General features: G+C 42.7%; 1 protein-coding gene and 2 long non-coding RNA genes across 4 annotated transcripts; 1 reads left to right on the top strand and 2 right to left on the bottom strand.

Moving 5' to 3' along the window:
- Window positions 1–12880: 12880 nt before the first annotated feature.
- On the bottom strand, window positions 12881–24821 carry LOC134458349 (uncharacterized). Of its 2 annotated transcripts, XR_010036562.1 has the most exons (5): window positions 23308–24821; window positions 22593–22655; window positions 22009–22080; window positions 16462–16533; window positions 12881–13310 (listed from the first exon to the last, which is right to left on the bottom strand). It is a non-coding gene; the product is annotated as an uncharacterized LOC134458349 (long non-coding RNA). The 2 variants fall into 2 exon arrangements; XR_010036563.1 differs by lacking the exon at window positions 16462–16533.
- Window positions 24822–39729: 14908 nt separating this feature from the next.
- LOC134458338 (uncharacterized) lies at window positions 39730–62065 on the top strand. Its single transcript, XR_010036561.1, has 3 exons — window positions 39730–39768; window positions 60223–60272; window positions 61967–62065. It is a non-coding gene; the product is annotated as an uncharacterized LOC134458338 (long non-coding RNA).
- LOC134458337 (neuropeptide FF receptor 2-like) lies at window positions 59886–69280 on the bottom strand. The gene is made up of 7 exons (XM_063210592.1): window positions 69025–69280; window positions 65773–65872; window positions 64389–64509; window positions 63765–64051; window positions 62467–62794; window positions 61958–62137; window positions 59886–59973 (listed from the first exon to the last, which is right to left on the bottom strand). The coding sequence occupies exons 1-7, from the start codon at window positions 69257–69259 to the stop codon at window positions 59956–59958; spliced, it is 1269 nt and encodes a 422-aa protein (XP_063066662.1). The 5' UTR covers window positions 69260–69280; the 3' UTR covers window positions 59886–59955.
- Between the last annotated feature and the right edge of the window lie 2809 nt (window positions 69281–72089).

Raw genomic sequence — 72089 nt, 5'->3', positions numbered from 1 at the left:
GACTTTGACAAAATACAGGCATTCCCTGGAAAATGAAAAAAAGTCTGATTAGAAAAGGAATGTGCCATGAATGTAAAGTATGTCTGTGTTGTGTTGCAGTGTAGTTTGTGTTATAAATCACAGCTGCAGGCAAGGCTTCCATTCCTTGGTGGTACAGGTCTTTTTATTCAAGGACTAAACTTTATTTTGTGATTCAACTGCAGTCATGTTCAACATCATGTTTTCCTTGTAGATATAGTCTTGAAATGGCATAACGGCGATATGCTATTTAAGAATGCTTTAAGTGCATTAAATGCCTATTAATTAGTTAGAATATTATTAGAATAGACACCACCAATGGGTGTCATCAGTTACTGTAACACCGAATGTAATCTTTCATGTTATTGATGTTAAATGGCCATATCGATTTTGATTCATCGTTTTTCGATGAAATGAAGAAAAAAACATGCATGGCCTTTACTGTAACAGCTCAGCTTTGACACTTCAAAATATTAAATCACAATGCAGTAGTTTATTTATTCCACCCAGATTTTTTAAAACCAGAAAACAGCAAGACAAGAGGCTCGCCTGAGACAAATTTTCTGGGATAGGGACTGGGCAAGTGCTCAGCTCTCTTTCATATCTTGTCCTGATAGTGTGTGTCCGTGTGCATGCATGCATGCGTGTATGCGTGCGTGCGTAGGCTAATACGTTTTACGTACGTTTATGGGATAAGAGGACCATTAAATGTCCCTGAAGGCACGTTCATGCAAAGGGGATATTTTTCTCTGAACAGATAAAGGGATCTCACTTGCAGAATAAAAACCCCATTTTCAGAGATAACTTTTTTGTTTGTTTCGTCCGTAACACCCCCACATTCTACCAAACCTTTCGCATTTACAGTATACAAAACAAAAAAACAAAACATAACAAATCATTATTGATATTTAGTTTAACTACACACCACTAAGTCCTAGTTGTTAAAACCGTTCCTATTTAACAGTGTATGCAGCTGTTGTGAACTCATCCAAACAATGGCATGTAGCCAGAGTTTAATAAAGGCTTTTATAACATTAGTATGGACTGCCTCAAAAGTTGTTTTTATCTTTTCATCCAAACAATGCTGTATGTTTACAACCTGAGCTTGCCTGCACTGCTGTGTTTTGTTCACAGTATCTAAAATGGAAGGATGAGAGGAGGCTGGAGGCTGATATGTTAATGGTACAGTAAGCCGTGTGAAGGAGGGAAAAAAAATACATCTCTTGCTTTACTTGAACTGTCAGCGACCCCTTTGCTTCAGATATACAGTACCAGATGCACTAATGTTCTTTGCTTTGTATAGCACGGATGTATACAGTGTAGCGATAAGATAAGAGGTGGGTGAAGAATGAATTCCATGAATATAGTGAGGATGATGCACTGAAAAAAATATACCGGTATACGGTATTGACAATACAAGTGGTGCTGCAAATGGTCCCTGTTGCACAGGCTGCACATAGTGTATACTATATGTGAGTAGTACTTGAGGCATGCATTGTATTAGGAAGGAAAGACACTCACTCAGGTGGATAATCTCTCCTGCGGGGCAATGAAAAGGTGGCTAACTCTTTACACTGCTTGTGTTTTCCCTCCACTTGCATCATGCGCAAGACATGATAGTGTGCATCTGCAGCTGTCAAAGTGTAATAATGTTAGGAAGGATGAAAGAAAGTAGCCTATATAATCTATTTTCTAAGAAAAGTTTTAAAAATGTAACAATTATACACAAGATAAAAAAAAACATTTTTTTGTATTATTATTATTCTTATTATTAGCAAAGCTGTATAAAAATGGATATTATCACATTTTCCTGTGAGAATCATCAACACAATGCATTATGGTGGCAATTTCATGTAGCATCATCAGCATTCAGCATTATGGAAGCAATCTCTGTTCTCCATATCGTGATTGTTTCTCCATCTCAGTGTCTCTTTCGCTCTCTCTCTCTTGCCTCCCTACAGAGAGCCCTCTCACACACGTAACTCTGTTAAATTTGTATGAAACAAAATTTGAAAAATTAATGGATGTGAATCGCAAGCTTTGTGAAATGAGACGCACAAGCTGTGCATTTCCTCTAGGCTATGTAACTTGATTTCTAGACATACAGTACTGTAGGCCTATTAACGAGGTGTGAGTCACAAGAATGTATAGGTCAGTTATGACACTCTTATGACATCTCCTTCATAATCAATGTTTTCTTTGTCAAATCAACATGTGCATTCATAGATGTACACATCTTGTGATATACTGTAACATTTCACATCAGTAAAAAAAATGGTATTACTTTATAGACCGACGTAAGCGCTGTACTTCAAGGTTATTATGTAGCTACAGTTTGTGTATCTGTAGCTGTGTACTCTGAAAGGAACTAGAATGATACAGACTTTTATAAACATCTATTTTATCCTGATGTTTGTAGTCCCGGTAGCCCAGCTACACTGTGTGTGTATGGAGAGAGAGAGAGAGAGAGAGAGAGAGAGAGAGAGAGAGAGAGAGAGAGAGAGAGAGAGAGATGTGACGTGGGAAGGAGGAACAAGTGCTGGCAGAGGTCAGCCTTATGATAACAAAGTCTCTCTTTCTCCCTCTATCTCTCACCTATTTTTCTATCTCACCTCTCAGGGACGAGCTGAGGTCTCTATTTTTTCCTGTCCTTTCTGTCTCAGACTGTCACACACTACCTGTCGTTCCCCCACATCCCACATCCTCTCTCTCTCTCCTCCTCCATATTCGTCATGCTCCATGGGGCAGCAGTGATGGTGGTGTTTCATAGCAACACATAGGTCATGACCTGATGTGCGAGTTAAGACCATAGAGGTACTGTAGAAAATAACACTAGAGAGGACCCCGCCCCCCTTTTTATGGCAATCTGTAGCGGCCATTATCTGTAGGTAGATCAGAGAACTGGAAATTAACGAAGAACCAAGGCTCACCTCTGTCAAAAATGGCTTAATCATGTGAAAATATCCACCAACACACTATACAAGGACAATAGTTGAAGTGTGTTGCTAACTATGTTCATAAAAGACATTATTTGATTTTTAAATATATTTTATCGACTCTTATTATATGGTTGTGACGTCATCTGTCGAATGCTCCATTCATTTCAACGGGGCTCCCCAACGTTCGGACGTCTGTTATTTTTCGATAACGGACGGGTTGGTCTATAACAGACCGCTGTCAATGGCAACAAGACTTTTCACTGCTAAAGCGACTTTTCAACAAGACTCTAATCAGCTGCTGTGATAGACAGCACCCGTTGTCCTGGCTACCGCTGTCAATGGCAACAAGACGTTCACTGCTAAAGCCACTGGCTTGTATACAAGTCAGTGGCTAAAGCGAATGTTTCATATCACTCCGCAGGGGGTCCGGTCTTTTGTCACTCTAATCAGCTGCTGTGATAGACAACACCTGTTGTCCAGGCTAGGGGAGAGGGGGGCACAAAGTAACGGTTTTTGCTTTTGAGCTGATATCTTCACATATAAGGCAGTTACATTATTTATTTTTTAACACATGAAACGTACACATCTCTGTTACATATTAACACTGGTGATTTGTTATAAAAACCTACCATTGCTTTACATTTTTACTGTTTGTGGAGGATGTAAAATGTTACATTTTACCCCACAGGTAGTGTAAGTTGTAACAGGGGGAGGATTAGTTGTAACACATGCTGAAAATATGTATTTAAAACAATTAATTCAGTATAATTTCACCACAAGTGTGTTTGTTTATAAATCTACGATACTTAAAGATACTTTCTTACCAAAGACACTAATACAAAATAAATAAATAGGCTTTAGAGGCTTTACTTTTATTAGTCATTAAAAATCACAAAATCCAATCTCACAGTATAGCTTAATAATAACTTTTATAAACACTTATTATGAATAATATTCAAATAAATAGAGCCATACTTCAAATAAAATGTGATAGGTTTGCATTTGTGTGCAAATTTTATTTCACCTTTATATTACCATTGACAAGAATGAGAATTTAACTGAGATTGACCGTGTTACAACTAGCCCCCTTAGCCTCAGCCATGATTGTTGTTAACCTAGCACTGGCTACGAAGTAGCAACAAACTTCATTATGGTATCATTTTGTAACTGAGAAAACACAGTATCCGGCAATATCGGAATAGTTTTGGTAGCTTGTACCCATGCTTCACTAAACAAAAAACAAGCGACGTGGAAAAAAATACTTTCAGGGTGCTAAAACACACTTTGTGGAATAACTCCATGAAATCTCAACGAAAATGTTTGAAACTTTTCCGAAGGCTTCTGTTGACTGAAACAATCGTGTTTACAGAAGTAGGCAGAAAATGATTGGTCCGTCTTGATAAAAAGTCCGTGTTACATCTTGCCCCCCGTTAGTTTGTGCCCCGTGCTCCCCTACCTAGCTGTTGCCTAGCGGTGTTCCACAACGGCACTGTTTTGTTTTGCGCAGCAACAATCTTAACATTAAATAGGTCTAAAGAAATGTCCCCGCCATGTGTGAATCATTTAAGTATCCATATAATAAGCGGGTTAACTTTCGGCGAGTCGGTCGCTTTGTGGAATAGCAGCACTTCAGAGAGAACAAGACCCCTCCGCTCCGCGTCGGGGTCTAAAGATTCTCTCTGTCGTGCTGCTATTCCACGGTAGCGACCTTCTCGCCGAACGTTAATCCTTACATATCATTTTAGTAGATATTTAGCCTGCCATTTCAAATCTGGTGTTTGATTAATGTGTTACTTCATATTCACACAGTTTTAGTCAATTTTTTGACAGGGGTGGGCGTGTTCTCCATTGACTTGCATTGCCCGAAGGTACCTACACTACCTACGGAAGTTAGGAAGCTCCAGCTGCCATTTCCCAGTGCTGTTGCAAATTGCTGAGTCCTCTCTAGTATTATTTTCTACCTCTATGGTTAAGACACTCAACCACCTCAATCCCTCTCAGATACAGTAAAGTGTAAAGTGTGAAGAGGTGGAGGGCAAGAATGACAGACTGGAGGAGAGAGAAGGACACATATTGTCTTCCCGAAAAAAGAAAAAAAAAAATTGGTGACATTTGGTGACCTCATAGCCTGACTATATGCTAGACGCTCTCTACTCACTCCATATAATCAGGCTAGTGACCTCACCCCCCATGGCTACACCCCTGCTGAGAGAGAGAGAGAGAGAGAGAGAGAGAGAGAGAGAGAGAGAGAGAGAGAGAGAGAGAGAGAGAGAAAGAAAGAGAGAGAGAGAGAGAGAGAGATGCTTCTTTCTTCAGGAGCGTGTTCACACCTTACCGATCTGTATGTCCGCTCCACACTGTTTCTGACACTTATACAGGGGCGCTGCTAAAAATGTTGGTACCCATGAAAGATTCACATTTTGGGCCCCAAAAATGACAAATTATGTTATCAGCATCCTTACAGGGGCCCTGTCAGTGCTGTCGGGCCCTTAGAATCTGTAACACCTCCCCCCCCCCTCGCGGCACCCATGCTCTCATATACTGTAACCCTTCACAGCTGCAGTGGGAGGTGAGAGGTGTTGAAGTGTTGAAGTGTTGTGATGAAGTGTGCGTATGTGGAGATACTGTACAAACAAAATCAGACCCCAATCCTACTACTCAGTATGCAGATTGATAAAAAGAATTCGTTTGAAAAAGTTGACACTGTTTAATGTTTTTAAACCATTGATCGCTGAATAACCAGAATTCACACATATCATTTTTGTAGGTCCTACTGTATGTACGTATGTGTCTCTGTGTTTCTAAACCATGAGCTATCCAAATGAATGCACGAAGCCTCTCTGTTATTGCTTTCTAATTTAGGAAACATGAACCAAGAGGTATGAATGGACATAAACCGAGAGTCCAAGACATGATGTGCTTGAATGAATACTTGGAAATTGAGAAGAAAATAATTACACATGATTCATAAAGGAGACCACTGCAGGATACCACTTCCATGCCCATTAAAAAAAACCAGAAGACTCAGCTGGAATCCCCATTACATAGACACCCCCACTGTTTCACCTAAAATGGGTGAAATTTGTTTACTCTCAGTTCAATGTTGTGGAAAATACAAAGTATTTGCTACTTTAAAAAAGAGCAAAAACAATCAATAGTGTTAACTTTGGGCAATGTGTAGCTACTGTTTATGTATCTAGCTGTGTGTACTGTGTACTCTGTTATTCTTAAAGGTCCTTCCAGACTTTTATTGGACCCTGATGTTTATACTCTCAGTAGCCAGGGGCGTAGTAGCAAATTATGGGCCCCATGTACAATCAGCGGTATTGTATATGGGTATAGAAGGGAGGTAGGTAGGCCTATATTTGGGTAAACTAAACTGAATACGTGAATGGGTGGGGGGAACAGAAATATGGGGTGGATAAGGAATAGGTAGACAACTGGATGTATGCAAAATGTTTTAATATACAACAAATCACTGTTGCAGATGGTTTTTTTTTGTATTTTACATTTTGGCTGTGGTAGTAGGCCATAGTAATGTTGAGTAGGCCATTTTACTGCACTGAGCGACTCTTAGCATAGGACTACCCTACCAGGACCTTACCTTGTGTTTGTGTGAGCACACATGCATGTGTGTGTGTGTGAGAGCGAGAGAGAGAGGGCATGTGTGTATATGTGGATTGATGTAATGTAACGGAGGCTAACTAGCAGAGTTGGCGTGGAACGTTAGTAAACCCTCCCTGAGCCTCGTACAGTGTCGATGCCGTTAGGCTGGGGAACTTGTCCTTTAGTCCAGCGGTAGCCTATCGCACTGTGCTTCCCATTCCCGAACCGATGGAGTTGACGAGGTCGCAGGTTCGCATCCCCGAGGGGGACGAACAGGTGCAAGATGACCTCCGTTACAGTAAGGCTGATTGCAGTACTTAAAGGGACACTGTGTGAGATTTTTTGTTATTTATTTCCAGAATTCATGCTGCCCATTCACTAATGTTACCTTTTTCATGAATACTTACCACCAGCATCAAATTCTAAGTATTCATTATGACTGGAAAAATTACACTTTTCATACATGAAAAGAGGGATCTTCTCCATGCTCCACCATTTTGAATTTCCAAAAATAGCCATTTTTAGCTGCAAAAATGACTTCACTTGGACCATACTAGAAAATATTTGGGTAACACATTATAATAAGTACCCCTTTTTAAGCGCAAGTTAAGCCTTAGTTAAGCCTTATTTTAACATTAGTTAACCCTTAGTGAATCACAAGTTAGTCATTATGTAAGTATTATTTCTCATTTCTTAATCATTAACTACTAACGTAAGTAAATGGTTTGTGTTTACTGATGTAACTGTTCACTAAGCAAAGTTAAGCCTTAGTCAAGCCTTATTTTAACATTAGTTAACCATTAGTGAATCATGAGGTAGCCATTATGTATTTCTTGGTAATTATTACATACTGTTAATTAATTATTTGTTTATGGTGATTAAACTTTCTGCTAAGCATTAGTAAACCATCATTAAAATGTCAGATAACCCTCCTTTATTTATGAAAAAAACATTATCTCTGTGTTGTCTCCTACCACCTAACCATTAACAAGTACTATTAGGCATGTATGATAATGGTTTGTAAACTCTTTCTTTAGCATCAGTGAAATCTTACACTAACCATTACAAAAGGGTTAATTGTGATGAGTGGTAACATGGCAAGCAGTAAGTTGAGGCTCATGTGACTGCCCCTCATGGATGTTTCTGGACATTAACAAATGACTTGTTAAGCATTGCTTATGCATTATCAAGGATTTATAACCCATAACTGAAGTATATCTGGGACTGTTCTAAAGTGAAAACCTGTTAAGGCTTTACAACACATTAACAAATGACTTGTTAAGCATTGCTTATGGATTATCAAGGAGTTACAACTCATTGCTTGAGGCGGTGGTAGCTCAGATGGTAGAGGAGCCGTTCAGCAACGCAAAGATTTCAGGTTCGAGCCCCACTCGGCCTGTCTCCATCGTTGTGTCCTTGAGCAAGATACTTAACCCCAAGTTTCTCCTGGTGGCAGGGTAGTACCTTGCATGGCAACCTCGGTCACTGCTGTGTGAATGTGAGGCATACACATACACATAGTCCATTTACCATTACTTAAGCATATCTGGGGAACTGTTCTAAAGTGAAAACCTGTTAAGGCTTAAGCAATGCTTAACAAGTCATTTGTTAATGTGTTGGAAAGCATTATCAAGGGGTTATAACCAATTACTTAAGTATATCTGGGGAACTGTTCTAAAGTGAAAACCTGTTAAGGCTTCACAACACATTAACAAATGCCTTGTCAAGCATTACTTGTGCATTATCAAGGAGTTACCCAAAGATTGCACATTCGAGCCCTGTTCGAGCCCCCATCTGAGCTACCACCGCCTCAAGCAATGAGTTGTAACTCCTTTATAATCCATAAGCAATGCTTAACAAGTCATTTGTTAATGTGTTGTAAAGCATTAACAGGTTTTCACTTTAGAACAGTTCCCCAGATATACTTAAGTATATCCTTGATAATGCATAAGCAATGCTTAACAAGTCATTTGTTAAAGGGGTATGCCTCTATTTTGGGGCTTAATACAGTTAAAATCGTTGGCTGAGGTTTATAAAGGTGGTGAAGTGTCTTATTTTTCATGCTAAGCGTTGTCTTGCTTTAAGACAAGTTAAAAGAGGGAATATGTCGCTAAGATAGTGAAAGTCAATGGATCCGTGTAGCATGCTACAATGCTACACGGATCCATTGACTTTCACTAGCTTAGGCGACATATTCCCTCTTTGGTAACACTTCTAAATAAGGGGCCATAATTAACAGTAAAGTAGCTATAACCTAATACTTAAGTAAGGGTTAATAATCGTTACTTAATGCCACATTAGACACATATTAATTGTTATTAATGCATATGTTGAACATCCGTAAGCTGTTACTTAACTATTACATAACTATTACCTTGTGTTACAAGTTAATGGATAAATAATACATAAATATTGGGGTTTGGGACCCTTATATTAGAGTTGGTTGAGGATAACTAATGGTTAATTAATAGATAAATATTGGTGTTTGGGATCCTTTTATTAGAGAGGAACACTCCTCGTGTTGGGTTGGACCCCCTTTTGCCTTCAGAACTGCCTTAATTGCCTGCAACAACACTCGGGCTGTGGCATTCCAACAAAGATTACATTATATTACATTGCACAGCATTTAGCAACATTTAGCCTTGACTTCCAAGGAGAAAATTTAAGCAAGAACAGGGTCAGGCGCAGTGACCAGTTGAAAGGCACACACTTAAAGTGTACTTTTGATGACTATACATAGTAGAAAGTGTACTTTTGATGACTATACATAGTAGAAAGTGAATTTTTTTCAGCTATTTAAATTGCGTTTCATTGCACTATTGCACACAGAGTATGCTAAATTGGCACCGCTTTTGTACAGCTTTAAGTGCATGATAAGCCTACTTTTGATAAGTGAAAGATGACTGGGTGTCAGTGGAGTGTCCACTCGTTGTAAAAAAAAATGGGGGGTGGGGGGGGGCGCACACACACGCACACAAACAAAAAAATAAATAAGAAAAATTAACATCTGCCGTAGGCAACTTTGTGTGATGGCGTTTCTTTTTCTTTTATTGTGGTACACAAAAGGCAGATCAGATGATTTGTCTATTAATATGACATTCCATTACATTTGGCAGACGCTTTATAACCAAAACGGCTTTCAAAGAAGACATAATCATAGCCAACATCACTAGCAAATACAAAGTGCACATGAAATACAGAACAACAAGTGCAGATGCAAGGAGGGGTTAATATCATAGCAAATAATACAGCTGGGGGGATGACAAGTGTAAAATAAAAATAAAAATAAATAAGAAACATGACCATCTGCATGACGCCAACACATTCATGCTTTGTAATCACACGCACACACACACACGCACACTTTGTAATCACACACACGCTTTGTAATCACACGCACGCACACGCATGCTTTTTTTTTATAAACCCAACCACCACCCCCCCTTATGGGGAACCTATATTTTCTTCCTTTTTCTTCTATTTCTTTTCATTATCTTAATTTTTCCATCTTTTAACAAAAGCAAAATGTAACATACAATAATAGACAATAAAAGGATACAGAAAAAAGGATAAAGACAGGAGAAAAAAAAATACAAAAAACAATGTGTCCCCCAACACTTCAAACCACATATTAACAACCCCCCCCCACACACACACACACGCACGCTTTGTAATCACACACACACACACACACACACACACACACACACACACACACACACACACACACACACACACACACACACACACACACACACACACACACACGCGCACGCTTTGTAAACACACACACACACACGCTTTGTAAACACACACACACACACGCGCACACACGCACACTTTGTAATCACACACTCTTTGTAAACACACGCACAAGCTTTTTTTTAATAAACCCAACCACCACCACCCCTTATGGGGAACCTATATTTTCTTCCTTTTTCTTCTATTTCTTTTCAATATCTTAATTTTTCCAAAATGTAACGTACAATAGACAATAAAAGGATAAAGACAGGAGAAAAAATACAAAAAACAATCAGTGCCACCACTCGTTTGTGCGAGTCGATGGAGGTAGTGTCTCTGATGTGAAGACGCAGGGAGTTCTATCTCTATTATAGCAAATAATACAGCTGGGGGGATGACAAGTGTAAAATAAAAATAAAAATAAATAAGAAACATGACCATCTGCATGACGCCAACACATTCCTGCTTTGTAATCACACACACACACGCGCTTTGTAATCACACACACTCTTTGTAATCACGCGCACACGCTTTTTTTTTTTTAATAAACCCAACCACCACCCCCCTTATGGGGAACCTATATCTTCTTCCTTTTTCTTCTATTTCTTTTCATTATCTTAATTTTTCCATCTTTTAACAAAAGCAAAATGTAACATACAATAATAGACAATAAAAGGATACAGAAAAAATGGATAAAGACAGGAGAAAAAAAATACAAAAAACAATTTGTGTCCCTCAACACTTCAAACCACATATTAACAACCCACCCCCCCCACACACACACACACACACACTCACGCTTTGTAATCTCACACGCACACACACGCACGCTTTGTAAAATCACTCACACACACACGCACACTTTGTAAATCACTCACACACACACACGCACGCTTTGTAATCACACACACACACACACACACACACACACACACACACACACACTTTGTAATCACACACACACACACACACACACACACACACACACACACACACACACACACACACACACTTTGTAAATCACACACTCTTTGTAAACACACGCACACGCTTTTTTTTTTTAAACCCAACCACCACCCCCCCTTATGGGGGACCTATATTTTCTTCCTTTTTCTTCTATTTCTTTTCATTATCTTAATTTTAAAGCTAAATGTAACGTACAATAGACAATAAAAGGATAAAGACAGGAGGAAAAAATACAAAAAACAAACAGTGAGCCCCCCCCCCGGTTGTGCGAGTCGATGGAGGTAGTGTCGTCTCTGATGTGAAGAGGCAGGGAGAGAGTTCTATCTCTTGGGCGCGTACATATCGAAGGCGGCTTCACCAATTTTCTATTTTGGAAGGGTAGGAATCCTTAGCAGTGTGCCATCAGTGGATCTGAGAGCTCGGGCACGGGCGTAAAAAGAGAGCATATCAGAGATGTAACAGGGAGGAAGACTATTTAATGCTTTGACACACACAAACAAACACACACACACAAAAATCACTTAATTTTTTTGGTAGACCCCCTACTGTTTTTTGTTTTTGCGGGCAAACAGACTGACATACGCACGGACGCACCGACATGGGGCCCGGCCGGACGTAGGCACGGACGAATGCACAGACGGATGAATGGACAGATAGACGCACGCATGCACACACGGACGTGGGCACGCACACACGGACGGACAGCCAGCCGGACGGAGGCACAGACAGATGGAGGCACGGACATGGGCACAGACGGACGCACGGCCGGCCAGACGTAGGCACGGACGTGGGCACAGACGGACGCACAGACGGACGCACGGCCGGCCAGACGTAGGCACGGACGTGGGCACAGACGGACGCACGGACGTGGGCACAGACGGACGCACGGCCGGCCAGACGTAGGCACGGACGCACAGACGGACTGACGCACGCACAGACGGACGCACGGCCGGCCAGACGTAGGCACGGATGCAGAAACGGACTGACGCACGCACAGACGGACGCACGGCCGGCCAGACGTAGGCACGGATGCAGAAACGGACTGACGCACGCACGGACGGACGGACGCACGGACGTGGGCACAGACGGACGCACGGCCGGCCAGACGTAGGCACGGACGCACAGACGGACGCACGGCCGGCCAGACGTAGGCACGGATGCAGAAACGGACTGACGCACGCACGGACGCACAGACGGACTGACGCACGCACAGACGGACGCACGGCCGGCCAGACGTAGGCACGGATGCAGAAACGGACTGACGCACGCACGGACGGACGGACGGACGCACGCACGGACGTGGGCACAGACGGACGCACGGCCGGCCAGACGTAGGCACGGATGCACAGACGGACTGACGCACGCACGCACAGACGGACGCACGGCCGGCCAGACGTAGGCACGGATGCAGAAACGGACTGACGCACGCACGCACGCACGGACGGACGGACGCACGGACGTGGTCACAGACGGACGCACGGTCGGCCAGACGTAGGCACGGACGGAAGCACGGACGGAAGCACAGACGGAAGCACGTCCGGCCAAATGTTGGCACAGATGCACAGATGGACTGACGCATGCACGGCCGGACGCACGGCCGGCCAGACGTGGGCACGGACGTGGGCAGAGACGGAAGCACAAACGGAAGCACAGACCGACGCACAGACCGACTGACGCACTGCCGGCCAGACGTAGGCACGGACGCAGAGACGGATGCACGCACAGCCGGCTGGACGGAGACACGGACCGACGGGCGCAGGCACGAGGAGGGAAGAACAGAAACCATATTATAGTTACATGTGAGCAGCTGAGAAATACATGCAGTGCATTGCGCATTCTGTAAAAGACTAAAACAATGTAACACCATTACGTCCATCATATCTGAATTGAAAGTAGTTTACAAACAATGCGAGACTATGAGCATGTTTTTTATGCATAATTTGTATATATTTTTCTTACCCAGTGGTTCATGGAGTTCCTCTTGAACGTAGCAGGAGCGAAGGATCTGACAGGGTTCATTCCAGCTCCAGTGTAGAACATCTAAATCAAAGTGTTCAGAGTGGAGTATTAGCTTTAATGTAAATACAAGTGAGGAAGTGAGGATACTGTTGCGGTCTGGATATTTAGGTAAGAGCAGATTCACACACTAAAAGACAGTAAGGTCAAGCACAAGGAGGTTTTTTTTTTTTGAGAGCTGAGTAGACGTTTCAGGGTTCTGCCTCCATTAGCACGTTCTGGCCGACTGAGAACCGTGCTGGAGCCTGTTCCTGCACTTACTCGCGAACCAGCCGTCGTGTTCATGCCACAGATATTAGCGTTCGTGAACCGGAAAGTTCGTTCGCAATGCGAACCGCAAAATACTAGGTTTTTCTCCGCGAACCGTGACGACAGCGTGGCCATTAGCAAGTTCCTCCGGGTAACAGTCACGTGCGGAAATTGTTCAGAGCCCGGTATGAACACAGGAGGTTCACCGATGAGCACTTTAGTGCCAAACGTAACTAGTGCAGGCACCGGCACCGGCTCCGTTCTGGTCGGCCTGAAAGCCTACATCAGTGTGCAGGTGAGCACTGGCAGCAACCCTGCAACAACTGCTCTACTCTACCAGAGAGTGTTTATGGGTAGTACGAGAGAGGAATCTCGCTACTTTTTCCGGGTGGTACTGTCCACTAAGTGGCGCCATCCAGACAGCACAGAGGAGCGCCAAGGAGCGCAGAGGCTGTTAAAATGAACGGGGTCCCATGGAGCTCAATCACGATGCTGCCATTGCTTTGGGAGATAATTGGTATCATCGTTTCATTCTATTTTTCCAAAAGGCAGGATAGATTATCCTTTCAAACATCACTTAGTTTGAATGTTTAAACTCCCTGGATCTTTGTAAAATACGTCTTTATTGTCAATATGACGTCACGAGGGGCTTCACACACTGCGTTTGGATTGGTCGACCGGCTGCATTGCTGTGATCACGACGGCCGTAAAGCAATTTTGTTAGCAAGATGCTAGCGGAGCCTGACTCATAAATGCCAAAGCTGTAGGAAACCAGAAGGACATAACTCCCAGGTTATTGTACATTTCAATGAAATCCACTTTGGTTTCTCAGAACTTACAGTAATATTGTCAAGTTTCGCCCGACAGCGAGCACAATTGTCAGTTATTAGCGCCAGCCTTATGAGCTCTGCTGTCTCGACAGTGCTCCCTAGGTGAACTGCAGGCACGGGTTGGAGGGCGAGATTCAACACTGTATGTAAACCCACTATGACTCTACTCTCGGAAAAAAGAACTCCTTGTGCTTACTTTTTTTTACATTTCAAGGGTGAGAGCAGGCTGGTACACTGCTACCGAAATCCAGCTTAATGACATTAAAGGAAATTCTTGTCTGAAGGTACATGTACCGTATGCTTATGTACAGGGGTGGAGCACAAAATTCCCCATGTTCAACCAGCTCTAATAGACCCCCTTTATATATTATTATTATATGGTGTGACGTCATCGGTCGAATGCTCCATTCATTTCAACGGGGCTCCCCAACGTTCGCACGTCTGTTATTTTTCGATAACGGACGGGTTGGTCTATAACAGACCGCTGTCAATGGCAACAAGACTTTTCACTCCGCTCCGCGTCGGGGTCTAAAGATTCTCTCTGTCGTGCTGCTATTCCACGGTAGCGACCTTCTCGCCGAACGTTAACCCTTACTTAACACCCAGTGAGCAGACGGAACGTCTTCTGATTGGCTGAACAGGTGTCCTTTATTCCCCGGTAGCAGGACACCTATGATGTCATGCGGGCGTGCGGGTTCAAGTTGCTTCTTTTCTAACTTTCTGGCGAAGTGCCGTTACTAGTTCTATCGCATCTGGTTGTCTAGTCAAGACCCCGTTACTAATTCTATCGCATCTGGTTGTGAAGTCAAAAACCCAGTCGTCAATTCTATCGCATTTGGTTGTAAATTTGGCTGCGCCGTCGGGATGTTCAGAACGCTCCGCCTCGTCCATTATTTCCCTTGATATCGGGACACCTCGTCGGCCGCTATTCCATACTTAACATGCTTGTGTGAAACAAAAATCTGACTTCCTATGGGCCCCCCTTACACAGTGAATCTAATAAGTATTTGATCCCTTTCTGGTGGTGTTGGTTTGTACACTGATAAAGACATGATCAGTCTATAACTTTAATCGTAGATGTATTCCAACACAGATGGACAGAATATCAAAAAGAAAGTCTGGAAAATAACTTCAAAGAATACATTTTAATTAATTTGTCTTCTTTGTATTTCATTGAGGGAATACGTATTTGACCCCTCTAGCCAAAGTACTTGTTGGCAAACCCCTTGTTTTCTAGGGCAGAGATCAGACTTTTTTTAGTAGATGACAGTGTTTGTGCAGTGCACTAGTCTCAATCCACACACTTATGCACTTCGGGCATTGCGTTTCAGTGCCTAGGGCGCTCATGCTGAAAATTTCGGTTGAGCCAGTGCACTGAAAGTGCCCGGATGATCCCCTAACAATGGCGGAAAAACGCATGCTTGAATGATGGACACTGCACGCACTAAACGACCACCATGTTGACAATGACACGGAGGAAACGTGGCGTTCAGTTCATTAGAAGAGTTTGGTCGACAGTCTCCTAATTCTGTGAGTAATGTTTCTGAGACACCAACCTTTTCATGCCAACCCAAGTATTGTATGTGTGATTGTTGCCCTTTGGGGTGAAGGAAATGTAAATACAAGCAACAGACGCTGTGCATTGAAAACAGTAGCCAACTGATATTTTGGCGAGCTAATGCCATGCTCAGCCTTCACTTCCAGGGCACAGTGCTCAAATTTTTCCACGACACTATGCACTGAAGACCTCAGTGCACTGATTGTCAGTTAGGGTGACCACCCGCCCCCCGTAGCGTGTGCGCGCACAGCATATGAAGCGTTGCCGCGTGAGTGCACGTGCACGCCAGGGTCTGTCCCACATTGCCCCTCAGAAGCAAACCCCTTGTCCCCACTTGGACTTATTAGCAGGTGGTCACCCTACTGTCAGTGCACTGACAAGTGCGTAGATTGAGACATTGGTTCTGTGTTGAAATTGCTGGTTTTCTCAGGGAAGTCGACAGGGGGTCAGCCATGGGCCCAGAGAGAGAAGGGGCCCCAAATTGAGTCCTCATTACATTGTATTGTATGTATGGGGGTGAGTGGTTATTCTAGCTCACCTTTTGTCCACTGCGTCCTCGAGCGCCTGGAAATCCACAGTTTCCCCTCTTCTCTGGCTCTCCTTGGATACCCTTTAAAGACGCACACACACACCACCTCATCACCAATTGTTCTTAATCCTATTGCCTTGAGTTGGTCTATACTCTTCTTGCTCATACTTCACTGACAAACAAAATGGCGGCCTCCAGTTCACGGGGCGCGTTCCAATATGCGACCTTCCAATATGCGATTTGTGCTTGTGACCTCGTACCAGGAAGTAATGTCATGATGACATCACTGACAACAGTATTATATTTCAATATCTCGCAAAAGCTCAATTGTAAAGTAATTTTCTCATTTGCAAAGTGGATGGTGAATGAAGAGCAGTCCCCCAAAAATTGTTGTGGCTAGGCTGACAGCGGGGAAACTTTATTCTTTTCTCTACAGAGGAGGGGTCAGGAGGCGGGATGAGAACACAAGCACAAGTGGAGGACGCAAGGTCGCATATTGGAGCTCACACACTGGGCCCATTTGTGATGGTGCATGCTACGCAAATCTGTGCAATTCACATGTGCACTGCGTAATCACAATGTATTGGCCCTCATTTATCAAAGCAGCGTACGACGAGAATCATGCGCACGTCGTGCATACGTTCTTTTTCTACGACCAGTTGGCATTTATCAAATCTCATCAGTCGTAGGATTTCATCTTTCCTGCGCTTACGCTCTCAGACGGTGTACGCCGTTTTCAAGTTGGACTTGGGATGCCTATGATCACCAACTTGAGCAACTCATTATCATAAATATGTGGCCTACATAATTACAAAATGTTTTCACATTGTCTATTTTGGCTATAAGCCAACTTCTACCTGTTTGAATTGGTGCACCCTTCCTGGGAGCGCTGCATTAATTTGGCATTGGCCAAGAAGAACTGCAAAAGACATCTAATTTGTGGGTAACACTTCTAAATAAGGGGCCATAATTAACAGTAAAGTAGCTACAACCTAATACTTAAGTAAGGGTTAATAATCATTACTTAATGGCACATTAGACACATATTAATTGTTATTAATGCATATGTTGAACATTAGTAAGCAGTTACTTAACTATTAGATAACTATTACCTTGTGTTACAAGTTAATAGCATATTATTATTTAACTAATAGATAAGTAAGGGCACAGTTAATAGTTAAGTAGCTATCAGGTCATACTTAACTAAGGACCAAAATTAACACTTACATAATACAAAAGTAAGGCATAACTAATGGTTAATTAATACTTAAATATTGTGTTTTGGGACCCTTATATTAGAGTTGGCTGAGGATAACTAATGGTTAATTAATAGATAGATATTGTTGTTTGGGACCCTTATATTAGAGTTGGCTGCGGATAACTAATGGTTAATTAATCGATAGATATTGGTGTTTGGGACCCTTATAATAGAGTTTGCTGAGTATACCTAATAGTTAATTAATTAATCTACAGTGACATCTAGTTTTCAGTCGTTCAAATCACTGTAATAGTGGCAACAGGAGCCATTATATAGCAAGGATTAGACGTACACTTCTCAATGATGGTGGGGTGATGAGATGTAATTTTTTCATGTACCACTTATTAGTTTTAATGGTAAAAACCCTGCAATAAATGCAGAACATTATGAAGAGTAATAGTTTTGAAGCGAGACTAAACCATTCCTCTGTGATAATTAGGTTAATGTTTGAGAATATTAGCTCCAAGAAGAGCAGTGCATGATGGGTACGCAATCTACAGACAACAATATTTCGGTATTATTTAATCATTAGATATGCCTTGCTTTTGTATTAAGTAAGTGTTAATTAAGGTCCTTAGTTAAGTATGACCTAATAGCTACTTAACTATTAACTGTACCTAATCTAATGATTAAATAATACCGAAATATTGTTGTCTGTAGATTGCGTACCCATCATGCACTGCACTTCTTGGAGCTAATATTCTCAAACATTAACTTAATTATCACAAAGGAAGGGTTTAGTTTTGCTTCAAAACTATTACTCTTCATAATGTTCTGCATTTATTGTAGGGTTTTTACCATTAAAATTAGTACATGGTAAAATGAAAAAATTACATCTCATCACCCCACCGTCATTGAGAAGTGTACGTCCAATCCTTGCTATATTATCGCTCCTGTTACAACTATTACAGTGATTTGAACGAGTGAAAACTAGATGTCACAGTAGATTAATTAATTAACTATTAGGTATGCTCAGCCAATCTATCGATTAATTAACCATTAGTTATCCGCAGCCAACTCTAATATAAGGGTCCCAAACAACAATATCTATCTATTAATTAACCATTAGTTATCCTCAGCCAACTCTAATATAAGGGTCCCAAAACTCAATATTTAACACATTGAGTACCGACGACGTAATAATGCGTTTTTCACGCCCATGCGTTGTATACCAAAACGCAAAAATACGTTTTTGCATTTAAATATCATATTTTGAATCTACACCCTTCAATGGACAATATATGTGATTTTGGTAGCTCTGTGATGGACATAAATGACAACATTTGCAGTCCAAAGTTGTTTGATTGTTATGATGTTTGAGTGTTATGATTTGGATATTTTAATTTAACTTACCAAGATGTCTGGAAGCCAACCCATGTCGCCTATCGCGCTGCCTGCATTGATTTCCCTAGTACGGTCACTGTAGCATCTGTTGTCTCTGACTTCACGCAATAGGTAAACACCATTGTATAGTGCCTGGAGTGTCTTGAACTTTCTGGACTTGCTAGACCTTTACCAGATCCTTGGATCCAAATGGCACCCGATATGTAATTGCAGTAATGCGCTCCGATTTGGACGTTTGATCGCCAAAAAGATAAGTTTCTGTGTCTTCCTGTATGTGAGAAGCCAGAAGCTAGCATGGCTACATATCATGATTCCCTGATTGTCGCTCCCAACGCAGGACGCTCCCCTGTCGGCTCGCTCCCACTAGCCAGACTATCGATCCGGGTGGGACTACACGTCCGGGAGTGATAGAAACACCTGGGACTACACGTCCGGGAGCGATCTCAGCTGGGAGTGTCCATCTGCCACCGCATATGATTCGGGTCGGATGGGCTAGGCTACATCTAAGCATCATATCATTTGGATTTGTTGTCAATGTTGGGCTATTATTTCGGGAGTCATCGGGAGCTATTTTAGCAAATGTCTCACCCTCTGCATGTGTGCAAAGAGTTTGTGATCAGTCCACGTGAAAAACGGGGATTTCAAAGGGCATCGATTGCTGGTGTCGTAGTGTGACAGAGCAGGAGGTGTGCTGCCGTATTCGTGAATCGTGCTATGTTGTTGTTTCCCTAGTAGCCTACGATCGGTAGCGTGTATTGTGTCTGACTTCACGCAATAGGTAAACACAGAGACCATTGTATATCGTGCCAGGAGTATCTTGAACTTTCTGGGCTTGCTACCTAGACCTTTACCAGCTCCTTGGATCAAAATGGCACCCGAATTGTAATTGGAGTAATGCGCTCCGATTTAGAAGTTTGATCGCCAACCAGATAAGTTTATTTGATTATTCACCCCTATGTTGAACTGTCTTCCTGTATGTGAAAAGCCAGAAGCTAGCATAGATGGCTACATATGGATCGGATGGGCTACATCTAAGCATCATATCATTGGGATTTGTTGTCAATGTTGGGCTATTATTTCGGGAGTCATCGGGAACTATTTTAGCAAATGTCCGACCTTCTGCATGTGTGCAAAGAGCTTGTGTTCAGTCTGTGTGAAAAACGTGGATTTCGAAGGGCATTGATTGCCGGTGTCGTAGTGGTTTAGAGCAGGAGGTGTGTCTTGACGTGCAGGAAGATGTGTGTCAGAGCTAACCTTGCACCAAATTGTAATTAAAACCAACTCATCCCCTTTCAAACTCGTCACATTCTGAAGAAGCGCACCCTTCACAAAAACCTCAATATCTCCGATTGTAGCTGAATTCCATGGATACCCACTTCGGTTTAGCGTGGGTTTACTCGGCAATTAAAGCTCGTAGAGACACACAGTTTTCACCTACTAAGAGGGCAGCGTCTCCACTTTCAAACGAGTCATAACATATTTCAGTGGCCCTATCACATAATAAGCTGTGAGTCTACAAAAAAACGTAAAAAAGGGCTTAGAACGCTGGTATTCTACGACATAATTCCGTGAGCACCGCCGGTATTCAATGTGTTAAGTATTAATTAACCATTAGTTATGCCTTACTTTTGTATTAAGTAAGTGTTAATTTTGGTCCTTAGTTAAGTATGACCTGATAGCTACTTAACTGTTAACTGTGTCCTTACTTATCTATTAGTTAAATAATAATATGCTATTAACTTGTAACACAAGGTAATAGTTATCTAATAGATAAGTAACTGCTTGCTAATGCATTAATAACAATTAATATGTGTCTAATGTGGCATTAAGTAATGATTATTAACCCTTACTTAAGTATTAGGTTGTAACTACTTTACTGTTAATTATGGCCCCTTATTTGGAAGTGTTACCAATTTGTGATTTGACGTGATGTGTGAATAATTGTGCAATATACAGCAGCATATTGGAATGTGCCTTCAGTCATGGGATCAAAGGGGGCCGACGTTCTTTTTAACAGCTGGGAGTTCAGGCGCACATCAATACATAGCCTACAAACTTTCCCGGTACAGTTTCGCCGTTTCGCACGACTATCCGAATACACACCTGACGCGTGTGTCCGATAACACTTTATAGTCGTCTATTTAGGTGGCAAAAGGGATATCAACTCCACTCCAAACAACTGGATCGCAGGAGAGAAGCAGGGCGCGAATGAGCGCTAGAGGGACAGCGCACTGGACATGTAAAACTCTCCTTCCCCAACAAATGGTTTGGGCACTGTTTGTTGGCCAGTTTCACGTAGGACCCTTTTCTTGACCTCGTTTACAAAAAGGTTTATCGTCATATTTTTTTTTGGGAAAAAAATACAATATAATAATATAGATATACAAATATCTTCATTATGTGTAGCCTACTGTAGTCAATCAAACATTTCATTGTAACTATTTGGAAATCAATCTCTTGGCCTACCCCTTCCATATTGAGAACCGAAACACTGTTGACTACTGCTGTTGATTAGGCCTATTTACACGTGTTATTTTGTTGTCTACCTCGCGTAAAGCCTAATTTCAAGCTGTCAATCAACCACAAACGTAGATGTTTTAGCCGGTTTGCGTCTCTCCATGTCGCAAACTCAGGAGTGCGGTCTCCTTCCCACCGTTGTAGAGAAGGCGTGATTACCGTATTCTAATTACGATGGTTTTCAGACGCTGGATTTATCAACAGCCGCTCGCTCTTACGGTGGGATTGGAGAGGTACACATGTTTAGTAAATCTCACGTGAGCTTTGTCGTACGACGAGATCTGCGCTCATTTCTGCGATGGTTTCTACGCAAGTTTGATAAATGAGGGCCAATGTATTCAAAATTTCTTATTTTGTGAGCTGCACAGATTCGCGCAGAATGCGCCATATACCATCACGAACGTGCCAATTGACACAAACAAAATGGCCATCCCTACCTGTTGTCCTGCGGGTCCCTCTTCTCCTTTGACCCCTTTGGCTCCCTGTGCGCCTTTAGGCCCTTGATCAGCCTGGGGGCGAGATGGGGATTAATTGGACAACAGAAAAATGTCCGAAGTTAGTTAGAAAGAAAATCTCTTCACCAAGAGACTCTAAAATATTGCCAACATCGGTCTATCTCTAACTCTGTCTATTCCAGATCACCCCCCCTCCCCAACCACACACATGAGCATTATTAATACATGTTTTAAGTTAAAAAAAAGTCTGTGATGTAGCTAAGGCTCTTGCACCCTGCTGACACAATATTATAGACAGGTATAACAATATCCTACGCTTGTTGCATTACAAGTTAAATAAACATAGTGAAAATATACAGCAAAGGGAAAGATACAGAAAATACAGATACAGAAACGTTATCAAGGACATAATTTATGAATGGATTATACATTTCTCTGGAGCATTAAACTGTGTGTGGGTGTGTATATACTGTACGTGTGTACAGTGCAACTCATCAGTCCCTGCTTGTCACACATTACTCAGTGTGTGTGTGTGTGTGTGTACGAATGTGTGGGTGTATACTAACTGCAGGGCCTGGTCATTCGCCTGGTTCCAGTGGTCCAGTGTCGCCTACACTCCTGACGAAGCCCTGAAGTCACAGAGACAGACAGACAGACACAGACACAATGAACAGTGTGCTGCAGATGGCATCACACAAGAAGGACTGACGATGGCATGAAACACTAAATGGCATCAAGAGGTACAGGTACTAGAATGGTATTAGAAAAAATAGATGGCAAATTAGTTTGTTCCATCAGTGACAAGTCAGATTTCCACAGGAAGATATTGTACAGTACTGAAATAAATACAATCCAATAATGCCACAGCACCAAGGCTTAATTTCATATTAGGTCTGATTAAGGGCCATCAAAATAATAAAAGATCGATGAAAGCCCTGGTGTTGCGGACTTTATTTCTTATTTTGAGTGTATGCATTAGTCCAGCATTCGGGCTGGTTTTAAGTGTGTGTGTGTGTGTGTGTGTGTGTGTGTTTTTCACATCTCAGGTCTTGATTACACGTACATATGCAGATATTTTTTAAAGCAAATATTTATTTTATCTTGCATATATTAACAGTATGTCGATCAAATGAAACACACCCTACTGACAGGTGTACCTTAGAAATCTCCACTAAAACTTAAAAAAACTATTAAACTACTACTACTAAAAGAGACAAATGCGTTCCAAAAATATCAATATACGTGTTTACAACAGGGTCTTACTGCATGTTGTGTACCCACCCTCTCTTCTGTGCATCCAGGAGATCATGGCAGTCCCACCTCCCTTCTGAGATCCGGTGTACATGCACACGCTGCGGCAGCAAACCCTGTCTGTGGGTCTGGGAGGTCCTGGTAGTCCCATCTCCCCTGGAGGCTCGGCGTGGCACTGCCCCCAGATCCCCTCCCGACACTCAGGAATCCCTCAGCCGGTTTCCATGTCCATGCAACTGCCCCAAACAGCCTTCCCAGACGGCCGAAGCACCCTTCGCCCAACGGTTCTTGGACCACTGCCACTGTTGGCAGTGGAGCCCCGGAGCTGGCCCACACGCCACCCCAGACTGCAACCGGGTGCCTTGCCCCCAGCTGAGTCCGGACAAGCACTGCAGTGAACGTCCTTCTCCACACAGCGAGACCACCTCCCACCTGCGCAGCAAGGCATTCCACTGACCCGGTTGGCCACCCACCTCAAGGTAGCCGAAGGAACCGTGGAGCAACCTCCAGCCAGGCATCAGGACAGGCCCTGCGCATGACAATGCCTCCGCCGCCCAAAGCACCTGTAACACCAGAACCACTAACCTAAGCCAAGCCTCTACAACTCTACTCTAATATACTCTACTCTGCTCTACTCTACTCTACTGAGATTGGTGATCCAGGTTCTCTCTGAACATTGCAGACATCATCAGGCCAGTCCCGAAGACCTAACTGAAAGCACAACAGTGCACAGTTCCTTCAGTGGTCAACAAAGCCAGTACAAGACCCTGCGTTACAAGCAAGAGACAGTGTCACTAATGCAGAGGAAAACGTTCATTGCAGTACTCATACTCAAAGTCGACTGAAGGCACAACACCCAATTGCAGTCCGGGACAACGCACAGTCCAAGTCCAGAACTCCTCCACCCACAGTAGCAGCAGTCCAAGATCTATTGGACGAAAGGCACTTCAGCAGTCCAAGGCAGCTGATCAGGACAGTTTCTAGACATGGAGAGCAGCTAAAAGGATCCTAAATGTCAAGAGAGGATATGAAGGGGGAGGCAGAACCTTCATCTGAATCCTTTTTTCTGGGAGGTGGAAGCTTTTTTTCCCTTTTTTTTCCTTCGAGCTTGTTTTTTTTCTTCTTCTTTTCTTCAAGCTTTATCCTCCAGGCCCCCAGGTGAAGTGTCTTCTCTCTGTTGGGTTGTGGTGTGAGTAGAGTCTTTGAGTCTTGGTCACTGGCAGCAGAAGGCTGTACACGGGTCAACGGCGTGATGCACTCTTTAGATGGTGGTCCACTGCGGCTCACTGGTGCAACGGTGATGCATTGGCACTCGGCAGTTTCCAATAGTGCATTGGTTTTCCACTCTGGCGGTTATTCACTGTCGAAGTTTCTCACTGTCAAGTCTATGTCAGCACTGGGTTTCCACACTTGAAAGAGGACTGTACACAGACATAGTATTCCACTCGTCTTGTCTTTTTTATTGAGGTCACTGACGTTGATGTTTTGAAGTAGTTGTCTTGAAGTAGTGGTAACAGATGGAGTAATTGTAGAACAGCAGACCAGAAACCTTTAAACATATAAAACACAAAATAAAAGAATTAAATACACTGCATTTAAACATTCACACACCCACACGGAGAGAGATAGGCCTACATCACTACATCACCTGCAATACAGACACTTTCCGCGCTACTGCGCGTAGCCTACACCAAGTAAAAACTCCCGAGCCACATTGCATGTGGCTTAATGGTCAATAAGCCCCACGTCACACTACAAGACAAAACAAGTCCGACAGACGGACCAAGATGTGTCCGCCTATGCATTGCCATCTTGTGGACACAGGAGGGAATTACAAGTTTAAGAAAGCATTTCAGACGGACCGGCAGACCGCCTTCTAGAGATAATAGGACACATCTGAAAACATGAGGTCAACCAGGTGAAATGACAGCAGCGCTCAGAATGAATGGTTGTATGGACGTAGGCCTATCCTCACGTTTCCGCACTGCTGGCACACAATCTTTTGACTACACACCTCATACAGAGAACGTAAGGTCCAGGCTACCCTGCAGTACAAAAAAGCAATTTGAAACCATTTGAAACGAAATGCCACCTGTGCCAGGACTCACTAGTTTCACACCGTGTCCGCCCGGATGGACGGGATTTGGGTTCAGGCCCGTTGCGTTAAGGTAAGCAACGTAGGCAGTTGCCTAGGGCCCCCGACTAGGAGGGGCCCCCAAGGACGACAGGTTATGTATTCAACAGCAATTAAAATTTTAAACAGCTTTATAATAAGACAGAGTAATCTGTATGAATGGCTCTGCTGCGAGGGAAGCAACAGCGCCTCCCTAATACCCCCTGCTCGAGCCCCCCCCCCTTCCAATTGGTTTGCATCAACGACAGCGTCAAGTCAAGTGCCGAAAGATAAGGCACAACGACAGTTTAGTCAAAGTACCCCCAGCTGGAGGGGGCCCCCCCTTCCAGTTGGTTGGCATCAGAGAAAGCGTCAAATCCAGCGCAAATACAAACTGAAAATGAAGCGACATAATCTCTCTCCGTGAACGTTGCACAGACGCCAGTTTACATTTAAAATTTTTTTTGCTCCAGACAGTTGCTTTTATAATAAGAGTTACTCTCGAAGACAGCATTACTCTCTGTACTGCAACCAAACTGTCCCAGGCCAGTTGACATCGCACAGTAGACGGCGAGATGCTCCATTTACAGTGTATTATCAGTCTGTGAAGTGCTGTAACAAGCACTGGGCAAATGTCAAGAGATTGTTCACTAACGTGCCGTTTCTCGACACGGAACTGTTTTGGATGTTGACAAATGCAAGAAGAAACGAATGAACAATGTGCATGCATATGACCAATATTTCGGATAACATGAGTCAACACAAGTGAGCTGAGTGGGATAGCTAAATTGTAGCACAATAGTCCCTTTCTTGCTATTATATGGACTACAAGCTGGAACTTGGGACTATAATTTTGGAAATGTGTGGTTACAGTGAGAGGTTGGGATACATTCTGCGGTCAAGACAACGCAAAGTAAGGGCACTGGAAGCCTGTAATTGAAACCATGGAGTAGGCCTAACGCAGGTGGTTATTCTTGGTCGCTACAGTAGGCTATCCGTGGCCACGTTTGATTTCATTTCGATTACCTGGTCCAGAACACAACCCTTCTGGAATGATGACTGCGATGCGGTGATGTGCAGTTAGCCTATTGTTTAATGCATTAAATGTGAATTGTTGCTGTAAGCGGAAGGCTATTACAACACAACTTTTTGTGTTGTGTTTGGATTGTATTATTTTCAAGTGCGTGGTGGATGCAATACGAAACACAGCGTGGTAGAAAAATGACTGAGTAGTAGCAGGGAGGTTGTCTGCTTAAAAATCTACCATTTGAGAGCGTTTTTATTTTTAAAAAAATATATCGTCTGGGGCAGACACCCTTGCCATGGTTACAGAATTCTTGCTTACCAATATCATATCCCCCCACTGTGCCTGTTCATTAGTTTCTCAGCCTTAGATTTCTGGACTGTACTGTTTTATGAGTCAATAGTTCTTTTTGCAGAAATGGTGCACCCTCGGTTAGATTTTAAAAGTGGTTGGAAAGATTTGACCTAATTCTTTATTTGTGATTGCCATATCATGATTTGTGGTAGGGTCAAAAAACAGATTGGTGATCCAGGTTCTCTCTGAACATTGCAGACATCATCAGGCCAGTCCCGAAGACCTAACTGAAAGCACAACAGTGCACAGTTCCTTCAGTGGTCAACAAAGCCAGTACAAGACCCTGCGTTACAAGCAAGAGACAGTATCACTAATGCAGAGGAAAACGTTCAATGCAGTACTCATACTCAAAGTCGACTGAAGGCACAACACCCAATTGCAGTCCGGGACAACACACAGTCCAAGTCCAGAACTCCTCCACCCACAGTAGCAGCAGTCCAAGATCTATTGGACGAAAGGCACTTCAGCAGTCCAAGGCAGCTGATCAGGACAGTTTCTAGACATGGAGAGCAGCTAAAAGGATCCTAAATGTCAAGAGAGGATATGAAGGGGGAGGCAGAACCTTCATCTGAACCCTTTTTTTCTGGGAGGTGGAAGCTTTTTTGTCCTTTTTTTTCTACCCTGCAGTACAAAAAAAGCAATTTGAAACCATTTGAAACGAAATGCCACCTGTGCCAGGACTCACTAGTTTCACACCGTGTCGGCCCGGATGGACGGGATTTGGGTTCAGGCCCGTTGCGTTGAGGTAAGCAACATAGGCAGTTGCCTAGGGCCCCCGACTAGGAGGGGCCCCCAAGGACGACAGGTTATGTATTCAACAGCAATTAAGATTTTAAACAGCTTTATAATAAGTAGCCATAGCCAGGCCTACTCTCATGTGAGATAGGCCAGGTTACAGTAAACAACAGGACATTCAATTAGCCTACATGAGAAAGTGTGAGCCTATTGAATTGTATGGGCTGTATTTGCCCAGGTCTTATTCATGAAGTGTCATAAAATGAACTGTAGTGATCACAGGAAATGCTGGTGTATGCTTGCTCGTTATGCCTTCGTTGCCCTTCATGCATGTGCCCAGGCAAATTCCTGTTTGTTCCATTAGGTTTACATGGATTGTGACATTATGTTGTAATGGTCTGGCCCAACCGAAACAGAAATTCTGGCGCAGTCTCTGCCCTGTCAGGCTCCCCCGTCCCCGTCCCCTAGGGACCCCGACAACCCCTTTGCCTAGGGGCCCCAAAATCCAAGAAACGGGCCTGTTTGGGTTGTGCGTATAGCCTAAGCTTACTCGTGCACTAGAGCTGAGGTCGGTGGCATCATGCAAGAGGGTGTTTTTTATTGGTTTATTATATATTATTTATTATAACATTTTGTCCACATATAAAAAACATTACTTTAAATCTCAAACACCATGGTTCTAATATGCCTCATTTTCAATAACTGGACTACCAGTAAACCAATGACGCACTACTAACTGTTAGAATAACAGTTAAATAAAATTGCATCGATAAAGTTACATGGAGTAGGCTATTATGGCATTTTGGCTTAATATGTTGATAACGACGTTCTTTTTTATTAGGCCAAATTATTTTGTCCACCTACAAAAAAATAGGCCTACATGTAGGTTCAGTCCCAAACATAGGCCTAATGCTTCCAATGCTGCCCTACAATATCAGAACGCAGTATCTTGAAAATGGTCGAAAATGGGTTTAGACCGGAAATTGGCTTTAAAATACCTTCTTCTTGTGTTAAAATTTTTCGGCCCAACTTGGTCCCGTTTCGGAAAAAAACGCAAAAAACTGATTATACTGCGCTTTGTGGTTTTAGTAGGTTACGTGGTAGGCTACTAGCCAAGAACGCAGTATAATGCGATACTGCACTTTTATACTGCACTTCTCCATTGACACCGTGGTTTTGGTGTAGACAGTAATACCACAACAGAGCGCAGTATAATGATTTTTCAGCTAAAAAGTAATGAGAATGTTGTTTTTTTTGCTTTTTTCTTGTGTGCATAAATTTTCACCCTAAAAAAGTATTATATGGAAGTGTCATCACCACTTTACCTCCAACACAGTCGCGTGGACAGAAAGGAAACTTTAAAGCCTTTTTTCTCAGTTTGGCATTTTGAATTATACTGCGTTCTGAAATTGTAGGGCAGAATAGCCTAGCTCGATTGCAATAACGGGACCTTCTGGACTGAAAACAATTGCAAGCTTCTAGACAAAATTGTCAATATCGAGTTGCTTTTGCGTAGGCCATTCTGTAATATGCTGTTAGCCTACGTTGCATTTGACCAAATAATATAGATGTCAAGTTGACGATTTTGCTTGGATTTTTGTTCGGTTTTGTTTTTTTGTGAATTATGTGTGAATAAAGGCATCACGCCAACTTGTGCCCGGCCATTAACATTACAACGTTACAAAGAGTGGGAAACAAAGGAAGAAAACTGTCCAACACTACCACACAATACACTGTTATGAGACAAATGCAGTTTGAATGACACTTTACGTCTCGCCACAAATGACCAGTTCTACCACGAAGTAAATTAAAACCACAAGCGCTTACCCAGCTCCCTCTCCAGGTTCCCAGCGTCACGTTAGTATTTCCAAATGATTGAAGTCAAGCACAGCAAGCTTTTGTGTGCGACTCAGCGCGTCTTTCCAAAACCGATCGAGGCAACCTGAACCTAATTATAAGCACCTGCGTTTGAGTTTTGCCTCGCACACACACATTGGCTGCGCTGAGGACAGCTGTGGCTGTTCAGCCAACTCGCGCTCCGCTAATTGGGAGCAGTTTAACCCTACAGCGACCTAGCGCCGAGCGGGGTCATTTATGCAGACATCCCAAGTTCCAAAAACGGATGGGGCTCGAGGACGAGGAGAGGACGTCGTTTCCGGTTGCTGGCAGCGGTGAATTCAAATCTCTGTCATACGCGGTAACGCTGATCTATTTATATCCCACTAAAGCTGTACAGTGAATGTGAATGATCATGGCGGAAAAGTCAGGCGGGCCTTTTGGTTTTAGTGATGTGGATGACATGTTTTGGGATCAACTTAGCCGGGTGAGGAAGTTATCGGACAGGGATAGCAGTGGAGAATCAATTAGTCCATGAGCCAGACCGCCGATCGCAATCGAAAGGGTGGGCAAAGTCTTGTTGGTATTTTAATATTGATATATATGTCTAGTTTATGAATTGGTATGATAACCTTTGCAGAACAGTAGCTTTATCATATTTATCATGCATTTCTTATTTGAACCATTTTACACTAAAAACGCCTAGGCTAATTTGCTAATATCTTGATAAATTGAAAGTAAAAATGACTGTGAGGTAAATATATTTATAGGAAAAGTTGTTCTACAAAATTCTTAGATAGTTTAAAGGGCACGTTACACAGATTTCCCACTTAATTTAGTTCAGGCCCCCATTTTCACTGACTTTTCATTAAAAAATTAGTGTTTATTTCCCAAGCGAGAAAATACTGGTAGATTGGGTACAAAAATACAACAATTTTCCCAGTTTATCATCTACATTACAATACAGGTGGGTTTTGTATTACAAGTTTTCTTGAAAGTTGTGTTTCATTATCCACACAAAGTGTAATGTACTTAAATGTGAGCTATTTTACATACACACCCAAATTTGATATGTAGACAAAGACCTATTGGATGAAGCAGAGACTGCACTCTTTACATAGACTAAGGATAAAGTAACTTTTTTTTACCATGCTGTTGTTGAGAGTGTACTACATCCAGTGGCATGCAGACATTTTGGGGGGCAGGTGCTCAAGGTGGGGGCGGGGGGCATGTGGAACTTCCGGTTGCCTTGCCAGAGCAGGAGTGGGGAGCCGTTTTCATTCGAGGGCCACTTCAATTTTTATAAAGGGCTGTACTATGAACACAAACCAGGATTTCCCCCTGCAGTTAGGCCTATATTGAAGGTGGACACCTTCACAACAGACCTCACCTTCACTAGGTCCCCTGAAAACATAACTTAATTGTATTGCAAATTAAATTTCTAACAGTTCTTTACAAAACATGTCATATTCCATGTGAAACTGCATAAGATTAAAATTACATCAGGGGCCGTAAACGGCCCTTGAGACATAAGTTAGAGTCCCCACCCTTCTATTATGCTATGTTAGATCAAGGTGAATTGTCACATGCTTTTGATCTCAAGAATCGTTACCATAGATGATCATGCCAATATGGACCACATTGTGACAAAAAAAAAAAAAAAGGAACTTTAAAAAAAGGCCTTTTTTCGTCCAGTACGGCAAAGGGGCTGTTGCTTTAGAACCACCAAGTCCGTTCCTAGATCTGTGCATGCCAATGATGCAATCACTTGTGTTTGGAAATAGTAAAAATAAAGTCCCAAATCAACAGACTGACCCGCTCTGCACTTAAAGTAGGAGGGGTGAGGGATCACCTCACCTTCAAAGCCTTCCGAGTCCAGAGAGCAGGCCAGTAATGGGGAATAACAGATTACATATTTCACGATTACATTATTAAGAATAAAAAAATGATGAGTTGCATTCCCTTACAGTTGCTGCTTCAGTGTCTGGTAATGAAAGTACATTTACTATGTGAAAATAAGTGATGGTTTCTAGATTCACATGTTATGCTATTCTAAAATTTTGATCATTCCACACATTACCTAGCCTGGGAGTACCCATGCTGCCTTGCACGTTCTTTTCGAACTGCTAGACGATATAGTCTGGCGTTTGCCGCCAGACAACACATTACCAGAAACCCAGAGAAAACACATAATGTGCATGTGTGTTGGTGTGGCATTGGCTGTGTGTCTGTGCCTGACAGATGCAGTGGACAGCATGAGTCTGCTTGCATTTGTCTCCTTCTGCTCAGTTATCTACCTTCATCTGGCTGTCCCTGCTGGTAACTCTTATAATATTGTCTTCGGCTGAGTTTCCCAAAAACACTTAAGTAGTAATAAGTAGTACTTAAGTACAGTATACTGACAAGGCGCCACCTCATACAAAAGTTCCATAGCCTCCAGGGATGGAAAGTAACTAATTACATTTACTCAAATTATTGTAATTGAGTACTTTGATGAGTAACTGAGTCCAAAGTAGTTATTAAAATAGGTGATTTTACTTCTACCCAAATTACAGTTTGGCCAAAGTATTTTACTTACATTTGAATCTACCTTGAGGTCTGAGTAAATTCTGAGGTAGGCAAAATTGAGATAAAGGGGAAAATCTGTCAGACATGAAGGGAAATTGTGTGTTTTTACCATTTAACATAAATTATATATTTTGGACTAATCTATTAGATGACTATCTAGGGCCCGCCGGCCCCATACCATTAGTCCGACAGCCCACAGACGGTACACAATAGAGTTGCAAGTAACTGGCTGGGAATAGTAGAGCACACACCAAGGACTCAAGCTGAGGGAGTACCAGCGCAGCCTGAAAACAGTTGTTTTAAAATATATACAAGAATTATTGTTTATTAACAAAATTATTCATGAATTTAATCTCACAACTGGCAATTAAATGAAATCCACCAGACTATTTCCTTTGGTAGGCTTCCCAGTCTTTGCAATTTAAGGCCCACGACCCAAACGCAATGAAATCCAGACCCTTAAGTTCAGAGTAATGGGCTGTTGTATGAATGGGCTGACCCTAGCCCTGCAACTTTGCCACACCAGCACACACAGAATTTTGTTGTGCGATCGCCAGGTTATTGGAAGATGACTTGTGCAGAGATAGCTAGAGGTCACGAAGGGTGCTATTGAAGGAAAGCGATATAAAAGCAAACTGAAGGTAACTTTTACTCAAATCACATTTTTATTAAGTATTTTTTTTTTACTTTTACTTAAGTAGATTTTTAAAGATGTAATTTTACTTTTACTTAATTACATGTTTTAGTATTCTTTCCACCCCTGATAGCCTCTTACTGGAAATGGGCCTGGCGACAGGCCAATTCACTCTTGGCTGAAAACGCTGAACTACATTATAAGAACATTGCTAACATTGCCCAGCGCATGTAATGACTGAGATTGGAAGATAATTACTCTCTACCATGTTGTTAGATGGTCAGCTTAGGTCCCGTGAAATGCGGAACTAAGGGGCGGGACTTCCCAAGCTCTATTACCATTTTGGTGACAATAATGACACCAAATAATGACAATATCTGTTATAATAGAGGGACTGCGTTATGGCGTTAAAGGCGGCCGGGGTACACCACATGACAGTTGGAGTACACCACATGATGGTTTTCTTGAACTACTTTGTACCCAGTGTGAGTACCACCAAGCCATGAGGTTATGTGATAGGGTATACAGTATCTTTACTTGAAATACTAATTTTCTAATGTAAGGGGGAAGAGGCTAGGGCTACAATAGAAAAGTAAATACAAAAATAATCATAAAAACACAAAAGGATGTGCAGGTCGTGGAAAGCTCAGCCTTAAAGCTCACGATGAGTTCAGAGCTCTTTCAAACAGTTTTTTCATGAGCTGGGACGGGACTGGGAACTGTCCATGGACCTATTCGTGAAGCATTTAGGTGCCAACTCTACATAGCATCGACAAATACGTAGAACATAAATACAGCCCGCTACCAGCTTTTCTGCACTGAGCATGGAGAGTGTGAATCAAGCCAATTTCCACCATGTGAGGACTAGTAGTGTGTGCCAACTATCAGTCTGGCATCTGGAAAGCAAGTCTTCAGCAGCATTCACAAATCCCAAGCCCACTTGACCATGTCTGGGCCAACGATGAAAATGTCCATCTCACTATACAGTGGATGTGGGGATATTCAGCCCCTGAGGCAGTGTTACAACTGATGTCTTGCAAGTACAGCCATCAATGTAAACTGCTGGATTGCCAATGTCTGAGAAGTAGCTGGAAATGCTGCACAACCCTCTGAAAACTTCAAACATGTGTATATCAGCATGAAGAGGATAATCATGGTGACATATTTACAGATATTTACTAGACTGAGTCAGATCCTGAGGACTGAAATAATGCTCTTTATTTATTCTTGCTGTTGCAGGAAAAGTTAAGAAAAAAAGATTTCATATGTTGTCATTTTTATCACATTTTGTCAATCACATATTGCTTTGGTGATTATATTAGGTCAATTGGTATGGTCTAACAACCTCTTTAGGGTCTTGATTGAATGGAAAGCATCCCTGAGGAAATGTAGGCACCCTGTGTGGTCAACAAACTGCATAATAACAAAAAACAATACAGTTTTCACATTTCCGTTTTACTGGTCCACCATTTGCAATGGTTATCATGCCATGTTAATGTACAGTATGGTTATCACATGTTAGTATGTGTTTGTTCATTATGTTTTTTGTTTTTGTTTTACTGTTGGGGGAAATGTAATAATAATAAGCTTAATAAAAACAAAAACGGATTTCATATTTTATCACATTTTGTCATTCACATATTGCTGAGGTGATTCTATTAGCCTATTAGTGTGGTCTAACAACTCCTGTAGGGTCCTGATAGAAGGGAAAGCATCCCTGGGGTCATTTAAGCACCCTGTGTGGTCAACAAACTACATAATAACAAAGAACCACAATACCGATTTTTCACATTTCCATTTTACTGGTCCACCATTTCAACACGTGATAACTACCAAAAAGCTACCTGTTTGCAATGGTTATCATGCCAAACTGTTAACTTGAGATGTCCAAGAAGTCAAAAAAACAGATTAGAACTTGCCCACCCGTTCGATTGCGAGTGGTCAATTTTTGGCTTCTGGCTCAAGGCCTAAATGGCGTCAGTGATAAGCAAAAAATCCAGAGTTGTTAGAGAACGACCTAAGCCCAATGCTAATGTAGGTAGCGTGACTGACTCATGGAAAGTAATTGTTTCCTTTGAAACTAAAGGTGGACCAGACCATCATCCCATGCATATCACTAAGGCCATTCAGAAAGAGATAGGTAATATCCAACGCGCCACATTCCTGGGAAATGGTAGGCTGTTGATATACGCCAAATCAGAAGAGCAACGCAAAATCATACTGAAGAAAACCACACTTAATAACTTGAAGATATCTGTGCATGTTCCTGGTACAAAGTCTAGAGCAAGAGGGGTCATCTCAGGAATCCCTACCTCTGTATCTGTAGAGGAAATTAAAGAGACACTGTCCCAGTATGGTGTAACCGAGGTCAAACGTCTGACAAAAGGAAAAGAGAAAATAGACAGTTTGTCAATTTTGCTAACTTTTGATAAAGACTTGCCAGCGCGAGTCCAAATGGGATATATGTCATACACGGTGGGCGAATATGTTCCTCCCCCGCTAAGGTGCTTCCAATGCCAAAGATTTGGTCATGTTGCAAGCCAATGCAGAGGGAAAGTCAGGTGTTCGAAATGTGGTGGGGACCACGACTATGGTAAATGCGAAGCAGATGTGTTAAAATGCTGCAATTGTGGCGGCCCACATAGTGCTGCGTATGGTGGCTGTGAAAAACAAAAAGAGGCAAAGGAAGTACAGAAATGCAGAGTTTTGCGTAAAATGTCTTATGCGAATGCCCTTAAGACGGTTCAGAATGACAAGGCCGCTAGCGCCCCTACACCCGTACCCCGATCTAGCACTGCAGGGAGCCAATATCACAGAATAAGCCAAAGCAATGGGCAGGGTCTACTGAATGGAAGTCAGCACCTGAATAGGCCGATACCAGAACCTAGGAAATGTGCATGCAACAATTATATAACAAAGGATACACTATTGGTGAACAAAAATGAATTTATTGCATTCTTGTGTACAGTAATGAATACAACCTTGAAAATCAAAAGGAAACGTGATAGGATTAGTTCAATTGTGGAAATTGCCAATGGTTTCTTGGGGTCTAGTACTACAATGGATGAGATACATCTAATGATAAATCGCAAATATGGACAGAGCCAAGATAGTACTTGAATGGATTATGGTGTTTTTCATTTTACAATGGAATGCACGAAGCTTAATAGCTAATGGTCAGGAACTCAAAAGATATATTCATGAACTAACTGATAAACCTGAGGTTATATGTATTCAGGAGACATGGTTGAAACCACACCTGCAATTTATTATTAAGGGCTATAGTGCGATCAGGTATGACAGAAGTAATGAAAGAGGTGGTGGATGTGTAACCTTTATCAAAGAAGGCATTCCATATAAGTGTATTAAAGTAAGCGGTGAACATGAATGTATTGTCACAGAAATATTTAATGGGTCTAAGGAAACTTATACCATCATCAATTATTATAACCCATGCAAAGCCTTAACAAGTGATCTCCTAAATGGTATTATTAAGAGGAGCCACACAGAGATATGGTGTGGCGATTTTAATGCCCACAATAGTTTGTGGGGTAGTAAGCACACAGACATGAATGGCATGGTGGTTGAAGACGTAATTATGGACAGAATGCTAGTGTGTGTAAATGATGGCTCTGGCACTAGACTCAATATCCTTAAGAATGAAGCTTCATGCATTGACTTAACCTTAGTTGACAGAAGATTAGCTTACAGATGTCAATGGTGCACTGACCAAACAACTACTATTGGCAGCGATCATTTCCCTATATGGTGTAAAATGGATGTGGAAATCAGGACTGAACCGAAGTATGTCCACCATAAGTGGCTGTTTTGGAAAGCTAACTGGGAAGAATTCCAGAGCATGTCTACAGAATTGTCCGAACGTCCATCAGATGCTGAGCAGAATGTGGAAAACATGAATGATGGCATAAGCTCATTCCTCTATTTTATAGCAAGACAGTCGATACCAATGAGTGAAGGGCAAAGAAATATGAAGAATGTCCCCTGGTGGAATGATAAATGTACTAAAGCAATAAAGGATCGAAACAAGGCTTTAAAGATACTACGTAAAACTTTAACATCTGACAACTTACTGGACTATCAAAACAAGAAGGCACTAGCTAGACGTATTATTAAAGAGGCGAAAAGAGAATCCTGGAGAGAATTCTGTTCATCTATAGGCAGAGAAACTTCACTTAATCAAGTATGGATGATGATTAAAAAGATGACTGGTAGATATATACCCCCTCATATTCCTGTCTTAACTGACAGGGATGGGTATTATACCACAGATGTAGAGAAAGCTAATATACTGGCTAAAACTTTTGCAGATGTTCATAAAGGTCACCACCTGGAAGACTGCTTCAAAAAAAAGAAAGAGGAAATGTTAAGTATGAATGAGGACCTCCTCACTAAGAAGGAATCAAACAAGTCTAGTATAGATCTTGATTTTAGTATGACTGAGCTAAAGATGGCCCTAAAGAATACAGGCTACTCTGCGCCTGGTAGTGATGGCCTTTGCTATGCCATGTTTAGACAACTCCCTGATGAGGTTTTGGAAATTATCCTGAAACTTTTTAACAAAGTATGGGAGGAGGGCGCAATACCAGCGGCATGGAAGAGATCAACAATCCTCCCATTTCATAAACCTGGTAAGGACAAATGTGATCCAGGTAATTATAGACCAATTGCCCTCACTTCTCACCTGGGCAAACTTATGGAAAAAATGGTTGTGGCTAGACTAAACTACTTTCTGGAATATAATAATTTACTATATGGCTATCAAACTGGATTTAGAAAACAAAGGTCAACTACTGATGCCCTGGTTAAACTAACCAATGAAATTGAGAAAGCACTGACTATGAAGGAAGCAATGGTAGCAATCTTCCTAGACATCGAAAAAGCCTATGACACAATGTGGAGAGAAGGACTCTTAATCAAACTAAATAAAATGGGCATTGAAGGGAAGATGTATAATTACATCTTAAATTTCCTATCACAGCGTACACTGAGGGTTAGGGTTGGTGAGGTCCTTTCCAATGAATTCTCTGTGGAAGGGGGAATTCCACAAGGTAGTGTGATAAGCCCAATTTTGTTTAATCTCATGATTAATGACATATTTGAGAAACTGAGCAATATGAACAATGGTTTACTGTATGCTGATGATGCTGTCATATGGAGGAGGGGGAATAATATCCCGCACATCACTAAAACAATACAGAAGGAACTGTATATTTTAGAACAGTGGGGAATGGAGTGGGGTTTTAAGTTTTCTGTGCAAAAATCACAAGTGACTTATTTCACAAGGAAGAACGTGTCAGAAGCCCATGAAATTTTACTTTATGACCAGCCTCTCAAAAGAGGAGATGACTTCAAGTACCTGGGTCTTTGGTTGGACAATAAACTCACCTGGAAACGACACATTGAATATGTAGAAACAAAATGCAAAAAGGTCTTGAACTTAATGCGTATGGTCTCTGGTCTCTGCTGGGGCGCAGATAGACAATCTTTACTCAATATTTTTAGAGCCTTGATTAGGTCAAATACTGATTATGGTTGTATAGTTTATGGAGCTGCCTGTAAAACGTCCCTCATGAAGCTTGAAAGAGTACACTCAAGGGCCCTGAGAATAGCCCTGGGTGCCATTAAGACAACTCCCATTAGCGCCCTGCAAGTGGAGGCAGAGGAAGCTCCTATTCAGATGCGCTTTAAGAAATTGGCACTGACCTACTGGGTCAGGCTACAGTGTAGCACCGACAGCCCAGCCATGTCAGTGCTCCAAGATTGTTGGGAATATTATAAAGAAGGAAAGGGATTTGGGTGGAACATTGAAGGGGATGCAAGCATGTTTGGTTTAAAAAGCCTTGAATTTAACTCTGCATTGGTAATGAGTAATGTACCCCCATGGATCCTTCCTGCCCCAGATGTTAACACAGAGCTACTGAAAGTGAAGGAAGACCACCCTAATGATGATGGATTTGCAATACATTGTAAAACATATCTGAAGTCTGCTTTTTATGGGTTCCTACATATATTTACAGATGGCTCAAAAAACCCTCAAACTGGCCAGTGTAGTATTGGAATCTATATACCTGAATTCCAAAGGACGTATGGGTACCGACTGAATAACTTCTTATCCATATATTCAGTAGAACTAACTGCTATAATCACTGCCCTGAGATGGATAGAAGAAGTCAAGCCTTTTAAATCAGTCATCTGCACAGATTCACTCTCAGTCTTGGAAAGCTTTATCTCTGGACATGCAGTAAGAGATGACTTAATTATTGAAACAAGACAGCTCTTGGCTCAACTTAGTAATCTAGGGCTCATTGTCCAATTTTGCTGGGTCCCAGCTCATAAGGGCCTCAAGGGTAATGACACCGCCGATAAAGCTGCCAAAGATGCATTAGGCCACCAAGGTATCTCAATCCATGTTCCACTAGGGAAAGGAGAAGCTAAATCTTATATCAAGACAGAAATCATGAATATGTGGCAGGATGAATGGGAGTCAGACATAAAGGGCAGGAAGTACTTTAATGTGCAACCGCAGGTTGGGGGGAAAAGAATCACATCAGTGGGGCTGGGAAGAAGGGAGGAAGTTGTGTTCACAAGACTGAGACTGGGGCATGCTGGCATCAACGCCACATTACATGTCTTGGGTAAAAGTGATGGACTTTGCACTGAATGTCAAGTTAAAGAAGATGTTGAGCACATTCTTTTTCACTGCAGTAAATTTTCTGAACACAGGTCACACTGGAGAGAGCAGGAAGGAGAGGATGATATCCAAACCATCTTGAAGGAAGAGGGAATGCAAGGCACTAGACTCAAAGGCCTTATGAGGTACCTAGGTGATACAGGTCTAATGGACAGGATATAGATACACCTTTCTTTCTTTCTTTCTTTCTTTCTTTCTTTCTTTCTTTCTTTCTTTCTTTCTTTTTTTTTTTTCCCTTTAATTTATTATGCCCTGCCATGATTTCATGATCGTATCACACACTCCTGTACAGTAGGTGGCGATATACAAGCTACATTGTAAACCGCCATTACCTAGAAGAAGAAGAAGAAGAAGAAGACAAAAACGGATGTCAGGGAGATAGTTTATCGACACAAAAAACTGTTGTGATGATGGATAGTAGGCCTAATCTAAAATGCAGTTGCAAGAATTCAAACCAAAACAAAGAAAATAGTGGGCCCACTTAAGTCGTTATAGGCCTACTGACTCCATGTGAGGTAAGTGTGTGTGTAAACTCTTCTGATTGCCTTTATGTCACTCAATGGCCTAGGCCCTAAATATACTGTAGCCCTATTGCAGTAGCCTATGCTGGACCATTATTATCATAAAATATGTCTCTAAGGTCTCAAAGAGTCTTCTTGTTGTGCCTTGGGTAAGAAAATAAATGGTATTTAAACCAAAATGCTACCAAATGGCACCAGCTTCCTGTTCAAAGTATGACCACCCCTAATGGTTTAAACAAAATAAAAGAAACTGAAAGCATTTTTTCATCTGATTTTAAGGTTAGTTATCTAGCCTACTGTAGGCCTACATTTATATGGCATAGGCCTACTTTCTACTTTTTTATCCTCTCTTCTCTTTCTTTCCTCTTTCCTCTCATTGAATAGTTATTAATGTGCTAAAATTGCAAACAGTGCATCATTATTCACCTGAGTTAGGAATATGCTTTAGCATAGGCTCTGGTTTAAAATGAGTCTTGTAGTATTTTTGTTTCCTACTAGAGGGTTTGTCTTCTGCCATCTCGCCTCGACTGATGAATCTGATAACCAAAGAAAGTCGACACAGAAGAACAATCTCTTGGGGGGGGGGGGTGGGGGGGGGGGGGGGGGATGCATTGGCCACGGTGTAGTACGGGGGTGTTGCCTGAGGACACTAGCGAATGGAAACTACCTTCCGCATGGTCAGTGGGTGCGAGACCGTGATACTCATGAACGGTCATCCGGGTACTTTGCTCTTAAATTTGCGTTACGCCCCTTTATGGGTGAAAACAAACCGAATGTCTCATTGACTTACATGCTACATTGGCTAGCCTAAATAAATACATTCCATGCTTCAGCCACGGCTGTTTGGCTATATTATTTGAACAACCGGCAACGCAACACGTTTTCGGCATGTTGCGCGTGAACAACGCTAGTCTACAGGTCCGTATCTTTCGTTTATTAATCCCCAACATCACCAATTGACTTGCATGTGTTGTTTTCCCCCACAAATGGGCGTAACGCACATGGAAAACGTCACGCCGTTCATGAGTATGGATACAACTATATCCGTACTCCGCAAAATCCGGAAGCTCCGCGACAATGTGCCGAAAGAGGATATCCGGTTGTCAGTGTTCAGTTTGTGGCCAAATTAACTGCAGCTGTTGGTCAGCAGTAATTGCAGGGGGTAATTAAGGACAGCTGACAAACATTCACGCTGTCCTATGACCTGTTCCACACTCCGACCCTCGCGGAAGTGGCATTGCATGCTTCCCTGATGCTTCCAATACTGACCGTAGAAGAAGAAGAACATTTCCGTACTCCCCTCGCCATCATTTCGTACTACGCTGTTATGACGTCAGTAAGCCCTCCTGTATATCTACTCTCCTTGCTGATAACTGTGACGGTCCGATCAGAGAGGGTAAAATGAGGTAGACAAGACGCGCCCTCCTAGTGACGCAACACCTTCAGCGTTGCAACCGTCAATGATAATCAGGCTAAAAATGAAGTGAAGTGAAGTGAAAGTCCAACTGGGAAACTCCAATTCCAAATTATTGTGACATAGCACTCCACAGCACACAAGTGTTCACTACACACAGCGAAATTGCATTCATGCCTCACCCATGCAGTGCGGCGGGATGGTACCATGTGCAGTGCGGCGGGATAGTACCATGCTCAGGGTACCTCAGTCTTGGAGGAGAGCACTGGTTAATTACTCCCCCCACCAACTTGGCGGGTTGGGAGTCGAACCAACAACCTTTGGGCTACAAGTCTGACGCCTTAACCGCTTGCCCAAGCCTGCCACACCGAAAGCTTATTGGCTTGTTTTGCTCAGCGTGCGTTTGCCACCTGCATGTCCTCGCTTTGAACAGATAGACACGCACATGATTCCACAATCACAGTCTCTCCTTCTCTCTCTCTCTCCTTTTCTCTCGCCTCCGCAAACTAATCGAGGTAATCCACGCATGCAGCTTCCTCTTGAGTCGAGTCAGTCCTGTTGGATGTGGTCCATCCTTCTTGGTGGTATTTAGACATTACCTTGGATAGCTTACCGTGGCTCTTGACACATCACAAAGGCTTGCTGTCTCGGTCAAAGATGCAACAGTTACACACGCACCCAAGAATTTCTCCTTTTTGAACTCCGATATGTCACCCCTAATGCTGTGTGGGTGTCTGCATTGCAAAATTTTGAGAAAAAATGTGCTCTTACCCTGCTAATCGACACACTTCGCTTTACTGGTGCAATGTGCAATTAATGAAGATTGGCCAACAGGCTTGTCCACTTGAGCCATGAAACTTCCCACACTAAAATGGCAGGTGTCTCATTTATTTTGTCCAACCCCTGTACGTGTTGTATTGTATTGTATTGTATTGTATTTTATTGATGTTTTATGTCCTCATGGAACAGGATAAATAAGAAAGGTGTCTCAAAGGTGTCCTGTCATCCCTCAGTGTACTTGGTCCAGAGCAACTATTGGCTCACTGGCGTCATGTCCTCCAGAAGTCACTGTGATGTGCAGAGTAAAATCTGTCTTATGTTCAAGAGCACTGAAGAGAGACCACAGGCCCCCTCAAGGTCTCATATTCCCGCACGCACACACGCACCATATTTCAAAATAACCCATAGCTCCAACCCTGATCGTATATTACACACCTGCCCAAACAACATCAACCCCCTCAATCTCCTCCCCCCCAACACACACACACACACACACACACACACACACACACACACACACACACACACACACACACACACACACACACACACACACACACACAGCCTGGATATTGCTTGAAAACAGCACCTGGTGCTCCATTTGAAAACTATTTAGAGATCAAACTCCATCAGGGCCACACTATGAACTTGTGACACATGGTAATAGTTATCTAATAATTAAGTAACTGCTTACTAATGTTTAACATATGAATTAATGACAATTAATATGTGTCTTATGTGGCGTTAAGTAGTGATTATTAACCCTTACTAAAGTATTAGGTTATAGCTAATTTGCTGTTAATTATGGCCCCTTATATATATGGCCCCTTACCATGTCACAAGGTCATAGCATGTAATTCTTTAACTAATAGTAAGGGTACAGTTCATAGTTAAGTAGCTATTAGGTCACTTAACTAAGGATCTAAATTAACACTGACTTAATAAAAAAGAAAGGCATATCTAATGAATAAATAATACCAAAATATTGTTGTCTGTAGATTGTGTACCCATCATGCACTGCACTTGGAGCTAATATTCTCAAACATTAACTTAATTGCCACAAAGGAATGGTTTAGTTTAGCTTCAAAACTATTACTCTTGATAATGTTCTGCATTTATTGTAGCTTTTTTACCATTAAAACTAATAAGTGCTATATGAAAAAATTACATCTCATCACCCCACCATCATTGAGAAGTCTGCGTCTAATCCTTGCTATATCATGGCTCCTGTTGCCACTATTACAGTGATTTGAACGAGTGAACTGGATGTCACAGTAGATTAATTACTTAATCATTAGTTATGCCTTACTTTTGTATTAAGTAAGTGTTAGTTTTGGTCCTTAGTTAAGTATGACCTGATAGCTACTTAACTATTAACTGTGCCCTTACTTATCTATTAGCTGAATAATAATATGCTATTAACTTGTAACACAAGGTAATAGTTATCTAATAGTTAAGTCACTGCTTACTAATGTTCAATATATGCATTAATAAGAATTAATATGTGTCTAATGTGGCATTAAGTAATGATTATTATTAGTAAATGATATATTATGATTATAACCCTTACTTAAGTATTAGTTTGTAGCTACTTTACTGTTAATTATGGCCCCTTATTTGGAAGTGTTACCCCCTCTTTTAACTTGTCTTAAAGCAAGACAATGGCTTACATGAAAAATAAGACACTTTACCACCTTTATAAACCCTGGCCAACAATTTTAACTGTATTAAGCCCCAAAATAGTGGCATACCCCTTTAATGTCCAGAAACATCCATGAGGGGCAGTCACATGAGCCTCAACTTACTGTTTGCCATGTTACCAGTCATCACACACTAACCATTATAAAAGGGTTAATTAAGATTTCACTGATGCTAAAGCAACAGTTCACAAACCATTAACATACATGCATAATAGTACTTGTTAATGGCTAGGTGGTAGGAGACAACAAAGAGATAATGTTTTTTTCATAAATAAAGGAGGGTTATCTGACATTCTAATGATGGTTTACTAATGCTTAGCAGAAAGTTCAATCACCATAAACGAATCATTAATTAACAGTATGTATTAATTACCAAGAAATACACAATGACTAACTCGTGATTCACTAAAGTTTAGGCTTAACTTTGCTTAGCGAACAGTTGCATCAGCACACACAAACCATTTACTAACAGTAATTGTACTGCCCTCCTAATGGTGTTCATAACCAGAATTAGACAGCCAGCCAAACTCCCTGAATGATGACACGAGAGTCAGGATGTAGCGTCTCAAGCTCCAAGATTTATGTAGACTCTTGTTGTCAGACAAGGTGTAAAACTGAAATAGTACAGAAATAAAGTAGAATGAATTCTTTATACAATTACTAAAGCATAAATATCAAACCAAAATCAGATGAATTAAAGTATAAAATACAGTACAGGTATCTACAATAACCTAGATACATGATATGATAAGCATGTCCTATGCTGAGCGGTGTTACCAAACCGAAATCTAGATATTAATCTAGCAACAAACATTTCCATCAATATACATGAAAACTAAAAGATATCAATCTTATGAACACATTTTTACTCACAGACGATGCTTTCTACGGCTCAAAACAAACGGATGGAGATAGATGAGAAGACAGCTTCATGATCTGCTGACATCTGCTTGAACTGACAGGAACATGTGCTTAAACTACTTCCTGTATTTCTTTTTCCTAAATTCCAACTTCCTGTTGCAATACCACATTTGACCACATTACTAAACAGGGGGGCGCTAAAATGCCAAAAAACTTAAAACTGCCTGGGAGGCAGAACACTCCCCGCCTGGCGTCTGTGATGCCACTTAACATTTAAACTATTCACACACTTAGTCCTCTTTGGGAAGAAGAAGGACGACGGCTGAGACTGGTCTCAGGAATGTCTTTGGTATCCCTTGCGCTGCAGTCTTCACTTCGACCTTGCGCACCTTTCCATCCTGGCTTGGGTAGGTCGTGGTCACCAGTGCCAGGGGCCACTCGTTTCTTGCAGCTTGGCTGTCCTTTAACAGCACTATATCGCCTTGTTGCAGGTTGCGGTGTGCCCCAACCCACTTGCGACGGCTCTGTAATGTTGGGAGGTACTCCCGTCTCCATCGGGTCCAGAACGTGCTCGCGAGCGCTTGCACCTGTCTCCATTGGCTCTGGTGGAGGTCTTTGTCTGAGAAGTTCCCAGGTGGAGGAGGCACAGCACCCTTTTGTGTGAGCAGCGTTGTGGGAGTCAAGAGGAAAGGAGCGTCCGGATCGGTGGACACTGGAGTAAGGGGTCTGGCGTTGATGATCGCAGAAACTTCACACATGAAAGTGCAAAGGACCTCATGGGAGAGATGGACGTGCTCCTGTAGCAGTATGGAGTCGAAGATCCGTCGGGATACTCCAATCATCCGCTCCCAAGAGCCTCCCATGTGCGACGAGTAGGGGGGATTGAACTCCCAAGAGCAACCTTGGTCACTCAGGTATTTCTGGATACTGGGTCCTTGTTGCTGTTTTGCCAGTCCAAGTTCCTTGCTAGCGGCGATGAAATTGGTCCCGCAATCAGACCTTAGTTGCTTTGCAGGTCCACGGATTGCAAAGAATCGCCTCAGGGCGTTGATGCAACAAGAGGTGTCCATGGACTCGATTACCTCGATATGCACCGCTCTGGTGCTCATGCATGTAAACAATATCGCCCATCGTTTGCTTTCAGCATGCCCGCCTCTGGTGCGTCTCGCAGTGACCTTCCACGGCCCGAAAACATCCAGCCCAACATAACTGAAGGGTGGAGATGTGCTGAGGCGCTCGGGTGGCAGGTCTGCCATGGTTTGCTCTTCCATCTTGCCTCGTAGCTTCCGACAGGTGACGCACCCATAAATGATGGAGCTGACGAGCCTTTTGCATCCAATGATCCACAGGCCTGAAGACCTTACGGCACCTTCAGTGAAATGGCGCCCCTGATGTTTCACCTGCTTGTGGTGGTAGGACACTAACAGGGCAGAAACGTGGTTGCGCTTAGGTAGAACAAGGGGGTTCTTTTCAGCGTGTTCCAATGGCGCATGAGCAAGCCTGCCTCCAATTCTCATGAGGCCTTCTTCTACCTTTGGACTGAGCTTAAAGAGTGGGCTGCTGGTGGGTAGAGCCTCGCCATTGGCCAGAGCAGAGAACTCTGCTGGGAAAGCTTCTCTTTGGACTGCTTGTATGATGACATTCATGGCTTGTGAACGCTCATCGGGTGTGCGAGGTTGTTCGCACCAATGCCAGCCTTTACATCCCTTGGCATAGTCCTTAGACTTGCGACACCGGACTATGTGGATGAGCAAGGCGACAGCTCTCACAAGTGAGTCCCAAGTTGAAAAGCGCTTGAACCGGTCTGTCTTGAGGGATTGTGCTTGGATCTGTGTGTGGAAGCTTGATACCTCAGGTCGCACCTCAACGTCAAGTTCGGGACTGATGAGTTCAAAGGGCTCGGACTCCTCTTGCAGGCCATTGTACGGTCTTTGGAGGAAAGCTGGTCCGCTGAACCATGTAGTTTTTGCCAGGTTTGACGCAGAGACACCCCTGGATGCGTGATCAGCCGGATTGTGCTCTGTTGGTACATAGAGCCACTGCTCTGGCTTGGTCGACTGACGTATCCTCTGCACTCTGTTGTGTACATACACGTAGAAGCGCTTCACCTCGTTATGTATGTACCCTAAGACCACTTTGCTATCGCAGTAAAACTTGACTGCATCCATCTTGAGGTCGATCTCGTCAAGGATGAGCTCTGCCATTTCTACTGCTAGCACAGCGCCACAAAGTTCGAGTCGAGGGATGGTAGGCTTACACTGAGGGGCTAACTTGGCTTTCCCTAGGACGAAGCCAACGTGGCTGTTCCCGTCTTCATCAATGGCTCGAAGGTAGGCAACTGCACCAATAGCCTTGGTGGAGGCGTCAGAAAAGACACACAGTTCCAGTTGGCGTGCCTTAGTGAGGGAATCTGGTGTGTAGGTACGCGGGATGTGCAGCTCTTTCAGCTCTAGGAGTGAGTCTCTCCAGGTCACCCATTCACTTCGCTTCTCCTCTGGGAGTGGAGCGTCCCAATCCGAAGTGTCACAGGTAAGTTCCCGTAGAAGAGCTCTTCCTTGCACCGTGACCGGAGAGGCTAGACCGAGTGGATCAAAGACACTGTTGATGGTGGACAGGACACCACGCCGGGTGAACGGCTTGTCACCCACGGACACTTGGAAGGTAAAGGCATCGCTTGCTATCTCCCAGCACAACCCAAGACTTCGCTGTAAAACTGTGCTCTCCTCACTCAGGTCTAGATCCTGTATGCTTACAGCATGATCCTCTGGTGGGAAGGCCTTCATTACAGCTGGGCTGTTGGAGACAATTTTGTGAAGTCGAAGGTTTGACTCGGCGAGAGATGCTTGCGTCCTCTTGAGAAGGCTGATGGCCTCTGTGTCGCTGGGCAAGGACATGAGCCCGTCGTCCACATAGAAGTGTCTCTCTATGAACCTTTGTGTGTCTGCGCCATGCTCACGTTCACCCTCTTTGGCGGCAAGCCTCAGCCCATAGATGGCGATGGAGGGCGAAGGGCTATTGCCGAAAACATGTACCTTCATCCGGTACTCGATGATGTCTTTCGTCGGGTCATTATCCCTGAACCACAAGAACCTCAAGAAGTTCCGGTGGTCTTCCCGGACCAGAAAGCAGTAGAACATTTTCTGGATGTCCGCCATGATTGCCACTTGCTCCTTTCGGAAGCGGATTAGGACTCCCAGCAGGCTATTGTTAAGGTCTGGGCCTGTTAACAGCACGTTGTTGAGGGAGACGCCACCTTCCTGAGCACTGGAGTCGAATACCACTCGAATTTGATCAGGCTTTCGAGGGTGATAGACTCCAAATGTCGGGAGGTACCAGCACTCTTCGTCTTGCATCAGGGGAGGTGCTGGTTCGGCATGATCGTCTTCAAACACCTTTCTCATGAAGTCGAGGAACTGCTGCTTCATCACAGGTTTCCTGTTCAAGGTCTGGCAAAGTGAGTGAAGGCGATTGAGTGCCTGTTTCCGATTGTTTGGGAGTCGCTTTCGTGGGACCTTGAAGGGTAATGGGGCAACCCAGTTGTTCTTGTCATCTCTGTACACCTCTGAGTCCATGATCTTTAGAAAGGCTACGTCTTCGATGGATTGAGCAACCTTATTGTCGTTGTCTGTTGTTTGGAACAGGTTCTGACCCAAGCTATGTAACTCTTTCTGGACTGGACTTGCAGGTGTTGGCGACACCACTTGGTTGCTCCCCGCCGTGGCACACTTTCTCTTTCAGGTCGATGAAGTTGTTGCAAGGGGACAAGAAGGAAGGGCGTCCCTTCTCCAAAACGTGGGTCTTGAAGGCACTCACCTTAGGCTTGTGGGCGTGTCCAAGGCACACTTCTCCAACTATCGTCCAGCCTAAATCCAATCTCTGAGCAAAGGGGGAATCATGTGGACCATTTATCTGCTGGCGCACCTTATGTGCTCTTATGATGTCTCTCCCTAGCAAGAGAAGGATTTGTGCGTTTGGGTCAAGCTCAGGGATGTGCTTAGCCACAGACTTCAGGTGGGGATGGAGCAGAGCTACCTTTGGCGTCGGAATTTCTGACCTATTGGTGGGTACTTGGTCGCATTCTATCAGCGGTGGCAGAGCAAGGGTAACTCCTCCATTTACAGACTCTATCTCGAAGCCTTCTGCCTTGCGGCCAGACATTTCCATGGTGCCAGCGCAGGTTCTCAATGAGTAGAGAGAGGAGCTGCTCTTGACATCGAATAGGTCAAAGAATTCAGGCCTTACCAATGAGCGGTTGCTCTGGTCGTCATGTACGGCATACATATTGATGGCCTTGTCGCGCTGTCCCTTGGGAAATACACAGACCAAGCATATTTTCGAACAGGACATTGGTGGCTGCCCTTCACCGCAAATCTCAGTGCAGCGTGACGTGACTGTAGGCACAGACGCGAGTTCTTCTCCTTCCTCTTTTCCCTCAGGCGTAGAAGTAGGAGCTGGAACTTTGGGTGTCTGAGGTGCTGGGCCAGCGTGCATGGCTGAGATGTGGCGGTCACTTTCACACTCGCTGCATTTGAGGGTGACCTTACACTCTTTGGCCAGATGGGAAGTTGATGCACAGCACCTGTAGCATATCCCATTTTCACGGAGGAACAGCTTCCGTTCTTCGAGTGTCTTAGCTCTGAATCCTCGGCATTTCTTCAGAGGGTGTGGCTTATGATGGATTGGACAGTTCTTGCCAGGGTTCTCAGCCTGCTTTGAGGAGACCTCGGACTCAGTCTCTGCAACAACATCAGTTTTGTGGACTGATACTGGCACTTTTCCGCTCCGATAGCCTGTTTTATCCTTCACAGGAGGACCGCTACTGTTGGGGATAGCGAAACTTGGGTCGTTCCTGGTTTCTGCCTCATAGTAGACAAAGTCCGCGAAGAAGGAGAAGGGGGGAAAGCACCCGTCGTATTCGTCTTTGAACCTCGAGCCTCGTGTTATCCATTTCTCCTGTAGGGCATGCGGAAGTTTCTCTACTATAGGGCTGATGCCCCGAGAGGTGTCCAGGAAGGCCAACCCAGGTAGGTATCCGTCCTCTTTCGCGGATAGAAACTCCATAAGGAGGTCTCCGAGCTCCCTTAGTTTGACGTAGTCCTTGCTGGCGATCTTAGGGAACGCATCCAGTTTCTTGAAAAGCGCTTTTTCAAGGACTTCAGGCGCTGCATATAACTTAATCAGCCTACTCCATGCGTTGCTGAGTGCTGCTTCAGGATTGTTGACATGCACCTGACGAATAGTACGGACATGACAGGATGACTCCTTCCCCAGCCACTTAGTCAAGAGGTCCAATTCTTCGCTGGCTGAAAGGCCGAGACCTCTGATGGCGTTGTGAAAGGAAGACTGCCAAGCCCTGAAACTCTCAGGGCGATCGTCGAACTGGGTGAGACCCGTAGTCACTAGCTCGCGACGTGCTAAGTACTTCACAAAGTCTGTCATTCCAGGTGTCTTCTGCTGATCAGCAGGGTTGCTATGCTGATGAGGGACATAGGGTTGAGCTGAAGGGTCCATCTTATGGTAAGTATGGTGATTTGTTTGAGAGGTGTGTTGTTGAGCTGAATGGGTTACATTGCGGCCAATAGGACGATGAGGTGAGTAGAATTGAGCTGAAGGGGTTGTGTTGTGGTAAGTATGGCGAAGAGAGCTGTAGGCTTGAGCTGAACGGGCCATATCACGTACCTGTGGTTTAGAGTGTGACTCACCTTCATTTCGTTCCGTTTTAGCATGAAGGGGTGGCATAGAAGGTGTCACAGCGGGATGCTTAGTAGGCGCTTCAGGTGAGACAGCATTATGGGGAGAGGGCCCGACTGCAGGAGAACCGGTTGGAGTGCCCCATGAAACTAAGGTTTCGTTAGCTTGACTGGCCGGAGGTGTATGGTCATCGTGGTGTGAGGATTGATGTAACTCGTTCTGTTCTCTTACATAAGCGTTTGTTCGATCCTCAATCTCTGACCTTAATGATCTCCTGCTGCCATGCACATTGTGAGGCGCTTTAACATCTTCCTCAGCGGCCTCCAAGATGTCTGCCTGCCTGCTAGCAGCTTCTGCTTCACACTGGTGTGCCAAAGTCTGCAGTTCAGCATCAAGTTTTGCTTTATCTAGAGCTGCCTGTGCCTCTCTCTCTGCCTGCACCAATTTTAGCTTTGATTCCCTTTCAGCCAACTCTACTTTTACTTTGGCTTCCTTCTCTGCAAATGATGCGCGTACGCGCGCTGCTTCTGCCTTTGCACGGGCCTTGGCTGCTGCACTGGCTGAAGATACGTTTGTGCGCACACTGGCTCTACTACTGACTTGAGATTTGGTGTCAAAATCCTTACTTGTTGCCATGATGTGTGTTTTTGTCTTCTGTCCTGGTCTGTCACTGTAGTTGGTGTTGAACCGGCTCACTCGTCTTTTTACTGTACTGCCCTCCTAATGGTGTTCATAACCAGAATTAGACAGCCAGCCAAACTCCCTGAATGATGACACGAGAGTCAGGGGCGGAGCTATAGGCGGGGCAGTCGCCCCTGGGCCCAGGGCCCTCTCGCCTGCATCACTTTCGTGACGGGCCCCCTTCGTATTGATCCTGGGCCCCCCTCCTCATCACTCTCAGTCATCAGATATGAACGTCGCCAGCGAATCGCTGAAAATCTACTATCTAAACTATATCTCACTTAGATGGCCAACCTATATATAGTAGGTCTGTGTACTACATGTGTTGACGACGGTGGGTATTTGATTGCCTATTTCATTGCCTATATATGAATCCCTTTTAATGAAAAAATGCAGGTACTAAAATTAAATACAACGAAGTTTACTTTTTAAGCGAATCCAATATGTTACTTTTAGTATGTTGATATATATTTGCGTAATTGAAATCCGATTTTAAAAGCGCAGTGCATGATGGTGTACGATCAGCAGAAGACGTAGGTACGTGCGTAGACCAGAGCAATCTACGTATCTACGTTTCTGACGTAGCCTACTCCTCCCTCCTCCTTTCCTTCTTCCCCGTTCACTCACTGCTGCGAGCCGGCCGGGCAGTCTGACAAGAGGAAGGTAGTGAGAGGTATGTCTTGAAGTCCACACATTGAGCGACATGTTTAAAAGTAAAAGTGGTGCCCAAAAACGGAAAGAAAAGAAGAATAAAGATGAGGCAAACGCCAAACTTCCAAAGTTGCATTCGTTTTTTACATCGCCTTCTCCTGTCCTCCTGGGTGATCGTAATGATGATGAACATGCATCGTCCTCTGCTAGTGCGAGCAATGTGCTCAGTGAATGCTGCGAGTCTGCCGAAGCGAGTAGCATGACCCACGTTGAAGCTAGTTTCCCAACTGACCGTGGAAATTTCGAGGAAAATATTCTTGATGCTAACGTGAAGAGATATATCCTTGAGACTGGCTCTTGTAAACCCACTGGTCCATTTCCAGTTACAGGCAGCCGTAGCTTTTCCAACCATTACTATACGTCAGTTACTAAAGCTGGAATCAAACTTCCACGTAGTTGGTTGTGCTACTCGCCCAAGCTCGACTGCACTTACTGTGAGCCCTGTTGGCTCTTTGCCAATAGGCAAGCACCCTCTTACAACAATGCATGGGTAAATGGTATAAGCGACTGGAAACACCTCTCATCCAAGATTGCCGTGCACGAAGCTACTCAAATCCATCTAGGTGCGTGTGTAGTGTACGAGCAATGGAAGCTGAATGGGACTATAGATGCTGACATGGAGAGAGACATTCGCAATGCGGCTAACTTCTGGAGGCAAGTGTTAGAGCGCATTGTGAATGTCACTCTTACGTTGGCATCCTGCAATTTGGCCTTTAGGGGACACAGAGAGGAAATTGGTAAAGCAAATTCAGGGAACTTCTTATCCATTATTGAGTTGCTGGCCCGCTATGACCCTGTCCTGAAGGAACTAATTAGTCGCCCCGAGGGATCAGTTAAATATCTCAGCCATGCCATTCTGGACGAACTGATTTATATTTTGTCTCAGAGGGTCAAAAGCAACATCACAGAAGAGATAAACGCCTCTCCGTTTTATTCGGTTATAATGGACACTACCCAAGACGTTGCAAAGCGCGACCATCTGAGCCAGGTGTTCAGATATATTAAAATTGATCGCAACGAAATGGATGTTGCAACAGATGTAAGGATTGTTGAAGCTTTCCTTGGTTTTCAGCAAAGCGTCAGCTCATCTGCCTCTGACCTGGAGGCACAGATAATTGGCTGTATCAATGAAAATGGGTTGGATCTATCCAGGTGCCGCGGACAGGGGTATGATGGCGCGGCAAACATGAGCGGCGTGTATTCTGGTGTGCAGGCTAGAATCGCGGAGAAGGAGCCCTTGGCTTTGTATGTGCACTGTGCGGCTCATTGCTTGAATCTAGTGCTTAATGATTCGGTGAAAAACATCACTGAAATTAGACAGTTTTATGAGGTGGTGGAAAAACTGTACAATTTCTTTGCCAACAGCATTAAGAGATGGGCATTGCTGGGAAGCTTGTTGAGCTCAGAGAGCAGGGACATAAGGTTGAAGCGACTGTGCCCCACCCGCTGGTCCTCTCGTCATGATGCGCTTGCTGCGTTGAAATACCGATACGCGGACATAATCAAAGCGCTCGACAAGCTCTGCCTTACAACCGAAAAAACGAGCGAGCGAGATGAGGCTGCTTCAATTAAAAAGGCGATCACCAAATTTCAATTCATTTTTTTAATCAGCCTTCAAACCAAAATTTTGGAGTGCACAAATGCCATCTCAACGATGCTGCAGGAGAAGACCACGGATCTCCTACGAGCATCTGAACTCTTGCAAAGTGCCATACGGACTTTGCAAGAGTACAGAGAAAAGTTTGATGAGGCAAAGGCTTCCACACTGGCACTGGCAATGAAATGGGGCAGTCAAACACAATTTACATCCACGCGTGTTAAAAAGGTGAAGCGCCACTTTGACGACCTGAGTGAAGACAGTCGGCTGTCCGATGCAGAACATTATTTTCGCGTGAATGTGTTCTATGCATGTATTGATGTGGTCACTCAGCAGCTGTCTCAGCGATTTGTCAGTTTAAACAGGACTGCGCACTTGTTTGAGGCCATCCACCCAACTACCCTTCAGCGCGTCAAAGACGAGGAGCTGTTTGAAATGGCCCGACGTATAAGTGACCATTATAGTCGGGATATTGACTGCAGCTTCCCTGGTCAACTGGTGTCGTTTAGGGCTTGTTTCAAAGAGCAGATAGCACGCCAAACAACTGTGCTTAACCTGACCAAGTTGCTGATTGTGGACCACCCGGCAGTGTCATCCACCTTTAGTGATGTGTGCACAGCGTTCCTTCTTTTTCTCACTCTCCCTGTCTCAGTGGCGAGCGCAGAGCGCTCGTTTTCAAAACTGAAACTTATTAAAACTTACTTGAGGAGCACAATGGGTCAGGATAGACTTTGTGGATTGGCCATTTTATCAATTGAGAATGAGCGGGCGAGAGCGCTGAACATTCAACAAATAATAGACGACTTCGCGGAGCGCAAGGCGCGCCGAATGCCACTGAAATGATCCCCATTCTGCTTTTGTGCAGTATTGCCTGTATTTTGAATTTCGGAGCTTATTCCATTGAGGAAAAGCAATAGCCTAGACACCCCCCCCCCCTCAAAAAAAAAAACACAAAAAAACACACACAAAAAAAAAACATGTATATAGTTCCCTGTTCTATTGCAATCTTTGCATAATGTATATAGTTTAGCCTAACCCAGCCACTTGTGGATGCAAGCCAGCTCAAACAGGTGCCGGTCCCAAGCCCGGACTAATGGGGAGGGATGGCATTAAAAGTCTTCTTTTCTCATTGTCACTAGATAGATGTGATTAATCATTATTAAACCTGTGTTACTGTCTTGTTGTTGACGAATCTCCCCCCCCCAACAACAACAAAAATAGCGGAACAGCGGGGTGTGGTCATTCATTGCGTTATGACAGAGAACTCTGCGTTTGAAGGAGTAGAGAGAGTTCACCCACCGGTGATTCTGTAGGCCTACAGCTGCGTTTGCAAGTGAATGGATATCAATGGGGGTTTCACTTGGAATCGTTCGCCACCTTGTGGCCGAACAGGGTAACTGTAGCTAGTTGGCGTTTGCAGGCAAGTGAATGGATGTCAATGGGGTTTATACAAGCGCCCGCACGCACATTAAAGAAGGAATTCTTAACCATTGGGCAGCGGAACAAGGGGGCCCGGTCAGGATGTTTTGCCCCTGGGCCCTGTCCGCAATTGTTCCGCCACTGGTCAGGATGTAGCGTCTCAAGCTCCAAGATTTATGTAGACTTATGTAAAACTGAAATAGTACAGAAATAAAGTAGAATGAATTCTTTATACAATTACTAAAGCATAAATATCAAACCAAAATCAGATGAATTAAAGTATAAAATACAGTACAGGTATCTACAATAACCTAGATACATGATATGATAAGCATGTCCTATGCTGAGCGGTGTTACCAAACCGAAATCTAGATATTAATCTAGCAACAAACATTTCCATCAATATACATGAAAACTAAAAGATATCAATCTTATGAACACATTTTTACTCACAGACGATGCTTTCTACGGCTCAAAACAAACGGATGGAGACAGATGGGAAGACAGCTTCATGATCTGCTGACATCTGCTTGAACTGACAGGAACATGTGCTTAAACTACTTCCTGTATTTCCTTTTCCTAAATTCCAACTTCCTGTTGCAATACCACATTTGACCACATTACTAAACAGGGGGGCGCTAAAATGCCAATAAACTTAAAACTGCCTGGGAGGCAGAACAGTAATAGTTAATGATTAAGAAATGAGAAATAATACTAACGTAATGACTAACTCGTGATTCACTAAGGGTTAACTAATGTTAAAATAAGGCTTAACTAAGGCTTAACTTGTGCTTAAAAAGGGGTATTATAAAGTGTTACCAATATTTGTTTATTACCTTGTAAACTTTCATGTAAAGATCAAATTTGGCAATAGGCAGTTTCAATGAGCGGCATAGTTGCAGTACCTTTTTTGACCATTTCCTGCACAGTGTCCCTTTAAGTGGGTGTTGTAGTATATGTTTACTGCAATGTGTAATAATACGTAAAACAAAGGAGATACGCACTCCGCGCTTCTAAATTAACAATCCGGTGCAACCAGAGCAGGACCAAAACATGGGCAAAAAGGGAAATAAATCTGGTGCCACACAGATGTCTATTTTATGTAATTTATTTTTTAGTGCAGTGAGACTAAATGTGTGTAATAATACGTATGTATTAGGTCTTTCTTTGTGTCTGTTTGTATTTGTGTATGTACCTAAGCTGTCAGAATACCTTAATTCCCCTCTGGTTATCTACTCTAGGCCTACTCTACTCTAGTAGACCTTATCTTATCCATTAAAATAAGTATAAAATAAATGAAAATTACATTTTAAAAAACGGTGACTGCAGTGAAAAGATATTCCTCAGAGCTCTACAGACTGTGGGATGCTTGTTGGCTCTGAAACATGTCTTGTAGTGTTTTCCCCCAACTTTTAATAATTGTCTAATGGAAGAACATATTCTTAACCTCTAGAGGGAAGAGATTAGCATTAAACACTTAACAGCATGTCCTGTACATCCAAATGCAGGCACCCAAGAGAGACATGATGCCAATTAGTCTGCCTGGAGAGAGAGAGAGAGAGAGAGAGAGAGAGAGAGAGAGAGAGAGAGAGAGAGAGAGAGAGAGAGAGAGAGAGAGAGAGAGAGAGAGAGAGAGGGAAGGAAGGATCGGGTTGGAATAAAATCAGGGTCCCCAGGTTTATGGGATGCTTCCTTAGCCCACTGAACAACTGCTACCTTTAGCATCTTTCAACAAATAAAAAAACAATTGAGAACAGTGTTAACGAATGGGTTATACATTTTTGTTTTCCCCTGGCTGCGCACAACTCAACCTCTGATTGTTGGAAACCGCTGTCGGCCAAAAAATCAGCTCACGTGGTTGGCTGCCAGTGTCTTGCTCCTCCTCACAACATTGTGTTATACACAAAAAAAACCATGTATAAAACCTCTCAGCGGTTCAACTTACAGCAATTCAACTTGTAGTGAGTCAGCCCTAGACCCACTGTCTCTCTATAATTGAGGGATCATTCAGGAATCTTTATAACAAACACAGAGGAACACTTCTCAATATTGCTGTACACAATGATAGGCTATCCTATCTTCGTATTCGTACACAGCTTTAAATCTTTTTTTAGGAGGTAATCTATTACCAGTGCTAGAATAATGAATTCATAAAAGTATGGGCTTGGATTAGCAGTTACAATATCTGAAATGGGCCTTCACTAACCTAACCGTTGGGATATGTATCCTGCTATGAAACGATTCATTTATGTTTACATTTTTGTGCAATTAGTAGTCACTTGGTCTGCACGTCAATTAAATTTATTTGTTCTTAATATTTCCAAGCATTATAATACAATATAGTATGTACAACATGATCAAGCATCACATTATAAAATGCAATTATAATGATGTCAATAAACAAAATAATCTTTTTAACACAGTAGGTATGTGACCAGTTACCGGTGGCTTTTATAAATACATTAGCCTTGTACAGTGTAGCACTATCAATCTGGCACGTGTCACAGTTGTAAATATGAAAGCCTTTACAAATTAAGAATCTAACCACTACAGAGTCTGACTGTTATTATTGGTAGTGTGCACCTTTGACATGAAATGGTATGAGTAATATCTAACAGGTCACAGAATAGCAAATACAGTAGACAAAATAACCTTGCCATCTCAAAGGACAGAAACATCAAATGCATTATTCAAACGCCAACTTCCATTTACATTAAAATTACACTGGAAAATTCTAAGCACAGACCAGTACAAAAATGGAGTTCTGGATGGATGGAGAGAGAGAGAGAGATAGAGTGAGAATTGCCATGATGCCATCTAAATGATTTTTCTCTGCTCCGGGACAAAAGCATTACTATTGAACATTACAAGACAAAATCAATTGCCTCAAGGAATACAGAGTAGAGTGAACAGAACAGTGAGAGAAAGTGCCTTTAAAAGCATTTAAAATAGTTTGTAATGTTGGCTTTCCTTGACAAGAGTTAAACCAACAGAAAAGGGCAAGATAAGAGAACATAAAACGATACCACATATGCTGCACATTGAATTTACTGTGTTCACAAGTTTCAATATAGGTTTTTGAACATTAGAAACCAAACACCATGCCTCAGATTTTTCCCCCGATTCCCAATGTCATGGAGGAAAACACATTTTTCATCATTTTATTTTAAGCAAAGACACTTGCCCATTTCTTCTTGTCTTTATTTAATAAATTGTCATTTGAGCGAATTAAGGCTCACTTACTGTCTGCGTACACAATAAATCACTCAAAACAATGCAATTGTAAGGGCATGACTTCAGCCCCGAGCTACAGTGGTTTTATAAGGATAGGCCTACTACACAGTAATAAATGTAGGCCTAGTGTTACTTCAACAGTTATAGAGTGCTGGAGACCAAATACAATCCAGAAGATGTTGAATCGACGCTCTTAAATGTTGATTTAACACTTCATTTTTTACTGTGTACTATACAGGGTACAGTATGGCAGGCGTAGGCATTAGTGCCCCTTTGGGGTTTCTTTCAACTCAATCGAAATCTGTAATTGTGTCATTTTGAGAGACAGAGACACTAAGAAAAAGTGGATGAGCTGTAATATACACTTGTCATAATGTCTTATATTTGTGGAAATGGGTGGTGATATGTACCTTGCTCAGCTGGATTACTAATAGTGCACATAAAGTGATGCAAATGTTCTGAACGGAAAATGATCCACAATTGATCTACAATTATCAAGAAAGAAAGAAAGAAAGAAAGAAGATCTCCAGTCGAAAAGTCCACATTCATATTGCACAGGCACCTCAAAACAGCAGCAGCAGCAGCAAGTATTCAGTATTCACTCCAAGGCTTTTACAAGATTTACAAGAATTACTGTAGGAATGAGAAGAAAACACTGTCAGTGTAGGACAAGGATCCACTTCAGGTGACGCTGGAGATGTCCAATGTATGTCTCCCAAGGAAAGATTACTGCACAGGCTTACTGGACCCAGGCCCGCGTCCCAAGCGCCAAGAAGACCTTGAGGCCCAAACCTCTGTGCTACAAAAACACTTAAGTAATTAATATACTCTATATTATACAGTATGTCCTCAGATTGCGTGCAAAAGTGCACTTTCAACAACTGTATTTTCAAATTTTCCCTGAACCCCTAACAACAAAGGCCCTCTAATATCTTTGCGAACCTCCCAAAACTTCTGGAACCTTATGACTCTGTGAAGGGTTGCCCTTTCTTGTCGTCTGGCCCAGAGGTCCATGGAGTCATAATCAGTCCCTCTCAAAAACACAGTGAAACATACAGCGCGAAGCCAAGGCCAGCTGAAAATGTCAGCACAAGAATGACTGATATAGATGTAGACAGGTCAGTGTCCACCTCTGCCCCTTGGGCTGGTTACATGAGTCATTATTTTCAGGGAGGAGAAGAAGAGGGTTGACACGTCGTCTTCCTTTTCGTGCTGTCCTTTGACTCGTGGCTTCATCAGAGTGTCACAGCAAAAGCCCAGAGAAAAATGCAATTTGAGACATTTTTGGTCAAAAGGAATGATGCCGTCATGAGGATAGGTCTGTCCTCTATACTATCTGAAGCCTGACATGGAGTCCTGAAATGACCGCAACCAACCAGTAGCTATGGCGCTGTCCAGTGAACAAGAGAAGTTTACTTACTGTCCGCTTGTGAGATGTCACACCAGTAAACACGTCTCGTTGTTGGCAACCCTGTCTCCATTGCCTGAGTCTACCAGTTCAACGTTGATACTATGAACCATGCTTGGGAATACAATTATAAGTTTCACCAGCTTTTAATTTTTCTTTTTTCATTTACATTTATCCTGTGACGGCGCTGTGCTCCAAAATGTCAGCAGAGTTTCTGTGTGGTGTGACTGGCATTAATAAGATGGGTCATTAGATACAGTACATTCAGAATACTTCCAATTATACTGGTGAACTTTGCAACCTTCATCCTGGGCTTTTAGAGCTTCACGTTGACCGATGTACATACGTTACAGTGCACAAGTACAAACTTGACTCCTCATATGTCTTTCAGAGGAATGCATATGGTACTGTCTTCATATCTGACAGAAAAGGTCTGTTTAAGAGACATGGCGTACAGGTTTTTATCAGTCTCAAGAGGTAGACACTTGAGGATCGGTATTGTGTGAGACTGGCACGCTTTTTTGACAGCCAGCAAAATTAAAGTTAGTTCTTTAATGAATGAGGAAAACTACTGGTATCCATCATTTAAAATGAACATTTTGATATCACACAATTGACAGGATGTGGCAAGGTTTTTAAAGAGTGAGTTTGTAATTGTATGGTGTTTGTTGTTCTTAGTGACACCTCAAAGGTCGTACATCACCTGTGAAAAGACACACAAAAAACAAACTTGTAAATCATTCCAGTGTACAGTTCATTTTCATACTGGGGGATGGATGCAATAACAGAGTTGTGGCAAACACATTCCAGTAATATATCACCTTGAAATAAAAGTGTTGTATTTTCGAAACAACTAAATGATCACATGAAGGCACATACAAATGTCAGTGTGCATATCATTTCTCACTCAGGGGATTCAACATTTCATTTTCTATTTGTTGTTTTTCTGCAGGGGAAGGATGATTATCATAATGGAACATTATGATTACCTCCGCCAAGGAGGTAATGTTTTCGGTCGCGTTGGTTTGTCTGTCTGTTTGTCTGTCTGTCTGTCTGTTTGTTTGTTTGTTTGTTTGTCAGCAGCATAACTCAAAAACGAATCAACAGATTTGGACGAAACTTTGTGGGTTTGTTGATAATGACCCAAGGAACAAGTGATTAAATTCTGGTGGTGATCCGGATCACCAACCGGAACCAGGACTTTGTAACAACCATCTTGCTAATGCCCTGTTTGCGTGTATGAAGTATTTCAGTCCAAAAGCTCCCTTCTATTTAAGTAATAAAAGTGTAAAGAAAAGCAGTATATAGTGTAGATGGTTTGTGACCTTATAACATCCATGCTGCATTTATTGGTCATTTCACCATCATTTCTTTTTTATCATGTCATCCCTGGCCTCATTAAGCCCATAATGATAAATGTTTATTAGTGAGGATATCATGTGTGTATCTGCTCTCTGGTCCTCCTACATGTTGCAAGAGCTCTTCAGACAGCCAAATGAGGCTCAGGTTCTTGGCCTGCGTTAGAGGACGGTTACTTTATAGGGTATACTGTACTGTGTGTGTGTTTCAAGTGAGGTAATTATAGGGGTGATTAGACATTCCTGTCACCACTGTCAATTAAGAAGCACATCTGGATCTCCATGTTTCGTTCCGTACATGTCACTAATTGGTCTTTTTTAAAGATACTATGGCATAGGCCTACAGTGCTCATTACGCCATGTCCTTTACCGACAGGGATTTTCAATAAATCCACTTAGCCTAGATAGATACACTCAAACTTTTAGTATACGTGTACAGTGGCTTATGGTTATCTGATATTTTTTTGCTTGCAATTCATATAACTGACAACAGAGTGTGACACACCATGCAATTATGTGTCTAACAACAGTAGACACAAAGACATTATGCAATAAAAACATTGGAAATATTATTCAGTCAATTACAGGAACACAATGTATTGTCCTTCCATGTTTTTTTCTCCCCTATTTGTCCATGGTAACGGGAAACAGAGTAGTACACAGCATGTCCTCCACACACCTTTACTGTTTTTAAATTTTGATTTCTATCACTTTTCTTCGTCCAAATATATTACATTACACTTAGTTGACACTTTCATCCAAAGGTTGTTTTAAGTACAGGGTATTGGTTACAGTCCCTGGAGCAGGGTGGGGTTAGCTGTTATTCTCAAGGGCAGCCATGGAGTGAGGTAGGGATTGGAGCCGGCAACACTCTACAGCCTGATCTAAAGCCCACCTCCTTGACCATTACCGTGCGAACACACCGCCGGCGTTGAACGCGTGGAAAGATGTGGAGGTAATTGACTTTGTATGGGAGAGGAGGCGGCAGAAGCGTGAAAAGCAGCAAACGCGTTTCTAGAGGCGAGGGCGTCAAAAGCGTCAAAAGCCGAGGGCGTCAAAAGTTGAACTTCATCTAAAAATATGTAATAAGCTCAGCGGCAGCAGGCGGCAGTCAATGGAATGTTCACATTTTTCACGAGCTTCGGTTGGTTGAGATTCCTTGCCGAACGGTTCAGGCTGAATAGTTTGCCGCGTTCAACGCCCCTGACCAGTGCTTTCCAGGCAGGAGTCAGCAGCGTTTTAGCTCTTTCAACGCCGGCGGTGTGATCGCGGCATTAGGAGACGGCTGCCTTATATTAAAGCATCACTCAAATATGACCCTCCATGTACCTTCTCCAGGTCCTCCATGATGAGATCCTGCTGCTCCTGACTGCGTCCAGAGGAGTGGCTGTTGTTATGGCCCTGGCTCTTCCCAGTTCCACTGATCCTCCTCAACACGGACCCCGACACCAGCGCCCCTGTCTTAGCCACCTGTGGCGAGGTGCCTGCAGCAGGGAGCACGGCGTTGCCCTGGACACGGTTCAAGTAGACAGTAAAAAAAAATAGGCCGGGAATTTATCAGAGTAAACTTACAGCTCAACTCTACAGCTCTTGCATTCATTTCATTTCATTTCATTTCATTATGTTAATTAATGTTCACACAATATTGCCCAATGTGAAGTAGAATTAAACGATTGATAATTTTACCCTTTGGCCAGTGTAAACATTTCTCTGTTTTTTGTGCAATCAAATACTCTCTGGAACAAAGTTTACATACAGGTATGCAAACACATATCCTTTACTTGAGGAGTAACTGGTACCATAAAACTGGTAAAACACTAGTATAATGTTTTCATTACTGTGTGGGTGTTCCTCCGCTCCACCGCCGCTGCCACCACCGCTCCGGAGCAGAGCTGGAACTTGAACGCGGCCTTGAACCCGCGTCGGAAGTTCTCGTTGAAGAATCCGTAGACGATGGGGTTGACGCTGGAGTTGCAGAAGGCCAGCCAGTGGGCCAGCGGGTACACGTAGATGTTGATGAGGCGGTGCTGCCGCTCCGTCAGGCTGGCGTAGTCGCTCAGCATCATCAGCGTCCACAGGGGCAGCCAGGAGAGCACGAAGAGCAGAGCCACCACCAGCAGCATCTTCACCACGCGCTTCTTCTTCCTCGACACACTCGTCTGCCTGCTGCCACACAGGAGCAAAAGATATGGGGTGTCAAAAGCTTTAATTATGTGTACATTTAACATAATGAAATGTAGAAAAGTTATTAAATATTCACATGTACATAGTCAAATAATCTCCTGAAATACTATACATACTGATTATATTAGGTGGTTTAGAATGTTCATATAAACCAATTAAATGAGGAAACTGCCCATATAAACAGTTTGTTTAGGCTGCTTATTTTTAATTACTTACATTTAATATACTGTATTTAATCATGGCTAATGTTGCAGAGTAAACGTTAAGGTAAATCAGCAGCACACCTCACTCTTGTTCACTCGTCTGCCTGCTACACACACGATAAGAATGTGGCACTTTTTGGGCACTTTTCATTTAAACCGATTAATTGTAGCCTAATAGATCACTGAGATCATCCTCCTTGACTGAAATAAATGATAGAAGTCCACAACACTGTTAATGCTCCCAGTGATTTATTTGCACTCCTCCTTGACCTCAGTGCAGCTTTTGACACCATCTCTCACATCATTCTCCCACACAGATTCTCCCACAACCCCCTTGATGGTTCTATTCCTATCTCTCTGTCCGCACTCATTCATTCAAATCAAATCCTTCAGATTCCAACCCTCTGATGTCACTTCAGGTGTGCCCCAAGGCTCAGTCCTGTGGTCCCTTTGCTTCATTGCTTACTTCTTCCCCTCAGCAATATATTCCGTAAATTCAACTTCCTTAACCTTAACAGCGACAAAACAGAAGATGTTCTTGTTGTCACAAAATCCACCGCATCCAAAGCAGACAGTTTTTCCCTTTTAAATGACAATTTGTTTCTCCTTCCCCTCAGGTCAAGAGTTTGGGTGTCATCCTCAACAGCACTCTATCTTTTCTAGTGTAAAATAACAAATATTATCTGAGGGGAGTTAATTTCAACACTTTAAGAATTCTGTATATTGCATAACACTGGTAGTTTTCTTACTGTGTGTTGCTGTCGTTCCTGGACACGCTACCGCCGGATCCAGATCCCGACCCAGTGGAGTGGCCACTGGAGGCTGGCACGGGCGTCTTACACAGCGTAACACCAATACGCGCATACATGATGACGATGAGCGTCAGCGGCGCCAGGTAGATGTTGGCGAAGAGCACCGTGGTGTAGACCTTACGCATCTCCTGATTGGGCCAGTTCTCGCGGCACCAATAAAAGGGGCGGGTCTTATTGGTGTAGCCGTCGCTAAGCAGGATGGAGACTCTGTGCTCCCTTGTGACCTGGAGTACGGTACAGTAGAGTAGTAGAGTAGCTTTCATTAGCCCCGAAGAAAATTAAGTAGTCAAGCAGCATACATAAATGCATAAATAACCAAAATATATTAAACATTGCACGATATACTAAACATATAGCAGCCATTAGGCAGATTGCACACACACACGCACACACAGACACAATACATGCACACCCACACACACATATAGACTAGCAGCTCTGATTGGTAATGAAAAGGTGCAAGAGTGGGCCATCATACAGTATGCCAGAACTGTGTGGTAAAGCATTGAGCAGCCACATACAGTAGGGTCAAATTGCATATTCCAACTGCAAATTCCATACCTGGAGCATGACGCCGGACGGACACATGATGGCGATAGCGAGCACCCAGATGATCATGATGATCAAGGTGGATGTTGAGATCGTTAGCTTCTGTCTGAAGGGGTAGACGATGCAGCGAAACCTGCAGACAAAGAGTGCATCTTAATATGGGACCTTGCCTCCTCCACTTGCCTCCTCCACTCGCTTCTCGTCATGATAACATCACTGACAACAGCATTATATTTCAATATCTTGCAAAAGCTCAATTGTAGAGTCTTTTTCTCGTGTGCAATTGTTATGGTGAATGAAAAACAGTCCCTCAAAAGTTGTTGTGGCTAGGCTGACAGCTGGGAAACTTTATCGTTTTCTCCACGTAGGAGGGGCCAGGAGGCGGGGCGAGGAGACAAGCGCAAGTGGAGGAGGCAAGGTCACATATTGGGATGCACCCAAAGGCAGGCAAAGGGCATGATTGTGATGACGCAGTGCTGCTTTTACTAGGCAGCGCGCATGCACACTTTGCCAGTTTGATGCATTGTGGTTAGAATTTTCTAACCCTGCTTCATCACGAACGTGCCCAAAGACAGGAACACATTTTAAGGAGCATTGAAAGATGTGTTAATCTCAAGAAGTCTTAAAGGGACACTGTGCAGGAAATGGTCAAAAAAGGTACTGCAACTATGCTGCTCATTGAAACTGTGCTGCCTACTGCCAAATCTGATCTTTACATGAGAGTTTACAGAGTAATAAAATCATATTTTCTAGTATGGTCCAAGTAGAGTCATTTTTGCAGCTAAAAATGGCTATTTCTGGAAATTCAAAATGGCGGACCATGGAGAAGATCCCCCTTTTCATGTAAGAAAAGTGCATTTTTTTCAGTCATAATGAATACTTATAATTTTATGGTGGTGGTAAGTATTCATGAAAAAGGTAACATTAGTGAGTGGGTAGCATGAATTCTGGAAATAAACAACAAAAAATCTCACACAGTGTCCNTTTACAAAAGTAAAAACCCTGTTGCAATCTTTCATTTAATTGTTTCCTGAACTTGCAGATACTAATGAGCTAACAAATCAACCGATTGGCAGGATCTTTTAATTAGTAAAATGCCTGGACACTTAGATCCTTGGAGACACACTTACAGATTCCACAGATTTGCACTACAGATACGTGTGCTCTGATCAAAGCCTGTCAACTGAAGGACACTGGGTGATTTATACAAAGTGATATGTTTACAGATACAGTAGGTGAGCTCTGATCAGTCTGTCAACTGAAAGCTTGTGCGAGTACAAATAGTAGTCAGACCGGCCAAGGGATTCATTTTTAATTAATTCTCTATATGGCTTATACGTACACTGGGTGATTTATACAAAGTGTTATGTTTATCTTAAAAGCGTAGTGCACTTACCTATCCACGGCTATGGCCACAAGAGTGAAGACGGACGCAGACACGGATATGCCTTGAACCATCCCACTCATCTTACACACCAGACTCCCGAAAGGCCAGCCTAGGACGAGAAGTGACACTACAGTTTAATGGCTGTCCCATTTGCACGGGTGAGGCATAAATGCAATTTCGTTGTGTGCAGTGTGCAGTGAACACGTGTGCTGTGGAGTGCTGTGTCACAATGACAACGGGAGTTGGAGTTTCCCAGTTGGGCTTTCACTTCACTTCACTTGATCTGTACATCATCATACAATAGGTGCATTCGAGATGTGTCAACGCATGTATGCGCATTTAGACAGCAATGCACCCTGGATGGAAAATGCTGCATGACGGTTAGATTTCCTGTCAAACTTCGAAATTTCGTCGACGTTGCGTTGACGAGGTGACATGTCACATGGTGTAAAACTATCGCGGGATGAATGCGGCTGCAGTCAGATCTTGCAACCTCTGCAGTTGCTTATTCCCTTCAACGCTCGTCGGCGGACTGCCTCCGAGGTCACGCGCCCATGAACTGGTTGGTCAACAACTCACTCACGTGTGTATATGGGTCTTGTCTCACACCTCTACACAAGTTTGCGCAGGTCCCCACTTCAGCTCCTCCTCACTGCCTGTCCCCCCACTCCTCACATGTGGTGTGTTAGTAGAGCAAACTGGTGCGAGCTCATCGTCTCGTTCATATTTGTGGCCGACTGCAAATGCGCTGTATTTAATAACACCCACATCGTGACAACAAGTTCTCGCTCACATGGTTCCGTCAACGTTGGTCGTCAGCAATAAAGTCGTATGGGCTTAGTGTCAGTCATGTCCGCATCATCATAGTGTCTGTTTATGCATGCAGGAGGTTGGGGTATCTTCTCACAAAAAAGAGAGTTTGTGTTTGCAAGTTTGTGTTTGCACATTTGCAAGTGATATTTATATTAGAATTGTATACTCTCATTTCCATCTTGTCACACAGAGTTAGGGATGCACAGGGAAGTTGGCTAGTTACTGTACACAAAACATTCAGTGGTATTTAGATCTGTTCAGCTACCCTGAAGCTCATGACCAAGACTGGCAGGTTTAGTCATGGGACTCTCACTTGGATGTGCGTGTACGTTAGCGGACAGTGGACATTAGATCACGCAAGGGATGCACTAACACTAATAAGCAGTAACCATATCAAGACGTCCAGTTTTGTTGGGTTATGTGGAGGACAAGAACTTGAATAGCCTTTACACTACACAGAATCTTTAAATGTCAGACAGCACAACACGCTATTGTAGTGAAGTGTATGCTTGATTTGTCAACGAACAGCGACAGCTTCAAACAAGCTGCCTCAGGTTAATTGGATTACAACCTTTGCATTCGGATGTCTCTCGACTGAGAAACACAATGCAGCTGGAACAACAAACAGCATTAAATTATTCTCCTCTGATGGCATACTTGATGTGAACATGCTGTTGAAAATGGGTCTTAAAGTAAGTTTTTTTTTCCATTTCAAAAATAAACCTTTGGACTTTTTACTTGAACCCTTGGATGTAATTAGCAGAGAAAATGAATATGTTCCAGCTCCTCTGTGGCAAGTCAAATCAAATAACTTTCATTTGCATAACATGTTGAAAAACAACAGAGGTCTACCTAAATTGCTTTACAGCATTCAAAGATAAAGAGGCAGGGTTCAGCGTAGGGCCCAGAAAACTGAAGAGCAGATAGACAGTCCAGACAGCAGTGTGCACGTAAATAAAGAAATTAAACAAACCAATTAAATAACAATTTCCACAGTCATGGGGTTAGAAGATAAGGACCGGACAGTCTGAATGGAGGAACATAAACAGCCAGGTGACACAAAAATGTTGGTGAAGAATGTCTGCATTGACAGGTGTTAGTAAAGAATGTCTACATTGACAAGTTTTAGTAAAGAATGTCTACATTGACAAGTTTTAGTAAAGAATGTCTGCATTGACCAAAAAAGAGACAGTGAGTGCGTTTACATGCAGTTCAGTATACCGAATATGATCGAGATATTAAGGATCCCGAATTTGCGTTTGAGCATATCAACACCTTTTCCCGACTTCAGTATCCTGAATAAACCCTTATTCGGGATACTGAGAAATCGGGATATGCTAGGTGGAGTATTCTGACAGAAGTTGGGATACTACTGACGCATGTAAACACCTTATCCCGAATACAGGGGCTTCCCATAGAGCGCTGTCGCTGGTATCCAGGCTACACACATTTGAAGAGAATTTTATATCGACCAAGAATGTAGACTGGGAAATAACACTCTGTGCTCATATAAACACCTTATCCCAAATATGATCATAACCGGGATATGCCCCATATTCGTAATACTGAACTGCAAATAAATGCACTTAGTCATTGCAATACCTGGCCAAATCCCCTCTGGGCAGGAGATCAGGTAAATGTATATCACAGAAGCGCTAATACTGATATTAATATTAATGATCAATTATGAAGTAACCTCGACATGAAATCTGTCTCAGTAATGTCAAACTTCGGAAAGTTGTTCTAATCGATTGTATCAGTTGCTCTGTTAATTGGACCCCTCAATGTAAGCTGCAGAGAAAATTAACATGTTTCAGCACTTCTGTGTATTTTGAAGTCAAATCACCTCTAATTGCATAAAATGTTGAAAAACAGCAGCGGTCAACCTAAATTGCTTTACAGCATGCACAGATAAAGAGGCAGGGTAGTAGAATGTTAGGGCCAAGAAAATTGAAGAGCGGATAGCCAGGCCAGCCGTGAGCACATAAATAAAGGAATTAAACAAACCAATTAAATAACAATTTCCACAGCTAGCAGATAAGGAACTGGACTTGCAGCCTGAACTTCTCAGGTTCTATTGGAGGAACACAAACAGGTGAGGCGACTGCCAAGTGTTGGTAAGGAATGTTCACATTGACAAGTGATAGTAATAAATAATACATGAAATGATCACAATATGAATTATTTTTAGCAGTACTGTTTTTGTTGTAGTATTAGTAGTAATAGTAGTAGTAGTTGTTGCTGTTTAAGAAGAAGAAGAAGAAGAAGAAGAAGAAGAAGAAGAAGAAGAAGAAGAAGAAGAAGAAGAAGAAGAAGAAGAAGAAGAAGACGACAACGAGTCTACAAGTGAAGAGAAAGAAAAATAATATTTTACTAAACTAACTAACCAGTGATTATGTTGTCTACAAGTGAAGAAGAAGAAATGTAATACTGTATAAAACGACTAACCAGTGATGATGTTGTCCACGAGCGTGGTGGGCATGCAGAAGATACCGACCAGCAGATCGCTGATGGCCAGGTTTAGGATGAAGAGGTTGGTGACGGTCCTCATGTTCTTACTCCTCACTATGATGAAGCACACCGTGCCGTTGCCCACCATGCACGTGAGGAAGATGAGCAGGTACGAGGTGATGAAGACAGCCGCCACCGAGGGCTCGTGGAGGTAGAAGTCCACGTAGGTCATGTTTGGAGATGAGGTGTGCTGCGTGTGCTGAGGTACCGTACCGTCAGAGTCGGAGTTGGAGGAGTTCTCTGAGGCCCAGGGCTGGGGGTACGTGGTGGGTAACACTGGGGAGATGGTCTCGAACAGCTCCATGGCAGATCCTTGAAAGCAAGTAGAGTGTGTTACAGATGGACAGGGAGGCGTTTTGAAACTTAACAAGAAAAGCACTCAGAGAAAGCAGACCTTCAAGCAATTATTCAATATCAAAACAAGAGAAATCAGAGATAGCGGCCTGGTTCCCTGACCAATGCTAGTTGCAGGTGATGTTGTGTGCATGTGTTTGCTGAACTGTAGGCCTATGTCTTGGTGTGTGCTTAGTGCCTCAGAAGATATTTGTGTACTACGGGCAGACACACACTTCAAGGGTATCAGAAAGCATGCTCCACTTTTAGAGTAAAATTAATAACTTTGGGTACGCAAAAAAAATACAAAAACCTAGTGGAAAAAATCTGCACTCACGATCTGAGAGTCATTATTTATTTTTCATACATCGTGGTATTTGCTAAACAAATAATGAGACTCATGTCGAGTGCGCGAGTGCAGTAATAATTTTTAAGCTTAATGAATACTATAAATTCTAAAAATGCTTATAATGAATAATGAACATTAATGGTTCTAAATTCATAGAAAAGATGGTTTGGAGAGAGGAGTCCGCCCATCTCAAATCTTTTTTTCCTTGATTTTTTAATTTCATGGCAGGATTACATTTCAACCATTGCCTTTAAGGGAAAAAGAAGATTTTAAGTGTGCATACTCTTTACTTGAAACTTTCAGTCAGCCTCAACTTCATAGAAAGGATAACCATGGGGTTAGGTTTAGCACCAGAAACCCACCCCCCACACATCTTGAATATCATTACTCTGAGGAGCCATAAAGTATTGGAGCATTAATAGTGAAATAGGGTATGAGCCAGAGGCCAAATTTTCACATATTGGTATCACCTGGGGTGGCAAAGTCTATCAATGTTTTTTGTAATCCTCCATGCCTGAGGGACATTATTTGGTATGATAGCCCTCTGGAAGTGGTAGCTTTCTTATATTTTTACTCACTTTTATAATGACACCCAGTGCATTTCGCAATACATGCCTGTATATGGATGTAGGCGTATGCAAGTGTCTGTGATGATGGTATATGTTTTAATTGATGTTACATCACATGTAGACACCTTAGGGATTTTAAAAATATACAGGTTTGGTGGATAATGTACTTTCCTATGAATTATATAAGTCAAAATGTATCCGTCGTACACTTTTTCAGCAATATAATGCAAGGTTAGATTGATGCAGAAGCCTGTAGGAGGGTGGGTCAAATCCCAATGATTGCTATATCATATCTGTAGGGTGTGGGCATTCAGAAAATATATGGGTTTGCTAGTTTAATATAAATTATACACCTATTTAGGCCCAAAACCTATAACTGTCCAATGGATTTCAATGGAAATCAATGCATTTCAATGTAATGCAAAGCACATTACATATACATAACTAAGGTATAGTGGAATGTAGGAAGTTGTGAGATGCCTCAATGCACATTATATCACATCTACAGTGTATAGAAAATATATGGATTGGATAGCTTACTACAAATAACCCACTTATTTTAGACCCACAACTCATGGCCGTCCATTAAAAATCAATGCATTTAAAAGTATGACATCTTTAGGACTTTACAGAGCTTATGTAGGGATAGAGGAAGTTGGGAGATGTTTCAATGCACATTATGAACCTTTTGAAAATATATGGATTAGATTGCTAAATGCACATAATTCAGTTACTTAGGATGCTGACCATTGAAATGCATTGCAAATGCAAGTTCTGCAATTACATTGTAGAACTAAGGTAGAGGAATGTAGGAAGTTGGGAGATATCACAACACAAATGTCACATCCAGTGGATCTTTAGAAAGCCTACATACATTATGTTAAATAATCTTTTTTTTCAGTCAGTGGGCCAGGACACATTTAGCCTATATTTCTAATAAATTAAAGTGATGGTAGACATGTGCTGGAAAGAAATGCATGCTAAGATGTCCTAAAATGGGCCAGAGTGCTATCGATACAAACTTGATCACGCTTACTTTACATGAAATGAGATTTTCTTTTGGCAATTTTGTTTTGTTGAACCTCAAACCCATAAGCACTGGTAGTATTGGGTCACCCATGAAGTGAATTAATGTTGCCTGGTCTCCTTTTATCACATAGCCTTCTTGCAGTTATGGAAAACGTTTCTGACACCCTGAGGATGATAAGTTGATGGGCATGTGGATGTTATTTTCAGAAAGTACTATTCAATGGCTGACCAGGCATATTAGATCTTGATAGAGACCATAGTGTCTTGGTTGCAAAAATGGCTCAACTTCAGTGTACAGGTGGACACTCAAGTGTTTGAAAACAAGATTAATTAGGACAAGGCAAGAGGTCAAGAGGATACGTAACTCTCCGAATGGCATTTGCAAAAGACGAATATTACAATTGTCAGCTCACTCACAGAAATGAGAATTTAATGACACCAACTGTTCAATGACAAATAACATGGAAATTGCACATATTTTATGTTGTTTTAACAAATTATAATGTGTGTGAATTATAATTTTCAAAATCTCCATCACTATTATCATAATCAGCCAGGTTGGGCTATTATATCTAGTCTTCCAAAAACCCAGTCATGAAGAGATTCAGTGTTTGCGCTATAGCTGTATAGAAAACATGGTGAAGTTAAATTTAGGAGCTGTTTGCCATTTGTTGGGTCCTGTGGCTTTTCCCCCATCCAATCAGCATCATTGGTGATTGCTG

Source organism: Engraulis encrasicolus, chromosome 11 (assembly GCF_034702125.1).
Source record: "Engraulis encrasicolus isolate BLACKSEA-1 chromosome 11, IST_EnEncr_1.0, whole genome shotgun sequence".
NCBI classification, from domain to species: Eukaryota; Metazoa; Chordata; class Actinopteri; order Clupeiformes; family Engraulidae; genus Engraulis; species Engraulis encrasicolus.
This window is presented reverse-complemented; position numbering and strand designations above follow the sequence as displayed.

Bases quoted from the DNA above. Each gene is read 5' to 3' on its own strand.
- LOC134458337 (XM_063210592.1), bottom strand. From the start codon at position 69,259: ATGACCTACGTGGACTTCTACCTCCACGAGCCCTCGGTGGCGGCTGTC. The intron at 62,795-63,764 runs GTAAGAAAACTA...CCTGTGTGGCAG, and splicing joins AGGAACGACAGCAACACACA to CAGGCAGACGAGTGTGTCGA. The intron at 62,138-62,466 runs GTAATGAAAACA...AACCGTGTCCAG, and splicing joins AGCGGAGGAACACCCACACA to GGCAACGCCGTGCTCCCTGC.